The 52,710-nt window shown below is 41.9% G+C and overlaps 1 protein-coding gene across 1 annotated transcript; it reads left to right on the top strand.

Annotated features, from left to right (window-relative positions):
- Positions 1-37,559: 37,559 nt before the first annotated feature.
- Positions 37,560-48,527, top strand: T265_15572 (hypothetical protein; the record flags this gene model as incomplete). The annotated part of the gene is made up of 6 exons (XM_009178642.1): positions 37,560-37,611; positions 37,668-37,759; positions 37,848-37,998; positions 46,926-46,961; positions 48,020-48,114; positions 48,347-48,527. Coding segments are annotated over 6 exons (606 nt in total), but the record flags the coding sequence as incomplete, so codon positions are not given.
- Between the last annotated feature and the right edge of the window lie 4,183 nt (positions 48,528-52,710).

Below are 52,710 nucleotides of genomic sequence, written 5' to 3'. Positions count from 1 at the left end.
GTCCAGTGCTTCCTTTCGGTGTGGACACACCGGAATAATTACTCCAGAACAGGCACACGGCCGTTCAAACGAGAGTGATGTGGCTATGAACAAATATCCCAATCGCACTTGAAGTACAACAAATCTGTCCTCTTCTCAGTCCCTCATATCAGTTTATATTCCTTCCGTTTACCAAACATTGATATTGATACTGGATATGGTGCAAGGGATGATGAAGCCATATATTGGAGGTGGTAGTACAATTATTCTGTCATTTTCTAATCAGTCTAGTAAGTTGGAGAAACAACGTTGGTACCTACACATTAAGGATGCAGAAGTGTGACTGAACCACATACTTGTGGAATGCTTATTCTCTAAGTTAAAGCAGTGTGCAGAAATTCCAGGAACCAGCGTGTGCCTAATTAGGGACAATCAGCCGTGCACATCTAATGAACCATGTTTATCACCTTTATTGACCACTGACGAGTCGAGTCCTGAGTCCTCATTGAACAGGTGACAGTCGGCAATAGGAGTTTTTTAATGTCGCTCGCGTACTTTGTCGCCAGAACATTAACTACCTGCCACTCAGTAGTTTCCGCCTCGTGCTGAGGAAACAAGCTATGCAAAATATACGGTCGTCTAACAGGTGAGATATATGCCCTAAACAGGGGAAACTGCCAATTGCGAGTGGTGCATCCATGTTGGGTGATTTCCTTAATAAATCTATCTAGCCCACTTCCATCCGCTGATCTAGCGTTAACAGAAGCTTAGGCCAATGATTAAAAGGCATCGGTAGCCAAACACTAAGAGTTTTCAGAATATCCTGAGCTTGTAGGCCACTATTTTCAACCATAAAGCAGCATAAGGCGAGCAAAAACAGCACGATAAATTCGTCCACCCAATCAGGGTCAATCCGCTATTCTCTAGAATCCATTCAAACGTCGCCAGATAAGGTGAAAAGTTTGGTCCAATGGCGCAATGATGCTAACTAACGAATCGTTTGAAGGTCGTTTTTGCGGGCTCTGCGAGCAGTTCAACTGCACGGCAAATACCACTCAGTCGTCAGTACGAGTCAACCCAAACTACAGTTCTCTGACGCCTCTAATAGTCATGCGGGAGAGAACCCTGAGCGACGACGCTAATGACATTCCTGTGGGTAAAAACTACCAATGTTCATGCTATCCTCCTCTCAGTTGTCTTTGCATATCCACAGAAAACAGGTGCAGAGTGCAAGCCTCATTCAGTGAAGCAACAAACTTGTATTCTGACCAGTGTGACAGATCTTTATGTTGTATTTCATTTCTTGGAACAGCATACCATCGTTGGCACAATTTCTTGATATTTTGCTACTAGTAGACTACGACTGCGCCCTCTGACCCACTGCAATGTTGTGCAACATTATCATCAAATCACATGGCTAGATGAGCATGCGGATGAAACAATTTAGATCAACAAATACGGGCAGTATGGAAAGATATGCATTTGGCTGACAATTTTGTAGACTACTGTGGCCGTAGAGATATTTCATTTGGCTACGGGAACGTTTGGAATCTAGTGAATGTGACTCAAAAAATGCTAGCTCAGTTTGGACAAAGCAAACAGTAGACCATTTGTGTGTGGGTTTTCATTCACGGTTGCTTGCAGGAACAGAAAACTACAGTAGGATGTGCATCCCAAACAAAACTAAGGGCTTCCCAAGCTGAACTGAGATGAGTTAATATCGATGTGTGGGAATATTTGGAAAATTCATGTAAGATAAGAAACAACAGGAATATCATCGATCCGTTTGCCATGCTGACACGTTTTCGCCAAACGACATCATTTTCTTGGTGCAGGCCCGCACGCTGTTGGCGATAATGTGGGCACTTGACGATTTTTCTCACCAAATAGTCACTTCAATCACCCGATTGCCTGACCATGCGCTACATCTCAGCTCGGGTGTCTGGATTTATCCAGATTTATGTTTTGCTTAATCTATGGTGATGAGAAAAATTGCGATCGAAATGCTGACATATCATTACCAAGTCAGGTAGTGCTCTTCACACTCACCTAAAATTTACATGCTTCTTGAAAGAGGAATTAATACGTTCATCTCTCAAGCGGTAAGCTATGCCGGCTACCAGCGATTATCAATACAAGTGTTCTGGATTAAAGAGCACGGCAAATAATCATACAAAAGTACAGGAATGTCTTCAAACGTAGATTTGTGTTGTGCGGTTGTCCATCATTTATCCAAATTCCCGTCACATTGAAGATCGTCCCATTTTTTATTAAGTCCCTTGAGAACAGTTTTATTGAATATCTTAATATTTTGTTTGCCCATCTATTCCCAAAGTACTCCAGGTGAAGCGAAAAATTCCTTTTGCTGCTCCAGCAGCTTTCATAGCTCTCAGGGTTATCACTAGTTGTCAGTGTTTCATTTTTTTGGTGACAATGAAAACGTGTCTGATTTTTTTTCGGGGCTCCAACCACGAGGAANAACGTGTCTGAATTTTTTTCCGAGCCCCAACACACGAGGAAATACAAGGTGCGAATCTGTCACCCATATCCACTAACCCTCAACTATTCACTCTTACAAATAAAACTTCTGAAGCCATTGAGTCTAACTGCTGATGCCTGTAAACTGATGTAATAAAATTACATATTTGTAAAGTTTTCTCACTCGATCACAGAAATCCGGGGTAAACGGAGCAACGACAATCATTTCTAAAAATTCAACAGAAATGTAGCATTAAGTTTATGACACCGAACTCCGTGATTTCAATATGGAAGGCAAAATTGGACGTACTTTCTCGTGGAACATAATCGGTTTCGGCCACTGAGGCAGCTGAAAATAATGGAAAGACGAATTGTGATGTGTTAACTTAAACGGCAGGCATTCCGCAGGATGGAAACTGTTTCTATCCTAGGGATTTTCACAGCATAAACCGGAGAATGATTCACTTACTATAACTGTCTCTCCAGTGTCCCTTGCCGGTGATTGTAGAGCAGTGGGACTGATTGTTCCCGTTCACAAGGCGGTTGGCGTGCCACATTAGAAAGTCATGAGCCAAGCTGTTTCCTAGCTTTTTCTCAATCAGCGCCTCGTTTACCTTCACTTTAAAGATAAATTCAGTTGTGGTTTTGTCATGCGCAGCCTGTGTGACAAATTGGCAGTCTGACAGAATCCCACTCTTCCAGTTTTCTTTGGAGCGACCAACCAGCTAGAGATTGCAAACACACGTATTGAGTTTTAATACACTGTGAGCTTATATGAGGCGAATGATTTGTGGAGCCTAAATTTTCCTGAATTTGCCGCCTAAGCTGGTGATATTCAAAAGATACACCATTAACATATCAGGAGCTTACCGCAACCATAAAAACTGTAGTTGATTTCTACTGATTCCATTACTGGTTGTCGCACTTAATCTCTCCAAAATCACCAGTTTCTCAAATGGTATGAATTACAGGTTGTCAGTCGGAATCCAGGTGATAACACAGTTAGACCTTTAGACCTTTACGACTGAAGGCAATAAAGTAATTATCACATGTGCCATCAAACCTTCTCTTTTTCATTCCGGATTTATCAGTGCGTATTATTATCTCAACCACTGATGACGAAAACAGACGCTGTTTACCTAAGCAAATGTTTGTTAAATGATTGTACTACCCTTGTGCAATCATCCTGTTGTCCCGGCTCACCTTTCAACAAAGGGGCATGCCGTGAGCATGACTTTTGCTCTAATCAGGGCCCACCAACATCGGATATCCTTGACCTACCCAGGATTTTACCACCGAATACCTGACTTGCGAGCGATAGAGTAGTAATCTTCCTGGTTACACCGATGAAGTCCTCCTGTCAGTCTTGTTTAGCCTGGCAGCTCCACGTCGCTTGAACCCTGCTTGACAACTTTGAGTAGCTATAGACGGTTATAGGATTTGTAGAATTAACATTCGTATCCCTTATGCATGAACACTTCAAACTTTCGTCGAGAAAACCTGACGTGTTCATTGGGCATGTCACATGTCCGGGGTACAAATCCTGGCACGAACAGCGATCCTCACTGTGGATGAGCCCCAGTAGCACAAAAGCTTAAGTCACACAAGAAAATGTTTACTTCTGTTGAGAAGCAAAGAATTCCAAGACACAAATGACAAGGTTCTTAAAGATAAGACTTGGCATGTCTGAGTTTTATGTGCTACTAGGTCGGCAACTCTACTGCATGGATACCACTGGACTATTCGCCAGTGAGTAAAGGACTGAGAAATGTTGGTCTCCTTACATCAGCGAGGAAAATTTCTCGGGCTGCGTAACTTGAGAGATGCGCCTTTGATGTTGCCCTAAGTTAATTGAGCCCGAGAAAACGTTTTCCATTTTCGGCTGCTTATAGTTATACAGGCACTACACCGATGCTAGTGAACTTGTGATTTAATTCACCAGCAAAAGCAACATCAATGAGACACTACAAATGTCTTATACCCTGTAAATAAGAACCTCACTTTTACTGGCACTCATGTAACGAGCTGTTACTTAATGGACCCACCGAAATCCCGGGGACACTATCTTTATTATTTTATTCGTGGTTCAAAAGAACAGGGATGAAAAAACGTTTGACATCTACCAACCGGCAGCTTTGTTTAGTCAGCAGGGGAGACATTCGTTGTTTCAGTGTTTGAGATTTGCATCAACCGTCAAACTTAATCCATTCCATATTCGCACAACATTTTCAGTGTATTTTCAACAACACATTTGTGGCTGATATCTATGTAGCTGGAAATACAAGTTCGTAACGAATATTTTCATCATATTACATGATGACTTGTAGAACACCGTCGGGGCTGAGGCCGTCGGCCAGGTAGAATACGTTGATCGATACAAAGAGAGACATCAAATCCAAGTACAATGCATAGGTGCACCCCGAAGAAAGCGCCTTTCTATTATTGATTCTACGAAGTGAAATTGTGAAGTACGTTCAGTGAACTAGCAGTTCGCATCGTGCAAATGCACTTACTATTAGTATGTGCGCGTGTGTGTGACTATAACTTTACAGGTCACAACTTATTGTCCTGAGATACCATCGCCATTGCACTCATTTAAAAGGTGGCCGCTTGCAAAACGGCCTCTCTGCTTTTCCAAAAAAATGAACAGTATTTTTCACAGGAAAATTGGAAAGGTCTAAATAGTAATATAGATTGTGCAGTTGGTACTAGATTTAACCATAGGTTTAACTTACCAGTGTACATGGTGGTTTATTGGTGGGCACCCCGTTTTTAGTTAACAACCTCACTTCTGTTTCTGCAATGTAAGTGAAATGTTATTAGGTTACAATTAATGCGGTTAGGGGCCGTTTGTCAAACGTACTCCTGTGGAAAACATAACTCCTTAAACTTTAAACTCAACATTGTTGACGGACGACGGTGTTTACTAAGCCGAAATTACACCCACCTAATGCGCTGGAGCACTGCGGTCCAAACGCAAAGGTAGCGACCCAAACAGCCAAAAAAATCATGTTGTTTATCCACCGTTCAGTTGTTTATATTGTTTATATATGGTTTCAGATCTCAAGTGTCGTAATCAAAATTACACATGTTTACCGATGTTTACTTTGCCATAAAATATGTATACCATACATGAATCTGGTCAAAAGTTGTTTGTAAGTTACGGAAAACTCAAAACAACATATCTATCCAACCATTTCCTAAATCAGTGGACGTCCAAAATGCAACTGACAGCCTATCAAGACCATTGAATTCGTTCGTTATGTTGAAAAGCCTAATTGAAGTTTCAAAACCGCGAAAAAATATCAAGTACAACGACATGCCATAAGGAACCAGATTTCTGGTGGAGTATTGGGACTATGAGTGAAAACACGGGCAAGCGAACAAAAAAGTAGAGCTTGATGTTAAGGACAACGTCGGTCGGCTTAATTCGCTTTCTTGATAATCGGAACCTATTGGGAACAGGCTGTGAACTATTTTTCTCTTGACAGAGAACTCGAATGAACTGTCAGTCCAGGTAGCCTGAATATTATTCGTTACCACTACATGAGCAGTAGATTCAGTGATTCATTAACCGATTTACAGGAAATAAACGAAACAATATAAACCCTAGAGACTTTCAGGGGCCAAAATATTGTTCTGCTCTCAGAATGTATATGCTTAAATTCTGAGTGTTAGTAAAACATAAAGATATAACATTCTGTGCAAAAATAACGTAATTTTCCAGCTCTCTTGGCGTGCCTTTTGAATAAGCTATTATTATTCGCATTCAAAACATACTACCGACACACTGAAAGTAGTGAGCATCGCCAATTAACCGTTCGGGTGCGAAATATGTGACGTGAATTCCATGTATGGAGAAGAGGCGAACAGGCTTGAGAGGACCTCTTGGTGTTTTAGCGTTAATCGTCCATTCATGTGCAGCCGTTTGTACATTGTGTCCTCAAAGATGTTGTGCATAGGTGAATAACGACAACCCGACCGAGGGGGGACTATGGTGGGTTTAGATTCATTTAAGCACACTTATTAGAGGCACCGGCTACTTCTAGCATCGAAAAAGCAGCTTCGCATGAGATATTGGTGTACCTGCAGAAAGTCCTAAATTGCTGATCAGGACGCACGTAGCACCTTAGCCTGCTCCCTGCACTCTGTGCAAATTGACCGTCAGGTTAAGAAAGAAACGGGCATTGTTCAGGATAATGAAGTATTCTCATTACCTGCAAGTAACGTGAGAAGTCTTGACCATCGATCAAGACGACTTCGATCTGTTCAAAGGGCTTTGTGACTGGCTTACAACCGCTTTTTCACCTTATGAGGGAGGCGTGTTTAGTGTTTGCGGGGGCTATCATGTTTGTGGTCGGCTTTACGTGACGAGTTGTATTTCAGTAAAATTAACCTTGGATGAGGCCTGACCTGTTCAGTTTTAATTTCCCCGATTGAAAGACTGAAAGATCAAACTCATAGTCTCTAACATAATTTCCAGTTGCAAGTATGCCCATAGATAAAGACCTAAAACAAGAACACCTTTAATCCATTCCATCCGAAAATTTCTGGTGCTCAGGGATGCCTTCAAGGACAGTGAATAGTGACATGGACGCCACTGTAGTCGCTTTTTACCAACAGTACAAAAATAATGTGGCTTATGTAACCGTTACTGTTCAGGCGTACAGTTGACATTATCAGCTATAACAGTTCGACTTCTGCAAGGCATTGTTGAAGAGAAATGCCAGTGGATATATTTGCGACAAACGAAATCTGCGACAAACCTGTTTGAGGATTTGAAAATGCGTGATTACTTGGGATTTAGAAACATTACTCTACCCCTTCGGAAACACCCACAGGTAATACTGAGTATCATACATGCTGGATACTAAAGTATAAGAAATGGATACTCGGTCCCCTTCACTAAAGAGATGGAATTCCATTTTAGTTCATATGCACTTCACACCCATATTGAGTATGCGAATATATTTGGTATTCCTGATTGGGTTGACTATTATTAGGTTATTTTCCCTGGTGTAGGTGTTAGGACTCCTCTTCTTGAAATATGCCTTGATGAGTTTTAGGATACTATTCTTTTAGTAGAATCCGATCACATGGAGTTGAGCAGTAAATGACAGCCATTTATACAGTACATTTTGTCGACAAAGGTTTTTCTCTTCGAATGATTCCTTCTAACCGGTAGTCAGCTACGCCAGTAACAAGCCCTCAATCCCACGGTGCGCGGTACTCAGACGTTTTGAAACAGATTGCCCGGTCAGTGGTGTAAATCACAAGCCTAACTAGAGTTAATCGCCAGGAAACCATTTTAGTTCGTCTAAGAACAATTTCGTAAAAGTGGTGACGACACACTGACACTCAGCCACGCCATTAAATGCTGTGCCTCAATTCTTGCCTAGATCGGGATGACGGCTGGAAATCCAGCCGTCACTTGCTTTACGTACCTTATTTTTTCACCTTCTTCATTTAAATACTGCTGTTCTGTTACATATTATTTGTACACATACGTCGCGGCAATTTGTGGAACGACTATCTGCATTATCGGGGCAAGATGGCCCAAGTTGGTAGAGCGCGAATTTACTGACCGGAAGGTCCGTGGTTCGAACCCGACATCTGCCACTCGATTTCCCCTGTCTACGCTTGGGCAACCTGGCAGTATCTCAGCCCTCGTGCTTCCTTTGGGTGGCATGGCAGTTATGCACCGAAAGGGTGCTACAGCTGAACGATCTGCATTATCAGTCTGAGACACATAAGACCCAATAATCACATTCTAAATAGCAGCCTATACAGCCACTACTCACTTTTGCTCACTGTCGCGTGTAGGTAAACAAACACGTCTTCCCTGCTGTGAACATATCATCGATTGGTATGTGCCATAGATTTATGTCAAGAGTATTTTAACGCACTGGCCACCCCGTTACTTCAGTCTGTCTCACTTTAAACCGTATAAATCTAACGTGTCGTATGCCGATGTTTGGTGGTACCGTTTTTGTTATTTTGTGAGCCATCTGGGGACTTATTGCCCATACACCGTTTTGTTTGTCAACTTTTGTTAAGGAACTTCGGAGACGGCGGTTTTCATTTGTTTATGCGGGTGCATCAATAGAGGATAACCCCGCATCTGTCAAGGATGTTATTGTTGCTACTTAAGATTACCAAAAGCTCAAATTTACCTGCCATTGCAGGTGACACCAACGTGCCAGTAAATGACGTTACAACTAGAGTTTCAAATGAGAGATCTTACTTGGTGGGAGACCATACTTATGAACAAGCAAATAGAATAACCAAGCCAATTTTATGGTAACCGCAGGGGATTCCATGATCCTTCGACACAAGAAATGTGGTAGAACTTATAGGTGGGGCTTGGGTAATTTTAGCAGACCATAAACCGAGGTTTTCCGTGATTCGTAAGGCATTCACTCTTGTGAAGCAGGTGTTAGTGATAGAGATCTTCAAAAATATGAACGAGTCTTGTGGTCCACAAACTGAGTAAAGTCGGATTCATTAAGAAATTCACTATTGCGACTTGAGTCCAGCAACCGGATATGGGAAAAATTTAAGCGTGCGTTCACAATGAACGCTCATACCTTGCTAGGAGAAATACGATTAAGTTTTCTGCATAGTTTACATGCAAGACTAGGCTGGTACAGACAGCTTATTCATTGGATGGTAGTGTAGATCATATTCACACTACAGTCGGCTTAAGTTACCTAATCAACGAACACTCTTGCAGTTCACATTAAATTACAGTAACAAAATAGCTTGTGACCCATTTGGAAGACCATTTGGTTTTCAGGTTACTTGCCTAACTGTGTCCTTCAGATATAAACTATAAATTCTAACTTTCCAAACAGGTCCCCCAACAAAAGCACGAGAATAATAAAATATTTGAAATAAATTACTTTCTGACGTCTTTTTAATATTCCGTTGTCTTGTTTCCATGATGAATATGTTACTACACCAGGGGTCGCCTCAAGTAATGAGCTGCACTGATGCCTTTCTGTCCAAAGTGTAAACGTTATTCGCTGTCTCACTCAAGTTTCCGCATCTACTGGGCCATCGGGATATTCCGAAACCATTGTCCTTATATGGGCCAATACTGTTCCAGAATATCGAGTCAGAGTGAGACTGCTTTTAGGACTCTCAAAGTGTGAAGTGATATTCAACTAGTAAATGTTTTCCTACAGGGGTGCTCGGAGGTTTCACTGTGAACGCAAAAAAAGTTTGGCTTTCGAGAATACCAAATGCTTGCAGGTTTACGTGAGGAAGATCGGTTTTGTGGGCAGACAACTAAACTCTTTGGGGCGCTTTTGACACAGTTGTATAGTCATTGTTTGTCACAGAATCGGTTTTAAACCAGGATTCTTGGGCGAGCTTCCCAGCTTCAATTCAGTTCAATTCTTCGGTGGACAAAATTATGTTGTCCCTATTGGAAGACATGAAAATCACGTTGATTTCAAACTTTGTGTTGGCTGGTTTTAGTGTCTTTCACTTAACAAAATTGTGTTAATTATTCAAGCATCATATTCTAAAAGAAGGTAGATATTTTCGCTCCTGCGGTTTCTTTTTACATAAACGGATGGGCACCAGTGTTTACAATGTTGTCTTCGTTGAAATAAGATTCTGCTTCTTAATGAAACGAATCAGTCTGGTGGATGAAAGAAATCACTGCATGTATGGACTCAATAATGAAACGAATCAGTCTGGTGGATGAAAGGATCCCTATTGTCAAGAAATCACTGCATGTATGGACTCAAGTCCACCAACCTGTGCAGCGGATAGGCTGGTAATATTTTTGCGGCACACGAACGCTGCAAAGGGGATATCAGACCTCTGAAAGCCAATGCGACGGTTCTGTCGGAGGGTTTCTGTCACCTCATTGAATTGTTACAGCTCCAAGTAAATGATACAACACTATCAAAATGAACTGTCATGCCTAAGGAAACCTTTTACGGTCTTTGACGACGGTTGCCATACACTCAGAAGAACCGTACAAACCAAATGAAGGGAAAAACTAGTAATTAAGAGGTAAAAACACACCGGCTGTGTTAGTGCTCTTCTTCAGAGCTTAAACGCTAATGTTTCAAAATTTATTGCTTCAACTCATGGTGAGCACTGTCTTTGGTGCCCGTGATCACATTCTGATGTTGTTCCAATGGGTAGCTGGCACCCCAAAAAGATATAGTTGGTCTAGGGTCAGCGCACTACCGACCAAGCTCGTTTAAATTTCCAATCTCTGGGCTTTTCGAAACACATTTTTGTGGTTCTATGTCACAAACGGGATGAGGTTCGGCATGAGACCAAAGGCAATGAAGATGTTGGTTATAATGATAATTAGAAGAATAACGATGACCAAGATAGCTATTAGCCTAATAAACGAGCACACTGATGTCAATCAGCAGGTCCATTGCTGGGCAACGTTTCGCTTTTGATACAAAAGCTTCCTCAGGCCAAATGACTAGGTTCCGAGTTTGGTGGAGATTTCAGGCGGAAAGAGAACCAATCAGCTGAGTCAAGTCAAATTTCTGCTGGGTGTCAGCTGAGGAATTTTAGTGTGTTGGAGTTGTTGACAAGTGTTGGGTCGGTGGGGATACCTATATGTGTTTCATGCTAAACTTGATGTGTGGGTTTAAACTATTGAGATTGACGCAACTGTTTACTTACAAGAACAAGGTTTTGAAATAGATCTCCAATATCCCCAGTTTTAGCTAATCTTTATATGGAGGACTTCGAACAAATAGTCTTGGCCGGATATCATTGTTCACCCAAAGTTTTTGGCATTATGTTGACGACACGTTTGTGGTGATCAAACGAGATAACGTGAACAGATTCCACGACTATCTCCTTGCCAAACACTGGATCCCGTGATGGCCACCATATTTGCTTGAAACTAGGAAAATGTTACATAGGACAAACTGCCAGAATTGGTGAGCATAAAAGAAGGATTAACAAACCACCAAGGGATGCGGAAGAATACCAAACACTGGCCAAAGTCTCAGCGATGGCCGTACAGCCTTAGACACGGGACATACAATAGATCCGGAGAATGTGAAAGTTTTAAGACGGGGACTGCGACCTACACCACGGTGGCTGATAGCCGAGGCGGTGGAAATTACTGAGCATCACAGCGTGAATATGATAGAGGGTGTGGAATTGGTGAGCGTATGGGAAGCGGTCTTAGATAAGCCGAGTTGACACGTGACGGTGTGCGTGTCAATCCACGTAGAATCATTTAAAAAGCCGGGGGGTGGGGGTGGAAACCCCAGCCGACCAAAGGTCACAGCATCCCTCTTACACAACTATCTTAACACTATCTCACCCACACAGACGGACAGAAGTTTCAAGCGACGTTCAAGAGGGACCATCAAATGAACCAGAAGAGCTAGACCCTAGGCTGGACCCAAACACATGTGGATTTCCTCACCGACCCAACACTTGTCAACAACTCCAACACACTAAAATTCCTCGTCTGACACCCAACAGAAATTTGGCTTGACTTAGCTGATTGGTTCTTCTTCCGCCTGAACTCTCCAGCAAACTCGGAACCTAGTCATTTGGTCTGAGGAAGCTTTCGTATCAAAGGCGAAACGTTGCCCAGCAATGAACCTACTAATTGTCACCAAACTTTTTTGAAATATAGTTTTTTTCATTTGAAGCGATCAAAACTTATCTGCTTATTTAATTGTCCGAAAACGGTGTTTCCCTTGAGGCTTAGAAAATAGATGCGACCATCATCCTAAAATTTGAGGGAAACCCTTTTCCTTATTTTGTCTTGCCATGTCATCGTTCAGGTTGGGGACAAAGTGAGTCACATTTCATTATGTTGTATCTATGCTATGGATAACCGCGACGTGCGCAGTGAGATACACAATGAAACTCACCGTCAGGTAAGACACCATTTGAAATTGGGCACCAGCCAACTAGCTGATATGATGACTGCCTGACACAGACTACTTGCGGTTGATTATTTATAGAAGTGGCTCGTAAGAGTCACACAAAATAAGTCTCAGTGTCTTCCTGAGGACCTGAGATACTTAAGCTCTCACTTCAACGTCAGTTCTGAAGTCCCGCGCTAGAAAGGAAGCTTGAAGGTAAAGCACACAGTGCTCTCCTGGTAGCACCGAATTTCCTGCAGAACGGCTGTACTTGACCTGTGGCGATGGATATTTCTGCACATCAGTGTTTTACGGCGAGGACCTTCAGGTGGGCTTTGTGGCAAGCTGCTCCCTTGGAGCCTTGCCCGTGGTTGACTTGCGGGCGATCTGCTTAATCAAATACTCTGGGCATTTTCAGACCAAGAATAAATTCCATCTGAGAGAGGAAAAACTCGATGGGCGTAGTTTGAGGATAGCCATGAAGATAAGCTTAGGCACCAAATTTTGACTTAGTTGAATTTTCAGGCGAACGGAGTGTAATAGACCACAGGTAACATATATTTTAGAGCATTTAATCGACTGAGAAACAGCAATCAAGAATCATTTTTGGGCGCGTTCCTTTATTACCTTCATATTACTCTCGTTCATATCAACTGCTTATTTGTCGTCGTAAAAACATGAGTTACTTTACAGTGACATTAAATTGTCGCGGCAATAAGAACAACTGCATTATTAATGTAATTACTTTCAGTATCTATATTCTACGACCCAACCGAAAAAAATATCTACCACTATCAAGCCGAACAAACAGATCTTGCCATGTTACACGGTGCAGCTGGTTTCAGTAAAATGTTCAACTTTGATTGACTGCATCAACGTCATTAGCCGATCAAAAACTGATCGGAACATCTTTCATTTCGTCAAGTAAATCGTCACCACCGGTGCTCTTTCGGCCCAGGCACTTCAGTCTACTTGTACGGAGGTATAAACCATATCGTAGCGTAGCTCATAGGTACCTGCTGGGATGTGTTCGCTATTTTATTGCGATACTTGCACAGCCATACGTATCATACTTGCCACTGTGCAAATGTCACAATGAAGCAAACTCTTGATCGTTGGAGATTTATGCCCGATCTGGTGTGGAGAACTGTTCATTCGTAGCCAGACTAATCGGGCCTATTAGATCCGCTATGCAATGAAGCAATCGAAGAGGGTATTTGGAATAGGGGCTCTCAGAAGCTTCCAAACAGTGCCAGCAGAAGGCATTCATCATTCTTTAATAAAATATCATTTTTGAAATACCGTGAAAGACAAAACTGGTCATAATACCTGCAGACGTGGGCGTATAAAAGCATTCTTCTCGCTGTTGGCTGCTACGTATTTTTCTCAGATAGCAACTTTATTTAGTCTGTGAAAAAATTAATAGACGCAAACCACGTAAAAAGATCAGGAAGAAACCCTCACTTATACAAAACCCAAATAATTGGTGAAGGTCAAGGGGTTCATGGGATTCCATTCACCTCACCCTGTATTAAACATTACTTCTTTCGTGCCAGCGCAGTTATTCTGGTTAGTCCAGACTAACCAAGGGAAGGAATGTGGTTACACTTCACCGATAACGCATATCGTAACCGAATCGGGGCTTGGACATCGGAAATCTGAAATGTTGGTCTTTTGTATAACCATTGCTCCACCAGCGCATGCTAGACCTCTTTGAACTCTCACATCTAAACAAACCGAATAGCTCACGCTTGAGCGGTGATTCTGCTCCACCCGGTACCTCTAATGGCAACTCAGTAACGTTTTCAGTTGCTTGGATCAATCTATCTGCTGGTGAAGACTTCCCACTGAAGTAACACTACAAGTACTTTAAAACCGCTGAATATTCGTTGGTTATTTCCAAATGGTTGCAGAGTTTTCTCTCGAGTAAACATATTGCAGTGGTAACGCAAGCCACAAGAAAAAAAGGTGACGAAATTAGAGGCAATACAATGTGTGGATGGAACGTTCGTACATCGCACTGTAGATCCTGCTTGAGATGGCAATGGGGGGTTAGAATGCTTTTGTGCCCAATGGCCATGATTGAACTGCCATGCGTGGATGGACAGGAAACAAAATTGTAAAGAAGTGTTTAGGGTACGTTCCCTGGGATGGGCTGAAGTCAAACAAGGTATATATTCGCCATCGGTACCAGTGCTGCGTATTTTGACTCTCTTCGGACTGTGTTCAACCCAGATCGCCCAATATCCAATGTCCCTTACAACTGCGATCAAGTGCTTTCGAACGGCCTTCATGGCAAACGTCTTATCAGAGATCATCAGTGCCACTGAACAGCGATCGACGTACAGAGGTCTGCGTACTGTAAGCAATACACCAACTGATTTATCATAGAAATTGCCCAGTAGCAGGACAGGAATGAGCTGCGGATTCGTAATGGAACACAACTCAGGTTTGCCTCGTACACACTACACAGAAACGAAGACACGAGTATCCAAGCGTGATACACTGCTCATAAGGATGCTGGAAAGTTCGAAAGCATGTAGCCCGGTTTCGCCTTGGATGTTGACGCCCAGCGATAATAGGTTAGCGTATAACGGCAGACATTCAGAGTCCAAAAGCCGGCCTGGCCAAGCATTTGCAATGCTGACGGACTCTTATAAGAGCAAAAACTAAAATCAGTTGATTCCCTCCTTTGATATGACCTGAAATTTTTGTTATTTTTTCTCAAACACCTGGCCAGACGATACTTCAAACAGCAAACTTTGCTCCTCTTCAGCAAAAACCGTATTATCGTCAAACACCGCCACACACATACCACATTCTCAATGCTGGATAATAAGTATTTCAAAAATGTAGGAAATGCGCATTATTGCTTTTTGAAGTGTTGATAAAGTCGGCACCGACGGTATCCGACCTGTTCTACTATAGAACTTGGAAAGGAGTAGGCAGTTTCAGTATGTCATATGTCGCGGACATCTACAGTGTCTTAAGATGTAAGATAGACGCGGGAATCCGTTGCTCAGTCAAAGCTGATGTGTGCACTACCTTACCTTGGCAAAGTAACTATCGTTAACTTATGCAACCATAGATTTTATGGACTAGGTTACTTCTAGCGTGCATCTCAGCACGCCGTTCTAAATTACCAGAACAACAGCTTGAAACAGTTCCATATTGTAAGTCTGGACATTCCTACAAGGTGCTGTACTCCAGAAGCTAGAAAGACAGCTTATCTCTGTTTTGTTTAAAATCTTTGCTACTTCATGGATGACGGAAAGTGACTCGGTTAAAACATACACTAAGGTATAAAGCGCCACGTTGTTTTGATTCCAGTCGATCGAAATGCATTTTTAATTCCATTAATTATGTATGTTCACTACGGTTTGCAAACTGCCAACTCAACTGTTAACTCACCTGTTTGGCAAACGCATTACCATAAAATTTGTTTAGCTTGGTTTTTACCAACCCTCAAGGTCACAGTTATAGCTACTAAATTAGTCGCGTTTCAAAACCACCACTCTCCAGGGCATGAACGTCAAAGTGTTGAACATGATCCGCGTGTATTCCTTAGTTGAAATGCCTGTTGTTTTGCATGCGCGGGGCATGGCTTCAATCACTCAATCACCCGCGATGAAATCAGGTTTTCAAGTTCGGAAATTCTAGTCGAAATGAATCGCACAACATGTAGTAACTTTTTGGAGGGCTTGTTAGATGAAATGCTATCACATTAGGAAAGCGTGAACGTTACAGTTACATTTTTCATTATTTTTTATTCATAAGGATCCTACCGTACAACTGAATAAACCTATTTGGGTCGATTGATACTTATCCGAAATTTACACTATAACGCCTCTGTGGATACCTCTTGATGGCAGTCTATTCCCTACTGACGGCGGACAGGTAAATAGGAAGCGTAGGATTTGTCGGCTTTCACTTGTCACCTACATTTCTGTGCCAGCGGAAATAGTTTTGACCGCCGGTCAGACAGGCTAACATTATAATAAAGAAAACATGAGTTGATCCGCACCGAGTTCCACAGTAGCTGTTCGTGTTCTTGCTAGCGTCGACCGTTGTCCTGAAACAGGCTGACAGCCATTTCAAGGCGTCATAGGGTTTTGAGCAAAGCAGAAGATTGGAGGATTAAAAGTGGCTGTGCCACATAAACTAAATCCACCTACACGGATAAAATAGCACCAAATAGACATTTTTGAGTAAGAGACTCAACATCACGAAAAGCGACGCTGCATTTCACCCTTATAAACAGTCTGTTTGTCGTCATACATGTCAAAGGTATTGAAGATTCTGTGCACTGGCGATGACACAACTCCCAGGATGTGCGAAAATTCACCAGTAACCTTCTCTGAGCACTTAGAGTCCGCGACTTACAGCTACCGTTTGTCTCACTAGACCTTTAACGTGTGTACACATACACACAGGTGAACAATGAGAACGATTAATCCTATTTGGTGAAAACCAATGCTTCAAGAAAGATAGTCCATGTGAAATGTGCTTCGAGAGGTGCTGGTTTGTGAGTTTACAAGCAGCATTTGGTATAGAGAAAGCTACCTTAGTTAACAGATTTAGCCCATCGATCGAAATTTTGAGCGGGACTGTGCTGCGAATTCATTCGTTGAGCAACATAAAAGCGCTTCGATGCAATAGCGACATTAGTAGAATTCTCTTGATCAGCCTTGAGCACGTCTGACACGCTAGCTTCTAAACTGCCTCTCTCTGCACCACGTTTCAGTAAACTCTGGAAGTCTACAGGTCACGTTGTGCAAGCTCCTAGTTATGAGACCGAAATGCTGCCGTTGACACGGACCTACAAATAACCACATGAAAATCCGATTACAGATTTCATCAGCTTGCCTTTGTATTGAGCTCTAAAACAAAACTGAAAATGAAATTTATCCGTTGATTACCGGGTTTGTATGCGCTGTTTAGAATCCGGCCATCAAGATAGCAGCTGAACCATCAGTGAAATATCTGGCTTTCGAAGTAACGATTACTTTCTAATCTTTCGACTGTAACTTAAGTATACTGCGGAGCAAGTTTGCATGATATCTGAATTGGGAATCCAAGCTTATTTGAAAAAAATTTCCTTCTCACACTTTCATGTGAATTAGGTTTAACTGATAAGAGGGGTTTTTTCACGCCAATAATAAAGCCCCTATTTTGCGCTGGCGTTTAATTTCTGCTACTAACTGGCAGGTAAATTACTCAAGTCTGGAATGAGCCCCAGCCTTCACTGGCCCACGTGGTCTTGCCAATAGTCTTATTGTTGTCGTAAAACAAAGTGGTTTCATGACGGAATATATAAGCATAAGGCTATTTTTCTTAGCTTTGGATTAAATGATGTGGACTTGGGCGCCACAGTGTTACATCTTGCTAAGCGAGTTGGTTCAGCGGTGAATGGATGTGCATTGTAGCCGTGAAAAAAAATAATATGGTTGTTTATGTGGGACCTTACTCCATCAAATTAATTGCCTGAATGTACGGTGTACTGTAGCAGATTTACACAGCTTCCTTTGCCTTAGTTGGCTGTGTGGATATGCGATCACTTGTCCTTTGTCGTTCTTATATTTGAGATTTTATCAACCACATTGCACGTTTACGAAGCTTACTTATGGGAAAATTTCTAACCCACAACTTACGGACAGGCATTTTTCATGGTGTTTCGTCAGTTTTTATTAGCAAAGTGCAACAAATAACAGAAACTACAGAGGGTTTCTTATATGCTAAGGCACTACTGAGTGGTGATTTTCCAGTCAACAGATAAGAAAAACTGCGGAGCCTCCATTCAAATAATCGAAACCTAGATGTTGATGAGGAGCACAGGATTAGGTTTTCCTCCATTATGTTGATGTTTACATGACGTGGTTTCTGGATCTAGCAAATGTTTTTCGGCGAAATACATATTTAACTACGTAATCTCAGGATTCAAACCTTAGATTGGGAGTCATTTTTACCTGACACATCAATTTTCCAATAAATTTGCCAATGTAAACATCTGTATAGAGAGTGAAACGTTCCGTTGAGACAACTCAAACTAGACGACCACTTTAGAGAAGTCCTCAGTTTCCCATTCTCATGTGTGGCACTCACGTTCTCTTAGTTGTTGGGGAAGTGGATTTTTAAGCTCAAAGCATTCTTTTGCTTGAAGTTCAAATCATCATTCACAGCAATCAAATTAGCTCTCTGCTCCGTTTGGGCCATAATATTCATCGCTTGAGTGGTTTTTACATATGGTGTGGTGAACATGTACCCAACAGAGGAAATGAAGCTGCACTTCTTGATTAACCCCTCTGTGTTCCCCTGAGTACCAAAAACGCGAAAATTATTTGCTCTGAACTTGTCAATTTCTCTAACTGCTCGTTAATTCTGCAGTCTTCTTTGGAAAGAGACAATTATTGGGCATTCGAACTCGGCGGTCTCTTTAATGGTAAGGACCGGGCAGTTTGCTCACTACTGGCATGAAACAACTTGCACGTGGGAAAAGTAAATGGCTGGTTCCAGCAGTAGACTACAGATCTTTTGATTGTTCCTTTCTACAATCAACAAGAGTGTGATGTCTTATGTTATTCTTAAGTTAAATTTTCAATGCGACATACAGTGTAACCCTGGAACACTAGTATGACTACTAAAATACCAGGTGGCTCACATGCATTTGACAAAAATGGAGGCAAACACTTGTTCCCAATATCTTGGTGTTCACATGAAGCAGTAAATTAGACAAAACCAGCACATATTTGCACCTAATCTGGCATGTATATCGAGGGTTACTTCCTAGGATGAACTTGTTTGCAAATTTTCACTAGATTCTTCAATTATAATTATCTGTTATCCACGCCAGAAAACTCTTTACAACTAAGTTCATAACGAAAGCGGTTGATTCAGCATAAGGTTGTGAGGTAGATTTATAGCTTTCCATAGAGGAAAATGTCGGTAGCTCAGGTGGCGTAGATGGTCCTTGGCTTGTTCGCTGAGCTGGGCAAGTTGACTGCCAATGTTTCATCACCAATAGAGTTGACATCATCAAAGCGTTATTGGGGAGCGTAGTGGTGCGTAGCGGTGGGTTAGTGGTTGTGCGTTGAGTAGTCTTACGCATGTGTTGATATACGTGCTGCTAGCAGGGGATGACCTTTGATCGCGATTAGTTGTTAGGTCGGGCGGTTCCATTGGTTGCTCCGTTGTCCTGTGTCCCCATTTGCCGATGCTCCCTTTGAGCTTAGCATCCCCTGCCGTCGTTATCTGGTCAATGCTGGAGTGACCTTTGGCCTTTTGAGTCCCGGCTTGTGGCCTTTATTGATTTTCCCCCAAGGTGTTCCCTGTTTATTTGCTTGTGAATCCAATATTCGATCCTCCTTGAGTGTCCCGGTTGAGTTGTTGGTCTTTTACACTTGGAGGTGCGTAAATTGGATCCATTTCAATGCACCGGTTGATCGAATCTGCCATGGAGTACCATAGTTTCAGAAATTCTCTTCCGTGTCTCGTGTTTCCGTGTGCCAAAATTTTTGGTTTTCCCGGATTGAATTTGGGCCTTCTTGTATGGATATCAAGGACAGGGGGTCATGTCTTCTGTCGGCCGCGTTGTGTTCCCTTATTCGTGTGCATAATCTCCTCCCAGTTTATCCGACGTAGTATTTGTTGCAGTTGTTGAGTTGGTCAATCACAGTTTTATAGCTTCGCTGTCTCTAGTGAACATAATGGTTGGATGCCAGTTTTGGGCGTTAAGAAATTGTTGCATGTTTCCTTCATGGTACAAAGCTCTCTCAGTCGACAGAGTCATGCCTTAAGCTTACACCCTGCATTAGAATGTGAACTCTTGATAAATTCCTGCACCAGTCATACTTTTAAGATATGACCAGCGATCACTGTGTCATAGTTAACCGATAAAGCAATTGGTTGAAACTCAAACCCGGTTATTACAAGGTCTCGAGGAGTCAGCGTTTTGAACTTCATTTTTTCGGTGTTGGGAATATCCGGTTATGATGTTGGCTATTACCCTTCAGTCAAGACGGTTCCGTACATAATTGACATTCGTTTTTAAATAGTGGTGTGAACTTTGGCCATAAGCATGTGTGACAGAATTTTACACTGCTGGGTTATAGTTAAATGGGTCCGAACCGGATGTAGACTGACGCATCCTGTAACCTTAAGGAACATCTCACCTGTGCTCACCGGTAATTGTGATCGGACATTTTGAAATGTCGCTGAAAGCTGAACATTGATCAAGTGGGTAGTGAACGTGGTCTGCCCCGTAGATTGTTGTGAATCTTCACAACCGATTCCCCTTATCATAATAGTAAATAATTTGACAACTTTTGGAAGCCAAGACCCTCAGTAGCAGATATAATATTGGCCCATTATATTCATATGGGCTCCGGTATATGCGTGCTTCCGCCAGTGACAGCTGAGGTTTTGAAACATACAAGATGTATTGACGTTTGTAAAGGATACTCATTACCTAAGAACCATGCGAAATTCCTAGTCATCATTATTATTGTCCATCTCACTTTCAACCTATGAACCGTACTACAAGAAATCCACACCCTATAACATAACCTCGATGTGACTTCTCTAAAATAGGTTTTCTCCTCCTGGTCTGACAGACGTTTACGTCTTGTGCACACAACTCATGTTAAACTCCAAAGACGTGCTGATTACTTGCCTTACGTTTCATAGTTCTACACAGGACGCGCGTCAAGTGAAAGTCAAATCATATTTCAAATCTATACAGTCAAAGTATTCTAGGTGAAGAAAGAGTTGAAACACGGCAATGAAGTGTCAAGGATCAAAGTTTTTCCAAAACGCAAGGCCTGCTTAGCTGTGAAAAATGAAGACATTGTATTTACGTAACACCGTCGGGTGAATAATTCACTTGGCCTGGACAAGGTTCGGTATTTCATTTTACGCGGGAATAGTGTCTTGAGGAACACTACTCAAGTCACACCGAAGTACAGAGCATTTAGAGAAAAGCCTACATGGCACCTGCAATAGTTTGCGAGAAACTTGAACAATCAAGCAGCGAATGACCTTTTACACCCTTTAACCATATATATAACGACGATCTAATGAACCTATCATTAGACATCAGTAATCATTGATTCGGTAACCGAATTGGTTGACGTTGAGTCGTCTAACACTAGTATGGTGTTTTTAATATAATTGAAGAATGTCGTTTCTCATTTCCGTGGGATTTATTTTCATGATACTTTCAACGTAGTTGCAACTTTATAAATAATAAATTTTCTTACTTTCGGCATAGTATTAATAAAATTGCCTTACTAGCTGCACTTTTCAAGGCAGGAGGAGCAGTATGTGAGCAAACAATCCTATGTTATTAACTAGGTATGCAGTTAAGGCTACTATTCGAACAAAACTATCATTTGCACCCTACAATGTCGAATTGTTTCTTTGTCAATCTTGACTCGCCCCATCGTCGAACGTGCCAAACGATTCTGAAGGAATATAGTCTGTATTGTGCTAGCTGATACCCCTTCCACCTCAATGGCTTACGCCACTGAGCAGTTATACATGTTTAGTTGAGGTTCCTACGCCATTCTTCTCATTAGGTTTGCGCAGTTAGTGTGTTTCTTATAGTGCTCATAAAGTGCACGTGGTGGAAGAAATTTGCTCGAGTTTTTGTGGTGAGGTGCAGATACTATTGACTTTGCACCCAAAGGAATGTGTTTGATTTTGATGGAAGTTAAGCGTGTGATTTTATAAAGGTGAATTATTCGGCACCACTACGGAAAATTTAGGGTATTGTAATTTCGAATGTTTGTCGCTAGAGACCTTTGCGTAGATATTTGCCTCTTATTCTACAAAAACATCAAGGAGGTTTATCTATTTGAACATATTTATTTTTAGGTGACTGGTCAGGTGGTGGTGTATCCGTTTGTCATACTTGGCGATTAACTTGAAAACATTTCCTCACTAAACGAGGAATCACCTTCAGTGAGCAGCTTACTGCATACTGCCTGCTTTTAAGTAGCGTTTGGAGAATTATCACTTATTACTATTGGCTGTTTGGGAGGCAGTACCCTCCATAGTACATAGGTCGGTTGTGATTTGTGTTGCGTTGTGGGATGCCTTAATTTTGATTGGCCTATTCTCACTTAGCCTTGAATTATGGTCCGATATTCTCGAACCTAGTTGATTGCACCATTCGATTTTCTCAACTCTAACGGTTGATGTCGTCGCGTCTGTCAGTAAACTTGGAACTTAGCTTTATTAGTTGGGCTTCTACTCCCCTCTAATTAATTGGATTGTCAGAATCCAGCCTTTTTCAGCTGATTGCTGCGCATCTTTTAGCTCCGTAGTTCTGATGATCTCTTGTTCCTAAGGGTTTATAATTTTTTATTTCAATAATTTGTGGTGATATCTTAGGTGAAGTAGATGTCCCCAAAATCCACCTACGTTCCTCGTTCTTGATGGGTTAGTGCCAGGCGGCCGTCCTAGTGAGTAAGTAGGCATTATAAAATTGCTCTGGAAGGAAAAAATAGGGAACCAGTGTATACCACGAAGTGTACATTGCCAGGCTTTCTTTGAGGGCGTTCAGCGTGGGAGAGTGTTAACTGATGCATACATAATAGCAACAGCATCAAACCTAAATGGGCAAGTAAAACTAGTCCCAGGCTACACTGCGCAGACACCAAAGTGTTGATTGTATTTGCGTACAACAAGCCCGGGCACTTGTAGAGTTTGCGTTACGCTGGGTGAGTAAGATGTTCCGATCCGCTATCCTGCGTCGGATGCAGCGTCTGGGTTAAATTGTTTCTGTGACCTATTCATTCCCTGACGTTCAGTTGTCGGAACTTGAACGTTTGTTAGTGAACGAATGTGCAAATGTGTGCAAACTTGCCGCAAAGCATTCTTGGAAGAGTCTTATGGAGGGACCACTGTGCGAATTCGACTATGAGATGCTGGGCATTCCAGAGACACTATCTTATATTGACAATCTGTTGCATAGACTAACCATGGCGTCGTATTTTTCTGTGGGATCACTGGAACAGAATGCAAGAGGAATATAGGAATTATTTTCATTTGCAGATGAACTATCTCTCCAAAACACGGACCCATAACTTGCGGTGTAGCTAGTTTGATGAGTTGGTTCGTGAACGTCTCAATACAAGAGAGAGGTCCCTGGAAACGTAAAGAATAAGTCGCCGGTGCCCGTTTTATTAGCACAGGTTTGTAAGATTTGTTCTCAAAACTTGTATAAAGGAGTCTGATTAACTCTTCTCTAGTGCCTTACTCTAAAGTCCTTCTTTACAGTTAACACTAACCCAATGTTCGAGGGTTCTAATCGGCTAGATTTCATCACCGTAGCAGTTTTACGTCACAAACACGACTAATTTAACGGACAATATATTCTGAGAAAAATTACCCACAAAGTTTCGAAACGAATGAACCAGGATAGAAAACCACCTCGAAAACAAGACCTAATGCCAAGCATAGGAACACATCTCTGATTGTCGAGTAAAGTCAGAAAGTTGATTTTGAAGTTCTCAGTGTCATATAATAAGAATAAATGTTTTTTTTCAAAGCCGAAAATTCACTGAAATGCCTCTATTTCCACAGTTAATGGGCGAGATTGTGAGTGCAACACTCCCGATTGGCAACATGCCAATTAATTGAGCATTCCATCATACAAGCACGGCTGTGTGCCTACCATCACAATGAATCTATGCGTCTTCAGTCTGGGAACGAAAAGGAAAACGAAACGGAGATTCAGCTTTTATTGCATTCACAGTAACGGAAAATTGAAAAACGCTTGAATAGCGTGTGCCAGCAGATCCACACGAAACCTTCAATAAATGCCAGACGCTGTTCTGCGTAGCCGCTGACTATAAAAATCCTATCCGATCGCGTCATTCAAAAGAGATGCTACGTTTATTCGTGGTCTAGTTATGCAATAAATCAGTCAACCAGGCGGCCAGAAAATTGCAGTAAATCTCGAAACAGGTCCCATCAATCCACAGAATGATGGCATGTGTTAGCTAAGAATTTCTGGATAGATAATATGATTACCCCACCCCCAATATGTGTTGTCAATGTATGGCTAATTTTCTGGTAAATGAGGGCCTATTCCATCAAAAATTGATTAGGCTAGATTTTTTAAGTCTGCTCTTCTCGTATGTCTGGCTATTGAATCTTCGGATTTTAGTAACATATGCTTTTTGGAATTCACTCAGCAATTCCTTCGCTAGGCTGCAGTCTGTTGAGGGCGACTGAATGTGCAGCCTTAAGGGCATCGCGCATTTTCGGAAATTTTTGACGTCTTATTAAGGATACTACGGTAGTTAGTTCTCGCTCGAAATAAATAGGAATCCAGATATCGTATTTGTTCCCCGCGAATGATCTAAGTCAGCCAGTCTCATGGAATGATGATGTGAACCACAAAATAGATGGTAAACTGATTGGATTTGTGTCCACCGGTTTGCGGGGCCTGCAATTTTGACCGGGAAAAATTTGTATTAATTTCAACTAAAATGTTCGTCACACTTGAAGAAAATAAAAAGAACGTCGATGCAAAGCTTGTTCAACTAAACTGCAACAAGAGATTTATATCCAAGTGATGAATGCCACGCTCACTAGTTTCAATAATGACCGCGTTCAAGAAGTTCATGCAGGGCTAAATGAGAAATTGGTAAAAAGACTTTCCTTGTAAATATACCACTGACTTCGTCGACAGAATTTGCGAACCGTTTAGGAATTTCTCTGCGTGTAATTTTTTTTGTCATTTACCAGCTCGGAAAAGAATGTATGTACGTGAAACTCAACGTCACCAGAGCTGCAACTGCCTTAAGAATACCTTAGTTTTCCCAAGTCACCCTTCATTTAAAAGTGTTCACGCAAAACAGACCGATTTGGTACGATAAAGTTCAATTTTCTCGTGATGCGATTATTTGATCATCCGTCTTACAAATGCTGCGGCAACCCACTCAACAATATCCCCAAGTCCCGCACTTCATATTCAACAGAGACTATAAGCAAACCTCTAGCAGACTACCACTCGCGTTAGCGTATCACATAAGCATCTCACTAGAAGCATTATAGTCATGAGTATTCCTAGGAAAATAACGCTCTTAGCAATGGCTGGGCCTTTAGCTGTCTGAGGAACCCGCGTGCAGATAACAAAGTCTTTTTATCGACAAAGTATGCCAACCGCGATTAATCGATTTTGTGATGTGTATGGTTATAGACCAGGACCAAACACCAGCATACTGCTAGCATTGCCAGCATTAAAAGGGTTTTTGAATATCTGCGTCCAATTCAGTGTCGCTGAGGTCAGAACGGATGTTCACTCTGTGTGTCACATTTCTTTGAGTGGGCCATGAACAAACGGACAGCTCTAACAGGTGCAGCTCTATGATCCACACTTCGATCGACCTAGGTGAACGTAGCAAGCAAAATAATGGGAGGATTCGGGTTATTGAAATAATACACTGAATTACGTGGAAGAACTGCTTTTCAAGTCATTTTGTTTAAACAATAACTTAACACCCGCTACTGGAGGAGAAAAATAAAAACAAACATCATAAACGATGGATTTAGCTGGGTTTCGGACGAGTCCCTCGAAAAACCAAATGCAGTTGAAAATGAGTGTGTTTCGCTAACAATAAACTACCTTTCAGAATCAGCGATATTTGTCCCTTAAGTTGTCATGTTCTAGAAGACAAACGAAAGATGGGCGTCTTCAGGGCTTAATTAGACAACCCCTTCATAAAGAACATGTTGGAAAAACACACTAGAATCTTTCTTTTGGAGTATTTGCGCCCCTTATTTCCCATAGTTAAGTTGTTTTGTTTGACACTCCATGATGACCACCTAGCTTGGGAATGATCAACCACCCGGAATACTTGATTTGAATAAGTCAACATCACATGCTGTCCAAACATTAATCGGGCGTTCGAAGCCTAACAAACGATTTGTTCTATAGTAGAAATCAACACATTCTTTCAAAAATAATCACCTGTGTTTTGTCGGTATTTGATGCATGTAACAAACAGTTCTGATCGTGGGGTCTTCTGAAGTACCCACGGCTGGCTCTTATATTGGTCGAGAAATTAGGCTAGTTCTCGGCAAATTTGTTCCATCCCAAAACCTAAGCATTGGCGTAATTATATAACAATAGTCCTTAGAATAAAATGTAGAGTAGATCTGGCGTAATAAATTACCAACCAAATCCCTTCTTGCTGAGAAGATAGAACGACTGAATAGGATCCACGCACTACAGTACATCGGTAATTCAGCATAAACGTCCCCATGAACACAGATTTTCACTGAGTTACCAGTTACCAATAAAAAAGAAATCGAATCATGGAAACTATTGCCAAACTTTGTGGTTACCTCTGTGCTATCTTGATGGAAACGCTGTAGATTTCACGAACTCACAAAGCTTTCACTGAACATATCCTACTCTGCTGCAGTTGGTTGAGGCCATCCAAAAGTGAGATTCATGCAAGCAATAAACGCCAATCGCTCCTCCAGCTCGAGGAACTTACTCAACAGTGGATTCACGTGTGTACTAAACGGAATAAATGTTTTAGTAAAGGTCACAACGGTAAAACTAGGTTAACATTAGGTTACATTCAAAAACAAGTATGTAGAGTGTATTTGGATAAGTTTTGTAAAACACTGATCCGCTAAAGCTCACTGGACCAAATGGCACATAAGGTTGACAGTCATTCCGGGACCACGACCCTGTGTTGAGCCACAAAAAGGATAAGTCCGATCGTGGGCTGTCGAACCGTTTTCAGCAACCTTTTGAGTAGCTTCCTTTCATTATACTATAGTTCGATATCTTGAATAACGTACCAACTGAAACATGAGGTGGCGTTTGCGCAGCATATTCAGTTGAATAATATCATAAGCCAGATAGTTAGTTAAGTCTTGCGTACGAACCAAGTTGGCATGAAAATAAGTGTATTTGTCGCAATCTGTCCAGTCTGGGTTCAGTTAGAACATAAGGTTGACAGCAACTCGGGGACTCCGCCAACTCCAAGCAAGACGAGACCCGTCGTGGGCTATCAAGTTTTCAGCAACTTTATGAGTAGTTTACTTAATGAAATCGGGCTACATCTTGTAACATTTATCTGTTGCACGTTCATGGTACTCTGCAGTCTTATCTGGAGATCCCCCATAGGGTTGGGTACAAAAATATTCCGCAAGTTTCTGGTGATCATGGAAACCTGTTACACAGGTGCATTATACAGACTAAACGCTGGACCAAGCCCATGGTACCACGTAGTTATTGTGATGTAATCTTAGGGAATTAGAAGATAACTGAAACATTGCAAATGGGCGGCAGACAGATCGTCCACTAGGGAACGGACATATGACAAGTAGCACAACTGTTACGCTTTATTCCATTTGGGCACTGATTTGGCAAACATGAGAACACACACTGGACGTCAGTTCAGCGGATCTGCTAAGATTGCGGTTTACCGATAACCAATGTGGTCTGGTTGATTTATTCACTCACTTTATCTTGTGCAAACCCGCCAGAAGAGATTTTCACGAGAAAACAGACATGGTGCATCATATTCGACCATATAAGTTAAATGATGTCCCAAATGAAACCACTAATTCGACACTGAGCTAACACTAGCAAGGAACAAATGCGTTTAACGAAACGGATTCTTCTTAATGATGGATCGGAATATAACCCTACCACTTATGGCCCCATCTTCACCAAACCAAGGAATATCACATTGGAAGAAAATGCATCCATGATACCATCTAGCGTCATTTCCCATTCTATAATCACACAATTAAACCAAAACCTTCCCCATGAAACCGCAAGTTAAATAAGTTTGCTTCGATACAATGCAACCAAGATCATGAAACCAAGAAGAATTAGACTACTTTTGAACCCAAGAGGGACAACCAGTAGCAACAGATAATGGGAACACCTGTAGGACTATCAAACCATGGATGCTGAGCCAACCGTTTCACAAAACATGGAACATAGTTTGCCGCCATTAATCCACCGAAAATTTTGGATCCAACATCAGAAGGGCACTTTCGTCACCATAAAGCAACATCCCACAACAAACTTGGGACATCAATTTGAACTCGAACCTAAGAAAAGTAAAATTCTTCGTAATGACTTTTCGGTTTTAGAGAAGTACCAAATCTCCGCTTAACTTCGAATAAAAAGCACGCAGAGCAGGGTAGCGTTACCTCACCACGGCGCCATCAGCCGTTAAATGAGCTACACGTGCACTTTATTAGAAAGAGCGAAAACGTGAAAATCAGACACAAATGATAAGAAAACTAAATCTATGACGTTTTACAAAACACCTGCAAAGGAATCCGTAACAAATGGTTCATGGAATAACAAAAACAACGCAGAACGGCAGAATTAGCAGCTGGCGCTTTCCTTCTCCTGAAATGTGTCGAAACCAATTTCAGAAGTCATACAAAATCCCGGCTGGATACAGAGTGAGTGCCCGCTTGGGAGGATGTGTTAAAAAACAATAAAGAGACAAAAATGAACAAAATATCATTAACTGCTAGGTATCTAATTGCATTCAGTTCCATGGTAAAATTTAATGGAAATGCTTCATGGATCACCAGTACAAAGAGGTCGTATAATCTACTTTCTGCTATTTTCACGCATGACACCGAGAAAGATCATCGTTCTATGAGACCAACCTGAAGATTCTGGCAGTAAGAGTAAACAGAATGCGTTCATTTCCGGAGGTATACTACATCGCAACACATGCTGAATACAGTTAGATCTGTGTATGTCTACGGGCAAGACATCGCGGAAACAATTTCGGAAAAGAGCGGAAGATGTGTTAAAAAACAATAAAGAGACAAAAATGAACAAATATCATTAACTGCTAGGTATCTAATTGCATTCAGTTCCATGGTAAAATTTAATGGAAATGCTTCATGGATCACCAGTAAAAAGAGGCCGTATAATCTACTTTCTGCTATTTTCACGCATGACACCGAGAAAGATCATCGTTCTATGAGACCAACCTGAAGATTCTGGCAGTAAGAGTAAACAGAATGCGTTCATTTCCGGAGGTATACTACATCGCAACACATGCTGAATACAGTTAGATCTGTGTACGTCTACGGGCAAGACATCGCGGAAACAATTTCGCTTTGAAAAGAGCGTTGGGTAGTCGTAGTCAACCGCAGCACCACTGTAAAAGGTCTCAATATACAGATAAGAATGTCCAAGGCGAGAAGTCACCTGGGCTTCAGCCGATCAAAACACGTACAGACAATCCAATCAATGATGTTGGCTTTCTGAGGTGTCAATCCCAGTCGAAGGTCAACCCCCCTTTAGAGGTTCATATTTAAGAAAACGCGCACTAGTACTCAACACACACTGACGCACCGATCTCACTCACAGCATTACACTGACACTGTCATGTATATCGGTGACTAAACGCTTGTCACACAGTAGACAAGCTAAGCGTATGCTGCGACTACCGTCTAAACAACCGGCTTACCTGAGTTAGCTTGTTCATTACGCCATCATCTCGGCCTTACCTCGGCCAGCTTCGTTAAAGCCAGCGATCGGTAAATTTTGTGAACTTGCGGCCACCCGATGCAGCAGTTCGGCGATTTGGTAAAACTGAACCTCCTGAACTGGATTCGCTGTTTGGCGAAACATTCTAAACGTGCGTCCGACATAGACGCTCGGTAAGCATTACGTTACATCCATATTTTATTTTGAGATGTTTTGGATTGAATATTATCAGTGCTCTCCTCAAAGAGAAAAGATAAATTAGCTGCTGCCATTTTCTACCAATTTCGCACTTAAATTCCTGCGTGATATTCTTTATGTTGACTACGCCGTTCCTTTCCTAAAGAATTTTTTCTCTTGCTGTATTTATCCACTTTGGAAGTTGGGGTCTCATAATTGTCATGCATAGTGATATTTTTAACGTTTGCTCGCTGGATCCAATATCAGCCTTGGTTTACGTGCAAATGATAGTGAAACAAAACAACAGAAGGAGATGATGCTAAAACACAGCAGTAGTGGTTCCCAGAAACTGTAGTTTTTATTCTCCAAAGAAGGTAAGTAATATACAGCTCTCTTCTCCAACCATGCCAGGCCAATGTTTGCAGGTAAAAAAGTACAGTAGAACGCAGACACTCCATCAAAGAAAACCAATGACACAGTCTCATGAACGTGCTACCGAAGGTTCAAAACGGATAGGTCAGCTGAACCCAGCTACTGACTAAATGTCTTGTGCATTTTTGAACTTTGTGAAGGTATTCTGCTTGAAAAACTTTACGTGCACTTGCGCCCATGTTCCACGTACACTGTCAAGATTCCCATACCTATACGTTGTCAGGCGCCGGAATCCGAATACGTGTTCCCTGAGATTGGGCATACCTTCATCGCTATTGAGTGGAAACACATAACCACTACTCTCGTACATGCAGCGTCCGCTTAGTGTAATTGCAAGATAAATGACGGTTGTTTGCAAGTAGGTCATGTGCTGCTGGATTAAATGACCAACCTGGTCCGGTACAATACGGCAGTTATGAGCGTAATACTTACTGCGCTTAGGATTGTTGTTACAAGCATGGAACTGGACGAGCGCTTAGTGTAATTGCAAGATAAATGACGGTTGTTTGCAAGTAGGTCATGTGCTGCTGGATTAAATGACCAACCTGGTCCGGTACAATACGGCAGTTATGAGCGTAATACTTACTGCGCTTAGGATTGTTGTTACAAGCATGTAACTGGACGAGACATTTAGCAGTTCACTTTAACAGGCCAAAGGAAGTGGAACAAGCTACCAGTCATATTCAAAAGTTTAACAATTCCAGAGCGTCCACCGTTGTTTGCACTTCAGCAATGCAGGTAGTCTTTTGAAATCCTACATACAAATATCCAGAGAGTTTGCTTCAATTGCGTGAGTAGAACAAACTGTGTACTGGATAAGGTGTCTAAATACCTGCTACATGCTACCTCACTCTGGCTGGTACAACCTCAGTATCTGATGATAATGTAGCCAGAAGCGTAACGTCACCCTCCCTTTGTTCCGGGCAATGTTTGACCAAATCACTTTCAGCTTTGCGTTGATATTATATCACCCAGTACCTTTTTCGCTGTAAGCCAACAAACCTTCTTTGGTTGATTTAGTTCAAGGCAACCAAGCGCAGCTTCGAAGTACAGTTGAGGACATTGTAACCCTGCCTCACACAACGAATTTGTGCTCCAAAATTATTCTGATTTAGCGCTGAAACAAACAGCATCCTCTTACTCATGCATGCTGACCAGATAGCAATCCTGATGACAAAGGAAGACGAATTAGCACCAGTTCACCTCTGATAAACTTCATCCAAATCTTTCGTTTTTCTCAAAAGCCTGGAATTAATAATAAATATATTTTAGCATAAAAGACCAAAATGGTATTAGATTGTATGCAATTTTCTTGCAAACGCAGTTTCGTACTAACTGCTCATGGTATTTAAGTAGCATATCCATAGTTTATAAAATCTCACTGCTTATGAGTTTTTCGAATAATCAGCAGTCTGAAGACCATTTGGCACCTATCCTGACTAAACTGTTTTTCAAACGTCATTTAATATTAGGTACATTCATTGGCCAATTAACTACATCGGTCTTGTGGGTTGTTCAACTACCTGTTTTGGTTTTATGCACCCTTGAATAACGCAACCGGACGATTTTATAGACTGTTGACTCGAAATGTCTTCGTTCACAAGGCTGTATGTCTAAAAGGCTCCTAGTTAATTACGCCAAAGACAGGTGTAAATTAATGACATCATTATTGTCATTGTTCTCAGCAGTGCCAGTTATGAACGCCGGTAGGTAAAACGACACTATAACGAAGGAGAATTCGGGTAGCCCTCCACGAATATCCTATGTTCCTAAATTCCAAAAATGTAGAAGAACTGATGGGAATTGACAGCATGAAAACAACTGTGGTCGGCAAGCCACAGTATTGTTCAGTCTTCTTAATAAACAAAAAGGGGCCCCTAGAGAATGTATGTTAAAGCCGTGAGAGATTTTATGCAACCCGTTGGCATATACTGATGACTGCACGTGCGGTATCCGCAAAGACTCAGAGCATGTTTGCAATTGGGTAGCGATGTGGCCGACAGAGTTCCCTGATTCTCTAGATTGAGGTTTGAAAAACATATGGCAGCCTGCCATTTAAAAATTAAAGGAGTTTTGACGGTCTCACCCAGGGACATTCTTTCTCAGAAAGCAACAATAGTTACCCATTCACTAACCTTTCGAAGCCATTGTATCAGATATATGGAGATGTATTTCGGAGTGTGACCATATTTTACTCTTTGTTTGTCCATACACGCCACCCGCCGACTGCAATCCTAGCATAGTTCAAATACCTGATATTTAGGATTTTGTTTGTGGGAGCTTTTACAGCTATTTCCTCGCATAGCCTTTCATCACGTGAAACGGTGCACAACAGGGTGACAGTCAAATAAAGCAGACTAAACAACCGAAAAACAACCAGCGAACGGAAGTTTCGCAAGCCCGGTTGTATCCAAAATGAACAAATTCAAGGTTGTTTATGGGGGGTTATCCAGAGGTGGACGGTGGTTCTATGCTTGCACCGGCCCTAACATGAAGTTCTCACCAGCTGAAGTTCATGACGAGACTTATCGCCTGTTTTGCATCAGGGTAGGCGATGATGAACTGGGTGTATTTTTTTATTGGCGGTTGCACGTATGTCACCGCGTAGTCACTTAAAGTTTTACGGAGCTTTGCGTTACGCAGTGCACAATTTGCTCAACCAAGCAAATGCTATGGTGCACACAAAAACACCTACGGCTATAAAGAAGCCCAAAACGACAACGATAAAACAGATATATTTTACTCCTCCATGTAGAGTAGGATGACGGACAATTCTTCATATAAACTGCCTGATACAAACAGCTGTTGATGCAATCAGGTGACTTTACGTAGAACGCTTCACTTCTGCAAAACCATGCACTGGCAATGACACTGCAATTCCCAAGCAACCACACGAACTAACCTTTTGGTTCGAGGTGGTTTGGACGAACTCATACATACACAACAATAAGAAAGATACCATGAAGTACTCAGGAAACCTACTCATTCACTTGCAATGAGGACTGATATGAGGATTGATACCCTTAGGGCTCGGAAACATGAGGATTGATACCCTTAGGAGCTCGGAAAACGTGCCCATTCAATTTTCAATAATTCTATGAGGACTGACATTCGTGTATTTCGCATATCACAGTAACCGAGCGTTATTGCACATTTTCAGGTATGAGAAATATATTTGACTCAATTGGGTGATAGCCTGGGGAGTGCCAAACGTTCGTTGGCATAAACTACTGCGCAGTCTCTTGGGTATAACAAGGTAGCATATTTGTTCCAACTTCAAGATTTCATAGAAACTCGAGCTGATCGTAGAATTCAAAACCAACTTTCTCAGGCTAGTTACGATTTTCATCTTATTCATGGAAGTCTGTATGTCACAGAGCAGTGCATGTGAAACTTCTAGAAAAAAAGACAGGTAAATTGTTCAAGCCAAGTCCTAGCTTCAGCGGATATAGACATTAGGTCATAAATATACCTTGTCTTGTTCAACAGATTCCTGAATACTGCTTTCAGTGAGCTGTCACCAAGCTCTTGCATAAACACAAGTTTAGGATCCGGGTTTGAGAATGCGTATGCCAAGACGTTTGACGCGTTGTAAGTGGACAGTAAAGAAGTACGCAACTGTGCACTTTGTCAATTTCTTTCAAATCACCTTTCCAAGCAAAGGTTTGCAGACGACGATGGAGAGCTTCGTTAAGGATGCCCGAAAATTCGGTTTCATGTNCAAGCCCGGTTGTATCCAAAATGAACAAATTCAAGGTTGTTTATGGGGGGTTATCCAGAGGTGGACGCTGGTTCTATGCTTGCACCGGCCCTAACATGAAGTTCTCACCAGCTGAAGTTCATGACGAGACTTATCGCCTGTTTTGCATCAACGTAGGCGATGATGAACTGGGTGTATTTTTTTATTGGCGGTTGCACGTATGTCACCGCGTAGTCACTTAAAGTTTTACGGAGCTTTGCGTTACGCAGTGCACAATTTGCTCAACCAAGCAAATGCTATGGTGCACACAAAAACACTTACGGCTATAAAGAAGCCCAAAACGACAACGATAAAACAGATATTTTTACTCCTCCATGTAGAGTAGGATGACGGACAATTCTTCATATAAACTGCCTGATACAAACAGCTGTTGATGCAATCAGGTGAATTTACGTAGAACTGCCAATGACACTGCAAACCCTAAGCAACTGCACGAATTAACCTTTTGGTTGGAAGTGGTTTGTACGAACTTATACACACACAAAAATAAGAAAGATACCATGAAGAATCATTCACTTGCAATGATGTTATGAGGACTGATATGAGGACTGATACCCTTGGGAGCTCGGAAAACGTGCCATCCAGTTTTCAATAATTCTATGAGGACTGATATTAGTGTATTTCGCATAACACAGTAACCAAGGGTTATTGCACATTTTCAGGTATGAGAAATATATTTGACTCAATTGCGTGAGAGCCTGGGGAGCTTCGATAAGGATGCCCGAAAATTCGGTTTCATGTTAACTGGGTCTAAACCAAAATATCGTAAACAAGCAACGGAGAAGGACGCCACTTACACCGGCACTCGTCGGAAAGGATACCTGACCTTCCTTGAGTGGCTGATGGAAATTATCCCTTCATCGCACAGCCATCTTGCGTTTCGCCGAAATTTCCCTTTCCGACGGAAGACCTAGCCAACAATCCTAAGCTCGCATATGTCACCCGAATGGACTGGCAAAAATTATCTGCCGTGTAGCCGGGACTGATCGGTGGAACATGTACATGAGAATTCCTGTAACAATACAGCACACATATCCAAAAGTGGAACTGACTATCCGGAAAGTTTGCACAAAGTGTCGAGCATTCTTTCACATATTTGGTTTCATTATTTCGCCTCGGATGATGCTTGATGGGTGTGAACAAATATTTGGACAAGGAAGCTCATTCTTTATGCATGTCTTTCAGAGACACCCTCTACTTGTGCTTCTCAGCTACATTTTTTATACCCAAGCTTGGTTGTAATCTGAGATAATCCACAGGACTGCATGAAACAACTACCTTTGTGTCATTTGTGTAGGTGAATACAATAGACCCTGTTCATGATGTGATCCCAGGTTCACATAAACATTCGGTGGGAAAGAAAAGAACCGTTGTTGAAAAAACCTCCATTCGTCCTACGGCACTCAAGGGGCTTGCATATTCTACTAGAACTTTGAATATCGGGGACATCAAACCACACCACAGTTCCCTCAAAGGAACTTGATCCAGCGAAAAGAAATAAAGTGTAAGTGACTTAATCATTATAAGTCGTTCCCCTGTCTCATTATTATCTCGGGTAACTTTGTATAACTATGATCTTGATCGACTCGCAAACTGTCAAATAAGCCTAACATTGATGTGATGCGCACATTTTTGTTGCATAATACAGAATTAGTTATTTGTCCTAAAGAAATTCCTATAAAACCGTGAAGGTAAAATAATGAAAGTGGGGTCTTATCTGTCAGTATCCCCAAATTTCATAGAACCCAGGTTGATTCAGTCCCGTGTGATGTAAAGGAATTCATAAGCATGATCAAACCTGATGACCCCCTAAGATACATCATTATGAGCAGAAAAAGTGCCCTAAATCTCCCGTCCTCATAAATGCTACTCAAAAAGATCTATTCAGTGGACCACCCCTTTAAATCCACACAAACATGCAGTCGCCATTCGGAGTTGGACGAATTCAACTGACCTCCAAGAACTGATGTTTTCCGTTAGCTGGTCAAGGGAGTTGAGTTTAGCTCTCTCTATGCCAAAGTACGGGTGTTCTGCTGACTGAGTTCTCCTGTGTGTGATCGCTTCAGAAATAGGCATGGAATAATTTAACGTGTAAATATTGCAATAATGCGGAAACGCAAGCCTGACTATGGTTCATGCATATTAATACAGTCTCTTGTGAAGAGTTTAACAAGCTTTATTTTCATACGAAGCACGTTTGGATATACCACACATGTGGACAGAACTCAGATAGGAAAAAATACTCTCAACAGTAGCATCCAAACATTTCTTCCGAAATGTAAGTTGTGCTTGCATTTCAAAATTTCTCTTCTGAAATCTTTTACTAAGCGTTCTGTTCCTCATAACGGAGTGTTCGTTATGATGAAGACTTGAGAAAAGGAAGGTAATTTGATCATTCACTTGTTGAAGCTTGGGTTGAAGCTTGGATTTGCGTTCACCGGTCGGTCTTATGTCCTCTCTCCAAAGGGAGCGGCCATCCACTAAGAATATTTGGCAGTTACTGGTTCGGGTACCCGGATACTGTAGAGATGCAAAATCATTCAGTTTACGCAACAATAGTTTTGAGGGCTGAGCTGTCTGGATGGCAAATTATAGTCCATCTGCAAGTATAATTGTAACTCACGGGCACTGAACGGCTGACGGTACTGGGGGCCGGAACAACAGTTTTCACAATGGGTAGAGTGCCTTGTGACTGCGTCGCAATAATATGAACTCACGCTATTCGCATCAGCTCTAGTTGTATAGTCCATCTGCAAGTATAATTGTAACTCACGGGCACTGAACGGCTGACGGTACTGGGGGCCGGAACAACAGTTTTCACAATGGGTAGAGTGCCTTGTGACTGCGTCGCAATAATATGAACTCACGCTATTCGCATCAAGCTCTAGTTGACCTGCGAAGAATAGCAATCAACAGAATACTAAGTGGTTGATGCAAACTCCTGTTGATGCGCACGTTTAAACAACAGCCCACTTGAACAAAACATGATTACCTACTGAGTTCCTTCTCCTCCGTGCACTCAGGTCAAAATCATTCATTAGACTGGCAGTTGAGACGATCGAAAACGTACATGTTCAATGGAGCAGTTGTAGTACCAACAGATACCTACTGTTTGAATTGAAGTTTTGCAATGTTGTGTTGTTGTTGTGTTGTTGTGTTTTGCCCCCACAGGTCCAGAGGTCATCCGCTCAGGTTAAATAACTTCAAGAGCATATTCTCATGTTTCCATGGTGCAGCTGGAAGGACTCAACTGTAGCAGAACATTAGGTTATATGAGATGGTCTATTCCACGATGTACATGTATATAAATACTACAATTTGTTGTGTACAGTCTGGTATAGCTTACACTGTCGAAGATATGCTTATTGTTTTGTTTGCAGCACTTGTTCTGAAAGCCTCAAAAGCTCAGGGTACGACCAAACACAGTGCAATCTATTTTCACGCTGACCGTTTCTTTTGCCTGCAGACGATGTATCACGATTCAGTTGCTATCATACACGTGATTTGAACTTCAACCCGGACACCGCAACGGTTCACCCGAACTGCCAAAACTGTGTGGTAAGTGTTTGGAATTTGCACTTATATTCTGTTGGATATTCCGACCATGTGTACCCATAAACCTACCTCAATTTCTGTTACTTTTCAGCTTGAAGAAACGTTTAGTGACGGCAGGCTGATTGCAGTGAACCGCTTGTGTGTGGGTAAAACCTGTCACTCATTTCAACATGTTTACAATGGTAATGGACAAAATCGGTATTGCTGTACTAGTCAACTGTGCAATGTGGACAAAGAAACGGGTGCGTTTTCGTGAAATTTGCGACCTCATAGTCTCACAGCGTTAATAAATATGATAATCTAATCTAGAAATCTATTAAATAGCCAAGTAAATTCCTGCGCATCATGAATGTCATATTTCACTTGAATCTGAACAAGACATTTTCCTGCATTGCAGCGGAAAAATGCCGTCCATAGAGGTGAGTGCAGATAAGGTAATTTATATCCTGTACAGGTTTGTACTATTAGAAGGTTCCAAAAATATTTGGGGGGCGGTCATGCCAGTCATTTTGTGGTCTTCATTGCTTCGTCCCATATAAGCATGAAGTTGCGGATTAGAAACAAACACCGTAATCCATGCAAGGATGCAGAAAGCCTAACCTGAGTGACGGTCTATTCAGTAGAAAAAGGGATTTCCTGCAAATAATCTTTACAATCAAACGGGAAAAGGTAAAATAATCTCCTCAGCTGAAACCAAATATTATCAAAACATATCAACTCGGGTTATTACCACCAGCACCACACTACTTGATCACACGAACACCAACTTTCCGTTCAGCAAAACTATATGCGGATTTTTGAGATTATAATAATATTTTAACTTTAAAAAACGCAACTGCTTCATCTAATGCGGAACGTTCGATAAAAATGATCTTCCTTAATGAGGTAAATAATCCTGCTACATTTTGTTTTTCACCTACAGTACTATCTGGGAACATGTGATTATCAGTGGGAAAGGATTGAGATTGATCACGCTGGGCTTAAGCGTTCTCGAAACAAATATGGCATATCCATCTGGTGGCACAATAAACTCGTTCCATGCTCTATCCCTGTACCTGTATCAAAATTACTTTTAGTATCTAAACATCCGACCTACAGGAGGAGAAACGTTCCAAACACGGCGATGTGAAGAAGATTTCAGAGAATCAGGTGATGATTGGTTTATGATGCAAGATCACTTCATTCTCGTTTGAACACTCCTCCGCCTTTCCTGACGTGATCATTCTAGCGATTTCCTCTAAAACAAGGGAAGCGCTGAACCCGAGTTTCGCTTTGCCGCGCCGGGCTTTAAAGTCCGCACATCTGGCATGCGAGGAAAGCGTGTAAGCACTACTCCACCAGCTCACACAGACGCAACTTCATTTACGCCCGAACAGGTGAATATGTTTCAGAACCCCCACATCAACATCACTGTATACTTACTTACACTTTACATAACTGTTTGGATTTGTTAACTGAAGAAGAATGTTAAATGAATGCCGGAACACGTCCAAGGTAATTTAACAATTTTGCAATGCGGAGGGACACCGACACCATCGACAGCGTACATAGAAATCGTACACTGGAAAAGGCTCATGTTCATTTGCTTGTCAGCCAGTAGGTTGTCCTTGAGCGATAATAAGTATAGGGAATGCCTGATTCCTCTCATTTGCAAGAAATAGTTTTTCGTTTTCTCAGCACCATAGCAATCCAACCGTTTTGTGCATCTTCGTTTCAGCATACCACTTTTCGACGTTGTGCGACACACTTCATTTCATCTCATCCAATTTCTAAATAAAGTTTATGCGGCAACACATTTTTATTTCACTGAAGTTAATTTCCACGCACAAAGTCCTGAGTGACTATGTGAGACAATATAACAACCATCGCATTAAGCGAAACTTGTCACATTGTTGGTAATATATATAACTGGCCATTTTAACGGGGATTTAATCCTGTAAATGAAGGCAGTGTGAATCGGAAAGTCGAGAAGCGCCGAACTGCTATTCAGCCCTCTAATTATAGACGGATAAATAGATCCCTTGACTTTGGTACACCCATCACCTTGAAGTATCATTCAGTGATATAGCAAATGTCCCTGAAGTACCCTGAGTGTTGACAGATTTCATCACGTATTTGCCATACAAATCTTTGTATGGCTTATTCGTCGTTTTTAAACACGTTTCGAAAAGTCACTAGTGCAAACGTTGGTGACCGGGTGAATTATGCTGGCTCATAGCAGGCATGAAGAGCACGAGCTGACCTCCATAAATAGTGACATCCACTGCTTCAGGATAACTTATTATTAGGGGGCAGGTATGCAATCATCCTAACACTAAAACCTGCCAATTCTTTGCGTCCAGCGTAAAGTGTCTGTGATGGCGTGGATATCTTGCTGTCCGCCGACGCGTGATATCATTCAGTACTGCCACCTATGTGAGTAGTAAAGCCAGAACTCGCACTGAAGTACAAAATCCGGCATTCGTTATCTTGTGCAGCAATATATGTGCTAGACTGACTATGCAATGTAGCCCCCAACTGTCTAAAGTTAGTATTACATTGCGAAATAGGAACTCGTTTGTTCGCCAGTCGGTTTTAACAGAATTTTTCCGGAGAATCCGATGAAATTTCTCCACCACTAGGCTTTTGAATAGCTTCAAGAAAATTTGTCATAATCTGTTGGGGCAGCTGAATTAAGTGTTGTCCAATGTTTCCGTATTCGCGCTTCAGTTTAGCTGAGACCACAGATTTTATCCGTTTCTACGTTAGCCGTTTCCGCGAACTCTTGTGGTCTTGACCGAGGGAAGATAATGTTGAATACCGAACGGTCTGATTGAGCTTTGCCCCAAAGTAGAATTAAGCCTGTTAGGCGATCAGCTTACGAAGGCCACGACATCATTAACACAAGGGTCTATATGCGACTGAAATTCTGCCCGCTTTTGGGGTAGTTTGCAGTGGAAGAGCTACCCTGGTAGTTTTGTCTGCCCAACGATATTTGGGGCCTGTGAAGCCCCAGCCACAGTCGCTTAATGAATACGCACGGCTACACCCTGTGATATTAATTCATCCCACCCACCAATAAATTATTGGTCAGGATTTTAGATGCGTTTTCACGAAACGAAGATTTTACTACTAGCTAATTATGAGTAGCTCGATCAAAACCTACCGTACTCCCAAAAAGGATACGACGTGTCGAAAAAAACTTTTCGAAAACAGAAAGTAGTAGAATCACCCCATATGTAGAGTGAGATCACATGAAACCTACCGAGGTGATTTAATTCACAGCACATCCAATCTGCTTTCTTAACGATACTTCATGAGGTAAGAATGCGTGAAACTGGATTTAGCGCCAGATTAGGAGAAGCTTTCAGTGTTTATTAAAGGCACGTAAGCGATTCTTTGATTGATAACCCGGAGGAAATTCAAGACACTGGAGCAATGTACACAACAGAAATCTTACTGATGATCATCCGATCAAATGTGTTCCGAGCATGTGACTAAAGCAGAATCAGCCACGATCTGCAACGAGCTTTCTATCTGCTTCTTTGAATGCCGATGCAGTGTACCACGCAGTGGCCATAAAATGAGCTTTAAAATCTAATGGTTGTAAAACGTTCCATGACATTTACACCATCGTGCATTTGGCTTATTCAACTGGGACTTTCCAGATGGTATACGAGGTTCTGGCAATTCGTTTAAAATATGGGTGCTCGAGTGCCTGTTAATTTCGAGATTACGATAACACGCTATGCAAACACGAAGATCTTAGTAATGGGTTTTTCTAACACTAGCCTACTGCAGTAGTTTGCATGTGGCTGCTTCTAACAGCCTCCTTGCCAACGGTACCTAGAAACAACTTGAGCATTTGACCATGGTTTGAATCTGCAGATTTTTTCTCATTGAACAGGACTTTCTTCTATGGATTTTGGAGAATACAGCGAAATGGCTGTACAACTGTCAGAAGAGTGTGATTCCACTGTGACGAGTCATTCTTCCGAGGCAATTCATCCGAATAAAAGCTCAGGTGCCCAGAACTAGCCAAATCCAAACTGCTAGTGATGAGTGGATCGTGCAGGACGGCGAACCCGTGAAAACGGCAAAGCGCTCTCATATAATGTAAACCGCGAGAGACTCATTTCTGGTGTGCAAATACACTTGCTTATGTATTTTGAGCCAGACGACTTCAAAAACTATCAAACTGATTAGAATTTGAAAAGTTGATATTTGCTTTCTAAAGTAAGGTGGATTTAAGTTGTTCATACCTAATCCTTTTGCCACGTCTCGTTTTGGATCCAAGTAAGGCATGGTACACATTGGGTGCAACACAAAACGCTACCAAATTCAAATTATTATTCTCAGATATTATAACCGGGACTTTCGTGAGGATACATCGATAGTTTTGCATCAAAAACCGGTCGTAGACAATTTCTGGGCGCTAGGCCCGTGAAAGGTGGGTCCATTGGAGTCTGTTGCACTATTGAATGCTTAAGTACACAAAGCTTCCTCTATTCAACATCAAAGTTGGATTCATTGAATTCTCTGGGCAAGCATACAGCTCATCTGCTACTACTAATTACTGGATAAGTACAAATACATACTGACTGCTTCCGAAATATTTCCAATGGCCACCACATTCATTGGTCGAATGAACGGTTAAAGCAAAAATGTGACAGATCTTGAGAAACACCATAGGTTTAAAGTTTGCATTGTGTAGATGAATGGCCACTGAGTGGCCGCTGTCAAGGGGTTTATAAGTTAGACCAGTGGCTGTAAGAGCTCATTTTCCGCTTTGGAATCTCGGTGTAACATTAAATCATCTCATTATTTTGGCTGCAATTCGGATTAATAACCACGTGTGTCATAAACCATATCCTAGTTATTGGTTATGTAGTGGGTGATCTGCCCACCAGGATTGACAGTTAGAATAAAAGGGTTTCCTACCGAACCGAGAGGACCACTGAAGATTTTCGGATCAGCAAACGATAGACCTATCACAGCGACGGAAATTCCTAACTATCTCCAAGAAACTCAGGTGTTGAAAATAACACATTGTCCCCCTACGCAGAATGTGAGCCTCCCGATCGATTAACGCGACAACCACTGAGCGCGCTACATTGATATTCACGTACACGACTCATTCAGATGCACACTGAGGGGTGGAAAACTCCGTTCCTAACCTTCACGTTGGGAGGTGTGCGTGTCTGCGTGTCACCTTGGTCGAAATCAAGGGTGGTCTCTCATTCTCACTAGGCTATAATTAGCACCCTAACGCGAAACGGTGGGCGACGGTGAAACAGATTTAAACCTGTGCAATGAACAAGCACAACAAAACCGTTTGGCTCAAGTAGACGGATCAACCGGCCCCGCTTACAGCAGCCTAATTGTAACGAGCATCCTTTCCGGCCAATAATGAAAACGCCAGAACTAAGGAGCCGTCCGACTTGGAGGTCATAAGCGACAGTAATCGCCTCCACCTGAGTACACAGGATGGTTCCATGCCAAAAAATACAATTTTACCGCCTGTTATTATTCTGTTGTGATTCCCCGAGGCACTAGCATGCTTCTTGCATTCAGTTCTATTAGATCGTTGGCTTCGCTTAACCTCATTCGTGTGACGACAAACGCACTTTCATGTACTACAACATGTTGCACATCAACAGGAGTCAAACGACTGGCAACTTCCCTATGTAATTTCACTCAAGTGACTTCCGGTGGAAGTGAAAGTGTTGCCCAGTGAAGCAAAGTATGCACTCCATTCTGGACATCGCTTAGCGCATGCCGACAAATTTCAATGAAATGGGACCCCCGATTTACACCTACCGAGATGCCAGTTCGGAACTGCCAATTGCACTTTCTCCACAAGTGAATTTCCCTCTCAGCATGGCGCACAATACAACACATTGTCCCCCTACGCAGAATGTGAGCCTCCCGATCGATTAACGCGACAACCACTGAGCGCGCTACATTGATATTCACGTATACGACTCATTCAAATGCACACTGAGGGGTGGAAAACTCCGTTCCTAACCTTCACGTTGGGAGGTGTGCGTGTCTGCGTGTCACCTTGGTCGAAATCAAGGGTGGTCTCTCATTCTCACTAGGCTATAATTAGCACCCTAACGCGAAACGGTGGGCGACGGTGAAACAGATTTAAACCTGTGCAATGAACAAGCACAACAAAACCGTTTGGCTCAAGTAGACGGATCAACCGGCCCCGCTTACAGCAGCCTAATTGTAACGAGCATCCTTTCCGGCCAATAATGAAAACGCCAGAACTAAGGAGCCGTCCGACTTGGAGGTCATAAGCGACAGTAATCGCCTCCACCTGAGTACACAGGATGGTTCCATGCCAAAAAATACAATTTTACCGCCTGTTATTATTCTGTTGTGATTCCCCGAGGCACTAGCATGCTTCTTGCATTCAGTTCTATTAGATCGTTGGTTTCGCTTAACCTCATTCGTGTGACGACAAACGCACTTTCATGTACTACAACATGTTGCACATCAACAGGAGTCAAACGACTGGCAAATTCCCTATGTAATTTCACTCAAGTGACTTCCGGAGGAGGTCAAAGAGTTACCCAGCAAAGTAAGCATTCCATTCTGGACATCGCTTAGCGCATTCCAACAAATTTCAATGGAATGTGACTCCTGATTTACACCTACCGAGATGCCAGTTCGGAACTGCCAATTGTACTTTCTCCACAAGTGAATTTCCCTCTCAGCATGGCGCACAATACAAGACGTGTGCGCCGGATTTTCCAATTGTTCACATACTATGTTAGCAAGCAACCAGTTTATTTCAAAGCATCCAAGCTTATTTTCGATGTACATGGACACCCGAGGACTTTTGTTTCATCAGCATTTCACTGATAGGTTGCAAAAGCTGTCGACGCCATTTGTGGAACATGATTGAGCGTACCGAAGACCAATATTGTAGCTTAAAAGGATCGAAACGCCAGTCATTTTTGAGACCGTTTTGGGTTACTTTCGAGAGTACTAAACTTGATGCCACCCATACGGTAATTTACTCATTGGTAGACTACAAACACAGAACAAATCAGTTCAATGTTCTGTGCGTGACAGCCTTCCGCCAAATCCTAGGAATTTGGAATGCCCTAATTGTAAGATTCAATGTTGAATCAGTGCATCCGATATACTTCGTTTAGGTTTCCAAAAAGATGTTCTTTGTTCGTCCCCTTCTAGTGTCGTTCATCACCTGAAGAAGGGGATATGGTTATTGGCTTGCAACATTTGTCCTATATATATATATATATATATATGTGCCACAGGGGAGATTTCGCTTCTTTGCTCACTCACAATTTACGTTGTGAATTTACTCCCCAGGAAGACTACTTTGTTCGCTCTCCAGATAATCAACTTGAAGCGCGTTCTAATGATTCAGTAGAAACCAGTCAACCTCCTAGGGAGAATTATGTACAGGAGGGATCATTGTGGTTCCTTAAGAAGAGGGCATCTCATTCGCTGAATGGTCGTTCAGATAAATATAGCAAGATGATTTTGCTTCTAATCGGGAGTACTGATTATTTGAGCCGCCTTTTGTTAGTGATCAATTATTTTGCACACCTAATGTCAAGCTTGCTAATGTAGTGTGGATAAGCCAGGTTAATCCAACTTACTTCACTGAATCTGCTGCATTACCGAACGAGTCTAATAGTGGGTTGAGTAGCTCATAAACGGAAACGATAGGCATGGAGCATGGCGACACAGTGGGAATAGCGGTAGTTGCAGTCTGCAGAAAGAGATTTGCACTTTGAAGAAATGCGCCTCATAGTCATTTTCTTCAGAATTCGGTATACAGCACAATCAGGAAAATCAACCTATGTCTTGTCCATTCTGATGGAGTTTTGAGATATCTGATGGAAACGGCAAAAGTTTTGATGCTTCTGACCCCAGTGTGATGAGCACCGACCATTATGTGTTATTACGAAAAGTGAATAACGTGCGTTGCACAGTACGACTTGATAATGCCTAAATGCGGTTTACTCAAATCGTTTTGTAAGACGATAATCTTTCCGGAGGCGAGGACTTGAAATAGACTGCCACCGGGCTAATTCACTGGGCCAAATCTCGGCCGTTAACCCGTAGGAGAAAACTGTGAATTTGCACACGCTCGAGTTGACAGCATTTTGGGAATATAGTGTTCTAGACCATAATTCTATATTTGTGCGTCAACCCCCAGAATCTATACTAGTTCTTATCACAACAACCTGTACGTCTTAAAGAGCATGAATTTTTCACAAATGCATTAAAACTGAACAAACGGACAAACAGATGCAGCGAATTCTACGGGTATTTAGCATTAAATTAGAAGTCTTGAGCTAAATTCCGCTCGCATAGTGTTAGAAAATTGAGCGCGATTCTCGTATGATACGATATTTTTAAAGTCAAAGCACAACGTAGTGGAATGAGACGTTGTAATCCAACACAGTCGGCAAACCTTTTCAACGATTTCCACAATATGAGGGATCTGAACAATGAGGCATCACAGCTGGCACAAGATCAGATGGGAACACATCCTGATCAAAGTACACAGCCCTGCACGCATGCACACAGATATAAAGCACCCACACACTCGGTCGCACTCACATGCTAAATGATCACAGAAACACCACTTAATGTCTGTTATTCAAATTTGTTCATCAGCACCTTTAGATTTCACTTGCGGAAATCTCGGATGAGCAACATTTCCATACTATGACCGAATAGTTTATTTGAGAAGTCATTAAATGACTAATCACTCGGAATTTGACCATGGGATGCGGACATCGTGACTCAAGACAGACTGGCGCTATACCTCGTTCAAGTAAGGAATATCTGCACAACTGACCAGCCACTTTTTGGCGGACTGCTGTTTTTAAGCTACCAATCGTTAGTCTGGAAACTACCTGGAGTGCTATGAGATGCGCAGTGCTGATGATTTCCTGTGAGGAGTTAACGGCTGTTCAGTGTTTGTGGCTTTTGAGCAAAAATCGGTTTTGTTTACTGAATTAAATCTCACTCTATAAACCAGATTTTGATACGGGGAATTTTCTCGCACTTTGCCCTTCAAATACATATCACAACACACTAAGGTGTAACATGCGGCACTTTAGGTGGACTGCTGTATATGGAGTTCGGACTTCAAATTTTCTGCAACTATTTCTTATATATTTTTTGCACTTTTCAGACACCTCTATCAATTTTCCGGAGGTAAGCGATCGCAGTAGGTATAAAATATATGATTGCTAATTTGGCATATTTCAGTTTTCCCGGGACTTGTGGGAAATTCAAGATGGAAGCTCCCCGCTGGCGAGCTGCATACAGTTAACAGTCAAAAGATTAATGCTACAGAGATTCATAATTCCAGCCGATCCGCAAGTTCATCAGATGCACCTTACTGATGATTCTAATAAGAATAAAATGGCTGCAACATTGTCGGCTTTTCAGCTTAGATTGCTTTCACTTTTATGAGATGAAATTTCTATCTAGGTGATTGAATAAAACGAGAGCGACATCTGAGCCATCACAAACTCCGACCTGATTGAATAAAGTTTCAAACTGCCATAATCACGAACATTCGCAAAGACATCATGATACTTATAAGGACGGGACGAACCATGGACACACAAGGAAAATGCATGAGGAAAAAATGAGTCTTCTGCAACCCTTTCTTGAGAGCCACCAATGATTAGTCCTGAATACCTAGACGGGTAAATAATTTCGGGTTAGCCTGCTCCATCCGTCTGTCAGGATCAGTGATAACATACATCGAGAGATACAGTTCAGAGCTGGAAAGAATGGGGGTTTGGTCTATGATAAAAATATACATAATACCGGTTTCTATGATACATATGAGATAAACCGTCAAGATAATGTCCTGAAAGGTTATTCTCCTGAATTACTATCCTTAACGTTATTGATATTTTGCATGGTTCACTTTCAGTAGGGTTAGACTCAGCCTAATTCAAATACCCGCGTAAATAGGGGATGGTCTGCTAGGACACTAGGATCTTATTAAGCTTATTTGTTTCAGGTAACATGGCCTGTCTGTCCTCATACGCGACCAGGAGTCCAACGATTTTTCCGCATACCAATCAAATGGGTACTCACTTCAGGTTCACACGAGAAATAGTGCTATATAAGCACAAGGAGGCTTAATAGACCTGTCTTCACAGTATTCCCTCGTTCAGGCATGATTTGGTTTACAGCGTTAATCATTGTTTTGGCTGCAGTATCGGCTAAAAGTACGAAACTTTCAATGAATTAACGCAGTTCTCTTAGATGACGGAAGGCGGGAAATCACCTGTTTTCAGTCGCATGACTTGGACTTCAACAGTGCTACCGCAAGAAAGCGCTCAAACTGCGGACATTGTGTGGTAAGTATTTCTGTTGAATTGATTCACGCAGAGACAGGCTACAATGTGTAAAGGTCAACCTAGTAACTCTTGCGATCGCTTTATTGCCGTGAGGATAGCGCACACAGTGTTAAATATAATGAGAATTGATGAGAATAAGGCGTCTCCATAGGTATCTGGGATGGATTTTTCTTCAAATTTCCGACAAGTGCATACAATAAACTGTTAATGTCTATGTTGAATTGAATTATAGTATCAGGAGACCCTGATGGGACATGATGTGGTTGCAGTCACGCGTCAGTGTGTTGGACAAGAATGCAATCCGTACGAAGACGTCGTCGATGGCTACGGAAAGAACCGTTTTTGTTGTACTACCGACCTGTGCAACGAGTCAAAGGAGAGAGGCAAGTTTTCAAACGGCCCAAATCCCATTTAGTACGCTTCTTTGTCCAAAGTAGTCTTTGTTGTTTGCCAAAATCTAGCATGGGTTTATTCGAATAACCAAAAGTCAGTTGTGCACGGGATTGAAAGGAAACTAATTCCAAACGTTTTTCCATTCCAGCTCTTGGTGTAGAGCCAATGTAAGAACAGAAGTTTTGGAATTTTCACATCTTATGTCAATAAACCCTTAAGGTTGCATCTTTCTCTTTTGCAAATTGACTTGGCGGTGAATGGGAATAACCGATTACGCCATTTCCACGTTTTGGCTTACGCAATGTTCTTCAAAATCCACCAACAACCCCTAAGATTTTCCGCTATAAATGTTTGAACGTGTGCAGTGCAATCTGAAAATGGTGGAATATTTGGTTTATTGGATCCAAGGAGTGTTGTTTCTTTGATTTGGAAGCTCTCAATATATGCATATATATATATCCACGAATTCATTTGATCCACGTATTTGGTTTGAGACACTTTAATATATACGACATGCATATCAACAAATCACTCGCATGTGTATTAATATATCTGTCTTCTCGAACAGACCGTATTTTGAGGTTGTGTAATGGTTCTGGACCTGTCCCGAAAACAAACTGTGTAATAAAAAGGTGATGAGAGGGCATCGATGCCGAGCATAAAACATGAAAGAAGTGATACTCTCAAGAACGTGAACAGTGTTTATCCCAGGGAAGAATTAGTGATGGTAGGCAAGTTCAACGGGGATACCGCATTCAAATGAAATATAAAAGTAATCGAAAGAGGAAGAACGTAAAACTGGAAAGCGATACAGAGTTAAGAACCGGTATGATCAATCGATACCTTCTTGAATCCGTTTCAAAGCCAGCCGTTTTACTGATAAAAAGTGGGTAATCGATGGTCTAAGTAGCTCACAGTGTTTCGACCAGAAAGTGTTATCTGTATTTTCTTCCACTGCATCGGAACCCTAGGAGATCTGCATAGGAACCGCCTAACACAGGTTATCAACGAGTCAATCAAGAGACCGACAGATTATCAACGGTAATATCTGTGGGAGGATTAAGAAGATTGTTTAGACACTAATTTTGTTTTTGGCCAATAAAATGAGGGTTTTTAACAGCGGGGAGTATTTACTTTCCTTGGTCAATTTTCGTAGCCACGATGGTCATAATTTTGCCATTTTGGACGATGAGGTTACGGATTGCATTGTGTAGGAGATCATGAACCCCCAAACATACTGGGGGAGTTGTCTCTCATTGGACAATAACTTTTCCGCTGTTTGCCGGCAGCTCATTCAGACAAACTACTACGAAACAATACCTGGATGTGATAGATTTTATGACCTCCGCCATAACCATTCAGAATGCGAGGTTTCATTTCAAGGAATCCTACCATTCTGTAGACTCCCGAAACCTTAGAATGGGAATCTTGGAGTACAGATAGGCCCTCCATATCTCGGTACATGCCTGGAAGTGTCCGTTACACAGTCGGTGAAAATAGCGCACGAAGCTCAAACATCCGATAAATGCCCAACAACTTGAGCTGTCTAATGTGCCAGACACTACTTTTAGTAGGGCAATTTGACTGTAATAGGTTTGTTCATGGTAATGTGTTGAAATATTAGTAGCTCGAGTGAGTTTATTGGTTGTTGATTAGGTGTCTGTTGGTCTGTTCGACGAGTCTGCCAGTTGGCTTCCCACCATTTCATCACCCTATCAGGAGACATCATCGGTGCGCAGTTTGGTGAGTACCCAACTGCGCACTGATGATTTCACCTCGTACGGTGACGAAACGGTTGCAAACCAATTGCTAAGCTCGCCAAAGAGATCAACAGCCACCTGATCAACAACCAAGATTTGTTCATATTTTGCTGGGAGTTTTATTTTCTCTGATCTGGACACTTCAGAAATATTGAAATATGCGATCGCTGTAAATTGGTTTGCTTAGCGCTCAGTAACTAGTTGCGATATTTACTTAAGGAAACTCCACCGAAATGGGTAATAGGTCGGATTGGTTAAACATCGGACAAACCTTGCTAGAGAAGTGCTTCTGTGCCAGGTTTTAAGTATATCGGTCAAAATCGGGCAGAAAAGTTGTGTGCTTCCCCAAACACTTGCGCGTATTAGTTTAGCTGTAAAAACCCCATGGTGTATTGACACAAAGTAAAAGCAGCTGCTTTTGAATTGGGCACCCGGGATTTTTTACCTCTTCCTACGTGATTCTCTTCGTGCGTTCTAGAAAACTCAACAAGAGGTGACAACTAGCCAGTTGTAAATTGTGTTGTGCTCTTTTGGGTAACTTTAACAATAGATTCACTGATGTGACAGCGTCTAACTCCAGAACGAAGCTGAAACGTTCCTATTGAAGTGACATTGGGAGGCTTGAGGACATAGTGCCGCTCGTGTTCCTCGAGGAAATATGACTTTTGAAATGACATTTGCCCCTCTTGTCTCCACTTTCTACACAAATTCTCAATAACTGAGAGACAGTCATGTGGAAATTTCGCTTAGCCATTCAATACAACTTGGTCCGAAACTATAAACTATCGAAAGTTCTGATTTCGCGGCTTGCAAACCTGTTCAATCAGTTTACCAGACCTTATGCAGTCCTAAACACCAAAGGACACATTTCCATAACCAGCGCACGTATGACTGCAAGGGTGACTACACACCGAATTCCGCCAAGAACGGACGAACCAGGCGGTCGAAATGGAGATGTCAGTTGTTAATTAGTCAGTAATGCAGAACCAGCCCATGAGAAGGCACTTAGAACATTTTTACATTTTCATTTATTTAAGTAATCAGGTCATTGGAATGGATTGATGTTATTTATCCCAGGGAAGAAAGGAAAGTGTGGGAAAGAACGCGCAGCGCTTGCATAGGCAGGAACTGGGGAGGAAGGGCAAACTTTGTTAGCCAGTCAACAGACAACTCTGAGTTACACTTCGCTTTTAGGGATAATGTGCGTGACGCGGCTTGAATATAGTACATAGTTCTGCACAGCAGTCGTCTGTCCTGGGTGTAACGCCCTCGCTGGTGCTGGGAGGTCAAGTAAGCGCATCAGCATTGTAAGATTTCCAATAAAGCACAAACGCGCTGGCTGACCGCATGCTGCAGTTCATTTTGTCCGCAGCTTATCAGATATAAAACTTGTTTCCATGAACTGACGTAAGTATGAACCCAATAATGGTTTTGTTAAGTGTCATCGAGAATACAAGGACAGGTGTCGAATTTGGAGGAGAGTTACTTGACAGGAATTTAATTCCCGGGGCTCATCAGGCACGCAGCCCATTTATTTAAGTAGAATTTGCCAGGCGAAATAAGACCTGAGTCTCAGGCCCCAAAAAAATCAGGCTACTGGGAATGCTATACAAAAAATATGGGACCGTAGAAGAAATGTCGGTAGTTCGGGATAATATGGATGAGTAATGGCCAGAGTGGGCCGCCTGTCAAATTTGTCCGAATAAAGTATTCAGAGTGTGACCATGGATTGCTCAAAAGAACAATGTTTCAGTATCGCAGCATGTTGAATTAACAAAGAATTCCATACTCTGTTAAAAACCGATGTATCAACGTCAAAATAGGCCAATGAATCCAAAACTATGTCGCTCAATAATAAACGGAAAGCATCATCGGGACTTAGTGTTATTTGCACTAACGTCACACAACCTTGCGATACGTTATTACAAGCGAGAACTGGAGGAGTGGTTCAAACTTTGCGCTAAAATGAAGTCAAAACCTATCGAACCAACTTCCCTAACACGATTAATTCGACCACCGAACTCGCCACATAACGGTAAGCCAAGACTTCTCAGAGTTACCGTTAATACCGAGAAAGACCTGCAGAGCATACTATTACCAGCATTCCAACTTAGGGGGGAAGCTGACAATGGTGAAAGCATTTTCGCTCATATACCGTGGTCGGAAAGATCGCGCAAAAATACACCTCAACCTACAAACTCAACCAGCAAACATACAAATGACCGCAGTTTGATCATCTTGGGTGTTCCGGAACCCAACGAAACGTCAGATAAAATAGCGCAAAATACACACGACTACATGCAGTGGCAATTTCCATGCAGTACACTTGAAATGGAAAACGTGACCGTGGTTGATACTTATCGGATTCCGAAATCACCAAAATATTTGGGTACCGGCCCGAGGCCCCTGAAACTCACACTACTTCGTGGTGATATGCTAAACT

This window comes from Opisthorchis viverrini, assembly GCF_000715545.1.
Source record: "Opisthorchis viverrini unplaced genomic scaffold opera_v5_609, whole genome shotgun sequence".
In the NCBI taxonomy this organism is placed as follows: Eukaryota; Metazoa; Platyhelminthes; class Trematoda; order Opisthorchiida; family Opisthorchiidae; genus Opisthorchis; species Opisthorchis viverrini.
The sequence above is the reverse complement of the archived record's forward strand: the minus strand, read 5'-3'. Positions and strand labels throughout refer to the sequence as shown.